Consider the following 72,089-nt stretch of genomic DNA (forward strand, 5'->3'; position numbering starts at 1 on the left):
ATTGTAGTGGAATATATTTCTTTTTCTCTCATACATACTCTCCAGTAATTTCACTCATAAAAATCACACACTGGGAGCACTCATATCTTTCTCATATATGCATACTAGGGATGTTACATTTTTAAACACAAAATTACCAAACAACAAATAAAACAGGTGTTTGAACTATTATGAACAAAACACAATAGAGAACTCACTTAAAATTTACTCTTCACTTTTATAATAATAACAGCCTACAGAGAAAAGATCCAAATAATGTTTTCCAGATGGAATTATATAAAACGTTTGGATGCAAGTCAGAAATTGAGGTATCACAATACAAAATGCTGCTTTCTTTTATAAAGAACATCTGCTGATAAATTGTTTACTTCCTAGCAAAATCCTAAGGGCTCTAACTCATTCTCAAGCAAAACTAAAACGGAAGATATGCTTCCTGGTACTTTTCAACAATATTAGTCAATTGGTTCTTATAGGTTATCCGGGCTGTGTGACCGTGGTCTTGGTATTTTCTTTCCTGACGTTTCGCCCGCAGCTGTGGAAGGCATCTTCAGAGGAGTAACACTGAAGGACAGTGTCTCTCAGTGTCAAGCGTGTAGGAAGAGTAATATATAGTCAGAAGGGGGGTTGGGTTTGAGCTGAGTCATTGTCCTGCAAAGTATTAAAGGTAATGTGCAAATCATTGTCCTGTAAGTATCAAGATAATGTGCTAATGAGGGTGTGGTATGTTAATGTGGAACCATTGTATCCTGAAGTGATCTGTTAATGGTTCCACATTAACATACCACACTCTGACAGTGAAAGCCTTCAACAATATTAGTCAAGTTCTTCAAGTATTACATGCTTTGAAGGCAATATAGATTTTTAAATGCTAAAAATAGCAGTTTGCTACTTAATGATGTCATTCAGTTTCCCTTAAACTTGAAACACTGAACAGTTCTTTAATATCATGAAAAAAAACAATGAGACAAGTTCTTCACTGACACTTCACATCAATCACGGGGATTGCACTGGACATAAATCTTCACATAATCTGACACAATTACTGAAAAGCCATATTGCATCTCCTGGCAATATAAATACAATTTTCCCTTTTAGCCATCTTGTGAAAATATTCACGTGTACCAATACATTGTTTTCTTTCCTCTTTGGCTGTGCCATTTACCTAGAAGTAGGTCCCATTGATTTCAATGATAATTACCTCCAAAAAGGCAGTGATTCTAAAAAAATGCCATGACAAGTAACAGAGGTCTGGAAACCCTGCTGAGGGGGAAAAAGATTGTAAGGGGAGTTAGAGGTGGTAAAATGGTATGTGAGGGAAAGGGTAAACTTTACCCTCACACACTGCCATTTTATATATTGCTCTCCTTGGCAAAGAAAAAGTGGTGGAACTTAAGCTTAAGAACATAAGGACAGCCATGCTGGATCAGGCAAATGGTTCATCTAAACCAACATCATATTTCACACAATGATCAACCAAATGCCTCCAGAAGGTCCAGGAGTATGGAGGCCAAAGCAAGTCCCAGTTGTTGCCCCCCTCCAGCACTGGGATTCAAAGGGTTAATGCTCCAGAGCATGGGCATTCTGTTTGGCTAACAGCTATTGATAGGCCTATCCTCCAAGAATCTGCCTAATTTCCTTTTAAAGTAAACTCAACTGGTGGCCATCACTACATCCCATGAGAGTGAGTTCCACAAGCCAAACAGTCCTTGATTTAAAAAGTACTTCCTTTTATCTGTCCTGAATCTACCCCTCTTCAATTTCTATTATGGGAAGACTTTAAGAGTGAAAAAGCATTAATTTTTGGATGTGTATAATGCCAGCGCATATGCCATCACCACAAAGATCAGGGCAGCTTTGAAATGATTTGTGAGAAGCAGCTTAAGACTTAAAGGACTTAAAGGACTTCCTTCCTAGCATATAATAAACTGGATGTATTTCAGTCATGAAATCCTAATTTACCCTGGCTCAATCCTTCCACTGATTCCAGGAAAAAGAGGATTTCACAGAGCATGGGATTAGTCCAACTCAGGAATTACACATAACAAAACCAGATCCATCCACATCCACAGTTACACAAATGTCTAATCAAATCCAGAAATCAGTCATGATGGCTACTTGTTCTTCTGCATTTGACCAGATTTTGCTCCCTTCTATATTTGTCTAAAAGATATTTAAATACATGCAAAGTTTAGGATTTATGATTGTATCATGTATCATTTAAAATAACACCTAGGACACATAGGCGTCCTGTTTCAGAAATATGTCATGAAGACAGCCAGCATGGTGTAGTGGTTAAGAGAGGTGGGCTCTACTCTGGAGAACCGGATTTGATTCCCTTCTCCTCCACATGAAGCCAGCTGGGTGATCTTGGGCAAGTCACAGTTGTCTGAACTCTCGCAGCCCCACCTACCTCACAAGGTGTCTGTTGTGGAGAGAGGAAGGGAAGGAGATTGTAAGCCGGTTTGATTCTCCTTTAAAGGTAGAGAAAGTCGGCATATAAAAATCAATCTTCTTCTTCTCCTCCTCCTCCTCCTCCTCATGCTGCTGTGATTATGTATCTGGATCCCATGGTTAGACAAATAACTGTGTAGGAGTTAGGAAGTGTCTAAGGAGGGGAGCTAGATTATTATCTTTAAACAGGTGAAAGACAATGTCAAAGCTAACAGTGTTAACATTCTGGCACAGTGTGATACAATTTCTATGCGCTATCAGAGATCACTCATATAGAGGTTCAGAATTGAAACAATGTGCACAACATACTTTTGTGGAAGTGGTTCACAATCCATGAGATGTATGTTCAAAAGCCTAATTCCAAACATACATGGGATCACAAGATTGCCTTTGACAGGTTAACTCAGTTTCATGGGTAAATAGAAAAGGGACTTATTTTTTCCAGTGAATAAAGGGGAAAGTAATATTATTTATACAATATTCACTCATCTACAGTAGTGACCAGGAAACTGAGCAGAGATCTGGGACATCCTCTGCTCAAAAGCTCTCCTTAGTCAGAAACTCACTTGGTAGCTTTAGACAAGCGATTCTCTCTCAGACTCAAGCCCATCTGAATCAGAGGATTATAATACCTGTATACTTTACAGGGTTGTTGGAAGGATTTCTGAAAGTGCTATATAACTACCGGTAAGTGCTATATAAGGAGCCCCGTGGCGCAGAGTGTTAAGCTGCAGTACTGCAGTCAAAAGCTCTGCTCACAACCTGAGTTCGATCCCAACGGAAGTTGGTTTCAGGTAGCCGGCTCAAGGTTGACTCAGCCTTCCATCCTTCCGAGGTCGGTGAAATGAGTACCCAGCTTGCTGGGGGTAAAGGGAAGATGACTGGGGAAGGCACTGGCAAACCACCCCGCAAACAAAGTCTGCCTTGGAAACGTTGGGATGTGACGTCACCCCATGGGTCAGGAATGACCCGGTGCTTGCACAGGGGACCTTTACCTTTACCTTTTTAAGTGCTATATAAGTAAGTTAATCATTACTACAAAAGTGTTTTTAATCATCAACTTCTTTTCTAGGAGTTTTTTTCATAAAGACCACAACATCCAATTGACTAATAGCCATGTCTAATACCCATAATATTTTCAGTTTAGTGATATACAATAAAATAAGTAAATATATATGAGGTGAAATAGGAAATGATGAGGTGAAATAGGAAAGGATGCATTTGTTTCATAGGAGATAGGCATAATCTTTCATTGCTGTTTCAAAACATTTAGATAACAGTAAGCAATGGGGGCTTGTTTGGATTTGCACTGTGGGTATCAAAACTTGCTCTTGAAATAATCTATGACTATCTCTGCTATAATCTGTACATTGATAAATGTTTTAAGGTTTATCTGCAATTAGATGAAATCAAGCCTTAAACCTAAATCAGCTGACTACAAAAGTCAATGACTAATTCTGAAATACTCTAGCAAGACATGGCCCGATTACAGGGCTTTTATTAAGATGCAGATATAGATTGAGATATGGAGATGCCTCTGTGACCTACAAAGGAAAACCAGATGATCCTTCAGGTGATCTGAAGCTTTATAAAAAGTCTTACCATCAATGACTACAATTGTATAATAATACTATTAAAAGTATTATTATTAATAACTGCACAACTGCACTCCGAAAAATGAAATGATTAGATTATGGGTCACTATGGCCAGATCACACTTTACAGAGAAAGGCCATAAGTAGCACATCAGCTGAAGCAGTGCAACATTCCACAGAGATGAGGGACAATAGATCCCTGAGAGACCCCACAGCGTAAACACAGTGGGGCCAAACAGCAGATACACCCCAGATCCACCTTCTTGAACTAGCTGTCCAGGTAATAGTAGAATCACTGAAGCACATTCCCAGCCCAGGTAGCCTCTCCAGAAGGATACAATGGTTGATGGTATCAAAAGCTACCAGGCGTTCCAGGAGAATCAACAGGGCTCACCCCCCCCCCCCGCAATCCCAAAGCTGGGCCTGAATCAAGGGAAATGGATCTAGATAATCGGTCTCCTTAGGGTTGCCAGGTGCCCGCTGGTGGCGGACAAACCCCCAGCAATTGCCCCCTCTTCCCACCGACCACCTGAGGGTCAGTGGGCATACGTGCACGCACGTGTGCATACTGCGCGCGGCACTTCCAGTTTAGAACGGGAAATTCTGCCTCGCGAGGGGCCTTTACCTCTCAATTTGGATGGTAATTTACCACTCAAACTAAGAGGTAAAGCCCCTTTGCGAGGCGGCACTTCCAGTTCTAAACCGGATGTGCCGCACATGCATCAGCGCGCATGCATGCACACTTAAACCTGGCAACCCTAGGTCTCCTCCAAGACCTCCTGAAGCTGTGTAGTCCCTACCACTTGAGCACCTTGCACAAGAATGGAATTATTCAAGTCATTTGGCTCCATGGATGCCTTCTTCAACAGGGTCACACAACCACTTTAGATTATGCTTAATGGGCATTGATGATTCCAATGCTAATCTGTGACTTGATAGTCACTGCAAAAAGGAACATTCTATTCAGGAAGTAGTTTGTGTGAAGTAGTTCCCCATGTGATTTGAGCAATTTCTAATATGCCAGAAACCCAAACACACACATATGTGTGTAGAGAGAGAGAGACAGAGAGGAAGACAGAGAGTGCTGAAAAAAGTATATAAACATGGTTTGAAACCATATGAGCCATGATGTGCTGTTCAGCTTCCAACAGAGAAAAAGGCCCAGTGGTTCCCTGCCTAGAGTTACCAGCTCCAGATTGGGAAATACCTGGAGATTTTTGGGGCAGAGCCTGGAGGGGGGGTTGGGGAGGGGGGACTTCATTGCCATAGAGTCCAATTGCCTAAGCGGCCATTTTCTCCAGGTGAACTGATCTCTGTTGGCTGGAAATCAGTTGTAATAGCAGTAGGGTTGCCATTCTCCAGGCACCAGCCTGGATTTTGACAAGTTGGAGCATGTCCAGAGGAGGGCGACCAGAATGGTAAAGGTCTGGAATCCATGCCCTATGAGGAGAGACTTAGGGAGTTGGGTTTATTTAGTTTGGAGAAGAGAAGGTTGAGGGGAGAAATGATAGCCACGTTTAAATATTTGAAGGGATGTGATGTTGACGAGGGAACTATCTTGTTCTCCGTTGCTACAGAGACTAGGACAGGGAGTAATGGATTTAAACTAATAGAAAAGGGATTCCACCTGAACATTAGGAAGAACTTTCTGACGGTGAGGGCTGTTCGACTGTGGAATGTGCTGCCTCGGAGGGTGGTGGAGTCCCCGTCTTTGGAGGTCTTCAAGCAGAGGCTGGATGGCCATCTGTCGGGAGTGCTTTGATTGTGGGATCCTGCATGGTGGGGTTGGGGTCACTGGGGATGTGGGGGGGAGGAGGTAGTTGTTAATTTCCTGCGTTGTGCAGGGGGTTGGACTAGATGACCCTGGTGGTCCCTTCCAACTCTGTGATTCTATGATCTCCTGCTATTACAACTGATCTTCAGCTGATACAGGTCCCCTGGAAAAAATGGCCGCTTTGGCAATTTCACTCTATGGCATTGAAGTCGCTCCCCTCCCCAAACCCCACCCTCCTCAGGCTCTACCCCAAAAACCTCCCGCCAGTGGCGAAGAGGGACCTGGCAACCCTAAACAGCAGGAGACCTCCAGCTAGTACCTGGAGGTTCAGTACAGGAATCCAGCCATAAATGATGCCAAATATATTCTGGCTAAACCTTTACAGTATGTGGTAATGTAACCACCAACACCATATATTGCCAACAAACAAGTGTATTTTTTCTTATTTACAGGATATTTCAACAGGTAAGTTCACAATTAATTCCTTTAACAAGTAAGTATTGAAGCAAAGTTCACTTAAAAATGTCCTTTTAAGGTGTATTTCTTTCTTTGCAGCACAGCAGGCTATTGAAGGAGAAAACGATCGTTTCGGAGCACAAAGCCCAATTCTTCCTCAGTTCTTCCTATACAACACAATAAATAAATCTTTTTCATAGTCTCAAGCTTCTTATAATCCATTCTATGTTAAGTAATAATTTACTACAATTAAAAACCAGTTAATAATTAAATACATACAAAAAGTGACTTTATATAAAAAGAACACAGACAGGAATGCCTTGTTACATTTTCAATCATTTCCCCCCAGGCATATGAGGGAGAGTCTACCTTATGGTCAATTTTTGCGTATTAAACGCAATACTACTCGTGTAACTGATTATCAACAGTATGCAGCAGCACTAGAAAAAGCGCTAGATAATAGGGGCTATCCTTTAAATGTCATTCAAAAGGCTAGATGGAAAGCGGATGGCATGAATCGTGATGCTTTAATATATAATAACCCCAGGGATAAAGGGGCTGATAGACCCTTAGCTTTTGCTTTACAGCATAGCCATTTATCGGGGCAAATCTCTGGCATTATAAAACAACACTGGCATCTGCTAGCTGACATCCCCGGTTGTGAGGTACTTCCTAAGATAGGGTATAAAAGAACAAATTCATTAAAAGATAGACTGGTACATTCAGATATATATAAAGATCCAAAGAGACATTCAGTTGTGGGACACTTTAAATGCAATCAGTGTCTAGCGTGTAACTTTGCTTTGGAGGTGAAGGAGTTTAAAAGAACGGACTCTGCTTTTAATTTTCAAATACGTTCTTTCTCTAATTGTAATACGAAGTATTGTATTTATTGCCTCATTTGTCCGTGCCAACTTATTTATGTTGGCTCTAGCATTCGACCGATAAAAGCACGGATTTTGGAACACAGGTCCAGGATCAGGGCGGGCATAACCACAGCCCCGGTTGTTGATCATTTTTTAAAGTTTAAACATAATGAGAATGATCTTAGATTTTTTGTAATTTGGCGGTTACATTCCAGTAGATTTAATAAGAGTGACAATGAAAGAATACTGAGACGCAAGGAATCCTATTTTATACATATTCTGAATACCATGGCTCCTCATGGCTTAAACTTGGAGAATGATTTGTCTTGCTTCTTGTAAAAATGTACTGTCACTTTAAAAATCATTCTCTGATGTAGGAACGGCAGCTGCCACAAGGCTTGCACACCGGATGGCTATTTAAGGTACTAAATGCATTGCTGCAATAACGCCACGGGAGTCCTTACCTGGAGTGGAAGGAATCCAATATCTTACCCCTTTTGGGGAAGAATTTTGCACTTTAATTTTGAATATGGTATTCAGCTGAAACCTGATATTATGAATGGTGATGTATAACTGCACGCAGTATATATTTTTGTAAGTATATGAAGAATTTTTGTATGTATTTAATTATTAACTGATTTTTAATTGTAGTAAATTATTACTTAACATAGAATGGATGATAAGAAGCTTGAGACTATGAAAAAGATTTATTTATTGTGTTGTATAGGAAGAACTGAGGAAGAATTGGGCTTTGTGCTCCGAAATGATCGTTTTCTCCTTCAATAGCCTGCTGTGCTGCAAAGAAAGAAATACACCTTAAAAGGACATTTTTAAGTGAACTTTGCTTCAATACTTACTTGTTAAAGGAATTAATTGTGAACTTACCTGTTGAAATATCCTGTAAATAAGAAAAAATACACTTGTTTGTTGGCAATATATGGTGTTGGTGGTTACATTACCACATACTGTAAAGGTTTAGCCAGAATATATTTGGCATCAGTTATGGCTGGATTCCTGTACTGAATTTCTCATCTTTTGGTAATTGTACAGAAGTGTCTGATTTTTCCTTCAGTACCTGGAGGTTGGCAACCCTATTCCTGTCCCACAGCAAGCACACTGGTAATGTCTAAAGCAGACTGAACTGTCTTCTTATAAGGACAAGCTCTTCCTCTATCTACTGTTCCCAGCAGGAGCAACTTTTCACAGGCTGATCAGAACTCCAGTTGCTCCTTAGCAGAATCAAGTTGAAAACGTTGGCAACTGCTCACCGTATTTTCAGCTTCATATGATCACACTGTGATATTCTTCCTAATTTCATACAATTCTTTTTCAAGTATATCAAGGCTCGCTAAAGTTCATTTTTTTAACCTATATTCTTTATTTTCCCTTTAACCTTTAGGGGAGGGAAAAACTTCAGAGTTAAAACAGTTCCCCCAAGTTCACCTTCTAGGCCTTTCCCCTTACGTCGCCTGTTCCACTTTGGGTTTTAAAATCTCACTTTCAAATAAGATAAATAGACAGACAATGCTGTTGGCAAAAAGGTGAGGAAAGTAGAAGGACACTTCATGCTTATTTCTTTTCTACATAAACTCGAAAGCTGCAGGATAAGATGGCAAACGGAGGTGACAGAATTCTGAATAGTAACACTTCAAACGGCAAGTGGAGGGTCCAGAGGTCTGAATGTTCCCCCCCCTCACAAAAAGCTCTCTGCACATACTGAACTAACACATGAAGAAGGCAGACAGTGCTAAACTGGGCTAATGTACTCCATGTAAGGACTGCTTTTTGCCTTTTTAAAAACGAGAGAGACAATAAAAAAACAATACAACGCTCTTCCCATCTGAAATCTAAACTGCCCAGTTTCCTGCTTTCTCCTGTATAATCTATAGAGTCAGCAGATAGGGTTGTGAAGTGCCTCTGTTATAGTATTAAGTCTCAATAACCGTAACACAGGAAGAGGTTGATAATTCACAGCAGTTTGTTTATTAAGCTTAATAATACATACCGGGTGGGAGCTTCCCAAATGCTCAGGACAGCTCGCACACCAGGATAAAGGATTGCCACAACATTTATGTCAGGGGTGTTACAATATACGTAATATAGAGCATAGACCCAATGATGGACACCTTTGGATTAGCATAGGCCTATCAGTGGGGGTTGAGGCGGGGATTTAGGTGGCTACATGATCTGGAACGGAGAAATGAAATTTAACATTCTTGGTGTCTTAAATCAAAGCTTTAGGCCCTGTTAAGGTGGCTGGCAGTACCAGGCCTGAAAGGATGATCTCACTAGCACCTGATTCATAATGGCTGCTAGTTTATGCTAACTCAGTGCTCACACAGGAGTGAATAGGAACCAAAGAGATAATACTTGACCCCTTATGCATGGGGTATTGCCATTATATATGTGTGTGCAGAACATGGTATTGTGCTAGATGATAACCCTTATACCCCGGGCTTAGCACCTTTATAAGTGTGAATATGCGGACTGAATATAAAAGCATATATTTCCAATACTAATGAAGATTATAGGCATTACAGTTGCCAACTGCCAGGTAGTAGCAGGAGATCTTCTGCTATTACAACTGATCTCCAGCCAACAGAGATCAGATCACCTGGAGAAAAATGGCCGCTTTGGCCATTGGACTCTATGGCATTGAAGTCCCTCCCCTCCCCAAACCCCGCCCTCCTCAGGCTCCACCCCAAAATCTCCCGCCAGTGGCGAAGAGGGACCTGGCAACCCTATCAGCAGAGCAGGAAGGAGCTGAGGCACTCAGGCTGAGAGAGTGAGAGAGCGGTTGCTTAGATAGCAGAAGGCTACCGTTTTCCTTCCCTCAAGCAGGCCCCTCATACCTTTCTGCGGCTCTCTGGCTGAAAAAGGTAACAGTGACCCACTTTCCATTTTTCTTCAGCGACTCCTGAAGAGGCACAGCAGAGATGAGCCTAGACTCCCTATTCCAGCACATTCTCCTGGCGGAGCAAAAATCAGAGGAGAAGAGGCGCCTCATGCACCAAGGTTGGTGGCTGTTGTGCTGCTTGAGGCAAGAAGTGTGACTCTGAACCTCTTGGGATTGTCACCAGGCTAGATTCAAATAAGCATAAAGTTTCACAAACAGCTGATGTGTTTATTTTATGTATTTATTTGAGATATTTCTGTGCTTCCTCTTCATAATCCTGCTTAAAAGCAACACAATATAAAAAACAGCCATTAAAAACGAGCCATTAGATATAAGCAGCATAAAACAGAAGCCAGCGATAAGAAGCTGATAAAACCCCTACATAAAAGCCTGGGGAAAAGGTGTGTTTTATCCTGATACCTATAAGAAAGTAAACTAGGTGTCAGGTGAGCCTCAAGAGGGAGGGCATTGCAAAGGCAAAGTGCCACCACAAAAAATGTCCTCTCTGAAGCCACCTGCTAGGGCTGCCAGCCATATTCCAGCCCCTCCCCCACATTTCCTGGCACCTAGCAGGAAATTGGGGGGGGTGGAATATGGGTGCACCATCAGCACATGTGACATCACTTCCAGGAAAACCTGAAAGTGATGTCACGCTGCTTTAGGAATCACAGGAAACTCTATAGTAAAACCATAGAGTTGTCAGTGATTCCTAGAGCGCTGTGGCATTGCTTCCAGATTTTCCATGGAAATGTTATCATGTCATGCTGACAGCAATTAAAAAAAATGTCTCCCACTGCCCAAAAGAGTTGTGTTGGGAAGTGCAGGTTGCCAGCAGGAGGTCTCATACCATAGTGGGAGACCTGGAAATCCTACCACCTGGATCACATCTGAAGCTGTTTTTAAATTTCTTCCTCAATACTGAGTCACTCATAGGTAATTTTAAGTATGAAATTTAAATCCTAGCCACATCCATTTAAGATAAGAACCATTACCCTCAGAAGGACTTACTAGGGGTAAGTACTACATAGTATCAGGCTGTTCCTATGCAGTTTCAGATTTTAGGGGAATTATAAGAGACTTATGGTAGTCATGAAAAGGACTTTTTATTATTAAACTATTCTCTAGAGCTGATTGCAGAAGGAAAAGCTAGAAAATGTGACTGAGCTCCTCAAGGCAGGAAAATCAAGTTAAGAGTGCTACAGTTTATTAATCTGAAACCATTCTGTGAATGAAGATAATCTCATGATTCTTTGAGTTCAAGATTGTTAGACACTTGGGATTTGGAGTAAAGAAAAAAGATCAATTTTCTCCTAGAAGCATCAAATAGCATTTGTGCTTAAGATTTCTATGTGCATTGAGTGGAGCTGAAATTATTGTGAGTTGTATCTTTAAATCTTTAGCTACTCCGGAGCAAGTTTTCTTTTGCACAAATGCCTTCTGAATGTAAGTGGACCATTTGACTGGAATCATGAACACATGAAGCTGCCTCATACTGAATCAGACCCTTGGTCCATCAAAGTCAGTATTGTCTAGTCCACTGGTTCCCAACCAGAGGTCCATGGACCCCCAGTGGTCCGCAAGAACTAAATTAAGGTCCGCGAAACAAAATTATAAACCAATAATAAATTAATATTTTCAATTAAAAGTTCTCTGTTATAAAATATATATATTCAAATATAATTCTAAGTTTAATGTTTAACTAACAGTTATGATTAAAGTTTATTTTCAAATTCCCGGAATTTTTATTTTGAACCTTGGGGTCCCTGCACCGAACAAAAAAGTCCTAGTGGTCCCTGGTCAAAAAATGGTTGGGAACCACTGGTCTAGTCAGACCAGCAGCGACTCTCCAGGGTCTCAGGCAGAGGTCTTTCACATCAACTACTTGCCTAGTTCCTTTAACTGGAGACGCCGGGGAATGAACCTGGGACCTTCTGCATGCCAAGCAGATGCACTACCACTAAGCCACAGCCTCTCCCTCATCCCAGCTGTCAGTGTTCCACCTGCAACTTTAGCTGTACCCTGAGCCCCTATTCCAATGCGGTAAAATTCTCAGGGATGACACTCGACATCCAGGGGATCATGTCTGCTAAATTTCAGACAGGAGAAATCAACCATCCCTTATTTGGAAGCTATTAAAATTATCATTTGCAGAATGGACAGAGGCAGGTACTTACAACCCCAAAAAGAATGTCACTCATGGGGAGGGGGACCCATGGATGGGGGGAATCCCATACTTCCTCCCCCCTTGCCCTCTTGCTTACACACCAGTCAGGTACGTGCCTGCCCAATTGGCTCACACTGTGGAGGCAGGAGTGGTAGGGGTTAGTCCTGATCCACTCCCCTCACATCCACTAGCCAGCTGTGCCATGTGTCTAAAAGTTAGCTTGTTTTGTGCTGCAGTTAAACAGGAAATAACCTTAAGCCATGAAAAAGTGAAACAAGCAACAGAACAACTGGATGAAGCAAAAAGAAAATTAGAAGCTGAGGTAGTGTAGTAATTATTACTTTGTGTCAATTGATTAAGGTAATTAAGCTGTATTTTTCACAATCAAGCGCATATATTAGCGCACCGCAGAGCTTCCACTGTTCATGTAAGCTGCCACAGTGTTTTATCAGCACGACTGTCTCTCACGCTTCTTGTCATCATAGACTAGAGCCTCTCACAGTCTCTTCATTTCAGTGAACAGCATTTTGAGGGCTATTCATATCCTTGTAAAGCCTCTGGCTGTCGTTTGGTTTCTAAGGCTGTCAAGGGATCTCATTTTGTGAACGCTGCAACATCAAAAAAAAAAAAAAAAAAACACTATGCAGAAGGCTCCTCATTGTCTCATTCTGGGACTTTCTGTCTGAAAACTTTCCTTTTATGGAGCACCACAAATCTTTTTTTTAAAAGCTCTCATATGGAAATACAGAACCTGCAGAGCTGTTAAAAACCATATGTTCTGGACCAATTTTCACATGGTGGATTTTTCATGACCTCAATTTAGGAATAAACCCAGGTCACAGAACAGGAACCTCATTGTCCTTTAGCTGCCTGATGATACAATGACATTCATTGTGTTGCCGCTTGTAAAATTAATTTATGACAATTATAATTATATTTGTATACCACTAATTTGCCATTGACTCATTCTGATTTACAGTTATGGTTTCCATGGTAGATACAGAGGAGACTTTAAAGTAGAGCAACAATTACTATGCATTACTAATGAGGAAAGCTAGAAAAGCATTCCTAAACCAATTAAATCCACTGAATTAATTACATGAAGGTCAATGCCTATTAACTTGCATGTTTTGTTAGTAAGTTTATTTTTCGAGAGAGACTGAACCTCACAAGTACAACAAAAACCAGTATGCATTGCCACAAATAGATAAAAACAACACTATTAAAATTACATCAATTTTTGATGGGCATAAAAACATAAGCCTGTGCTATCCCCTCTTTTAAGTTCTCTGGTGTAATCACATACATTAATCTGCTATCCCTATCACTGTAAATTCATTCCTGAGATTTCTCTATAGGTTTTACTTGACATTTCCACAATTTGTACTCCACATTCCCATAAATGTGTACAGTCTCACATTTCTAAATAGAGGGGCACAGATAGAAAGAGCGAGAGAGTGAAATGGATACAGATATAGATAAAAGCTTGATTAGCTGAACCTCAGAGTTTAAAAATGTTTTGACGTCTATTTCATGAAGACTGCTTGTGGTCAGAAAAAATGCTCCCAGGAAATATAAAATTTTTGTGTGTTCTGAAAAACTAGGTAGCATGTAATTAGAACTTGAATCATAGCATTTTGCCTTTCAAGGTTCAATGCATCCTTTTCAAAAGCAGTGTTCTAAAGAATATATTATGTAAGTACGTTAGCGTAGCTGCTGATAGCAGTCAGGCATTTCAGTGCCTTCTCAATGGAAGAGACTGCTCCTAATGCAAGCTTGATAGTCCAATGACCTGTTTTTTGGACAAAAACAGGAATTCATTCCTACTCATCACTCTTTTGGAAGAATAAAAATACAAACCATTAATCCTATGTGATGACCCAACCAGAAAGTAGCAGGAATGCCATCAGATCCCCAAACCCAGCATGCTTCATGGGGCTGCAGACACAACCTTTAATGAGCTGCATACCAGCCAGCTGGTCCATGACAGCTGGCCCTTTAACAACCTGCCATTTGACAGCCAGCTATCTAGTGGCTCCACCCCCATGGTAAGAATGAGAAGCAGCAGGGTAGAGATTGCTCCAGGAGTGACACTGATCCCTCACAGGCTTAGCCATCATCCATTCAACTTCTGGCTACAGGGAGGTCACTAGGCATGCAGTAAGCATGGCTAAGACCCTTGAATGGCCTCAGGGAGTAGGGAGAGGAATATGTACCATTTCTTTCTCCCTCCTCAGAAGGGTGTAGAGCTAGGGGACAGAATGTGGATTAGGGTAGTTCTCAATCCCTACCCCTCTCCACCTAAGGCTAAGGGAAGGCACTTTATCCAGATCAGACCCTAACATATGACAGCCATGGTCCAGGACGTGACACTCACATTGGCCAGCCTGACATTACTGGATTCCATTTTAAAAGAGGCAACAGTCCATTTGGGGGAAATAGCAATGCTTGTATATTCTGTTTTTTTATATTGAGTCCTTTGGTTGTTGCTTTGCCAAATGTATGTCTCCCATACTTTCCATCCATTGCTAATCCCTGCTAAGTATCATGAATTGCCCTCAGGGATTATTCCTGTCTACCAGGGAGAGATCAAATAGAAAATGTTATCCTTCTTAGTCTAGCAAATGAGTAAACATTTAGATTCAAATTTCCATTCACTGCCATGAGGAACGGAAGTTTCCTATTAGGATATGCTTGCTCTCCCCTCCCCCATTAACTTTTCATAAGCCCTGCCTGTTGACCTCTTATAAAATATTAATCAGTTCATACCTTGGGGGCAGAATGGACACCATTCTGATGGCTAGCTTGTTTCTTTTAAAGACGTAGAGCTGAGAAACTTGTTCTTTGATTCAGTGTGCCAAAAGCTTCCTCCTGAAGATGCAAATTGTTCAGTTAAACATTATTTTGGGCAGGAGTGCAGTAATTCATAGTGTGTGGCTGCATGTCTCAGCCAAGAGTGCAAGCAGGAGAACATGCTGGGAATTAGTTCCCGCCCCCCTTCTGCTTTACTGTCGTTGCCTGCCATGCCATTTCTTGGGAGCAAAGTTCCTGCATCTCAGTAGCAGCACGTCATGGCAGCAGAGGACTGGGCTTCGTTCCTTCTTCTCAATTTGTCTGCATGGCAGTGGGCAGTTTTGCAATGGGAATGTACTGGAATGGAAAAGGACAGCAGATGGGAAGGAAAAAACAGAAGAAGGGGAATACTTTAAATAACACTTTGTGTTATTTAAAGCACAAATCCCATTCTTGGACTGGCCTTTCCAGCCCCCCCCCCACTCCTTTTTGCCATCAAGTCACAGCCAACATATGGTGACCCCGTAGGGTTTTCAAGGAAAGAAATGTTCATAGGTGATTTGCCATTGCCTGCCTCTGTGCAGCAACCCTGGTATTCCTTGGTGGTCTACCATCCAAATACTGGCCACAGCTGACCCTGCTTAGCTTCCAAGATCTGATGAGATCGGGCTAGCCAGTGCTAGCTCAATACTCTTACTTAAAATTTAAGAACAGACTGTATGTAGAGTTAATTAAATCAAATATAAAAATAAGATTAAAATAAGAATGGATTAAAATAAGAATTTCATGATAGAAGAAGTAAAGAAGACTTGCTGAGTCCACATAAAGCCTGGATTATAGTGCAGAATATTGCAAAAGAAGATACCAAGCTTAGATTTTTCAAAAACTACACTGAGCCCTTTTTATGCAATACATCAGGTTACAACAACCCATATTTAAATACCAGCTGTGCTCACATTTTATAACCTATATTCTTTAAAAAAAAATTAGATTCAGGTGCTATCCGAAAAGATCATTGACTTGGAACTCTTGAAAAAACGGGAAGAGAGTATGGAAAAACAGAAAGCTGAACTTCTAAATCAAAACTGCATTCTGCTTAAAACCTTGGTATGTTTCCAGTGAGAGTATTCCTATACAGTGGTGCAGCTGTATATAGTACCAGAGGGCTGCTGAGTTACTGTTTATATATTGCAAGTGTGGGGCTGGTCCTATGAGGAAGCAAAGCCTAAACTCTAATTAATAGTGGAGGAAGGAAAGTGTGAAGCAAGTACCTGTACTATGTCTAACATTGCACTGAAGATTTTGGACTGTATGTATATATCAAATCCATCCAAAGGACTCATGATGCTAAGTCTAAGTCTGAACTGTTGGCTGAGCGATTACACAACACAGCTACACAAACTGATGAAAGTGTAGAGAAAGCTTTATTCAGGAACTAACATACTTAATAGCAAAAAGTAGAGATAGAGACAGATTCCTAGCTATATCACTAGCTGAGAGAGAGCGAGAGAGCTGTAAGTGTGGAACTTCCAAGAAGAAGGAGTATCTTGCCCTAAGAGTAGCAATCTGGAGAGAGACAAGGAAATACACTTATCGGGGAAGAAGGTGCTGACCCCACTATCTATCTATATACAATTCCCATGTGTACCCCCTGCCTGCAGATACTTAAATCCATAGATAGGGGGCACAGGTTTTTATGCATATTCGGGAACCCCCTAGATCTGCAGAAAAAACCAAAACGTTTTTTTAAAATAAATGAGGGGGGGATTTAAATTCCCCAAACTAAATAAAATGTTCTCTGTGCATGCTCACAGAACACACCTACCTTTGGTGGCTGCCAGCATTCCCAGCCAACTTGGCCTGGCCTCGAGCAGCTGCCGGTTCCCCGCCAGTCCGGACCAGCTGCCGCCGCATTATATGGCATTATACCCAGTTGAATTCCCTCCCCAAACCCTGCTTCCTCAGGCTCTACCCACAAAATCTCCAGGTGTTTCCCAACCCAGAGCTAGCAACCCTATGACTGATGGGGACTATGAAGTGCCGGGGACTAACAAAGTCGTTATTAAAGTCATTGGAACCTGTGGTAAAAACCTGAAATTGTGAAAATGTTTTTGTTATGGTCTTTTAATGTGTAACAAAAGTTCTTGATTTATTTCAAAAAAAGGTTTTAAAGATAGTCATATCAAGCCACTGTTTCTAAGGAAGGAACCTAAATGATTCTATCACCAATTTCTATTTACAATTAATGGCATGTTTTATGATGCTATTCATTTTCATAGCCCTTTCAGTGGGCAATCTTTATCACGTCTATGCTCAAAAAATTGTTATGAGGGTGGCTTCTATTATTCCTGCAATTGTAAGTAAACATATTTCTCTGAAGCAGCTTTCTTTGAATCAGGTTCTAGTGACATCAGCAGGCTTACTTCTGAGTAAATGTTGTTAGGCTCATGCAGTAAGAGACAATGGTTGAACAGGAATTTGAACCTTGGTCTGAATTTAAAGGATTTTACCACAGATCCCAATTAGTCAACTATTATCACTTGAGTCTTATTATTATTAAAAAATGTCGATTATACCTCCTTAAATGAATATGGTATGGTTAGCATATAGCAGAATGTAGATAGCCTTCACAGGTCTTAAAACACAAATGCATTTTGTATGGATTTTTTTGACTCCATTTTATTTTAACGAAGATTTATTTTTTTTCCTCATACACAATCATTTTAATTTTATCACTTCATTAGATGGATTCAAAGAAAAAAATGGCCATTGAGGAAGAGACATTTTTGAAGGAAATTACTGACTTCAACAATGAATATGGCCTAACATCCACTCGGGAGCTTTTAATTAAAAAACGAGTCAAAGCTGAAATATGTGACTTAGAAGAAAGAGAAAATGTTTTGAGAAATGGTATGTCTTGAATTTAATTATTTTATCTTGGATTATCTGAGAATATAAATGACTATGCTGTAGCTTCGTGGCACTACAATTTTACCATTTTCTTCCAAGCTGGAAATTGTAAAATAATGATTCGCCCTAAATGAAGAACAGCATGCTATTGTGGAGAACCAAGCGGTTGTCGCAGGCAATGTTAACTGCAAACTGCAGTGCCTGAACATCAATACTGTCAGTGCCTGGCATGACAGGGGAGGGCTGTGGCTCAGTAGTAGAGCCTCTGCATTGCAAGCAGAAGGTCCCAGGTTCAATCCCCGGCATCTCCAGTTAAAGGGACTAGGCAAGTAGGTGATGTGAAAGATCTCCGCCTGAGACCCTGGAGAGCCGCTGCCGGTCTGAGTAGACAATACTGACTTTGATGGACCAAGGATCTGATTCAGCATAAGGCAGCTTCATGTGTTCATGTGCTCTTCCCCCATTTCCTATCCTGTCCACCTGCCTGTGCTAGGGACTGGAGAGACTGTGGTGCAATGCTGTTTTCCTATACCTTTAAACCAGGGGCATGATCAACAGCTAGAGTTACACCATCTTCAAGGTGGAGCCTGGAGTTCTACCACAATTATAACTGATCTCCAAACTACAGAGATGAGTTCCTTTGAAGATGCAGCAGCTTTGGAGGGCAGACTCCCTCTATGTATCATAGAGTCTAGGAGAAGTGGAAGTCCTAGAGTAGCACTGCATCTGTCCTTCCAAGGCGCTGCTCCCAAAGCTCCAGGAATTTCTCAAGACAGAGCTAGCAAACCTATTAGTAGTCAACGAAAGCTCAGTTTTTCTCCTAATAGCAAAGAGCGCACATAAGCAAAACAGAAGGCCCTTTGTCATCATTGATGTTTCACATTAATCTGGCCACATACTAATCCCCAGTGGTTTTTTCCCCAAGCACATACACAATTACATGGAATATTGTTCTTATTAGATCACAGATCAAATATCAAAATCTCCATGGATTCAATGGTCAGTATACATATGTCAGGATCATCATTGCTCAGGACACACATACATACTTTCTCTTTGCTTCAATCAAATATTCTGCTTTTATTGCCTGCGCGTATTCAGGACCAACTGTGCAATCATACGTGAATTGCTGACCTTTTTTCTGCTATAAGAAAAGCATCCTTCTTTCGTTATGTTCTGGATTCTCACTTCTTGGATTGTGCCAATGTAGAACAATATGTTGCAATTTGCCAGCTGCAGAGAGAGACTTCTTTGCAGACACAAAACAGCTTCCTTGGACTGTACTAACTCATTTGTCCTGATTTTATCTTGCCTTTCCAGTACAAGGTACTCAATAGTTCAAGGACCTTTAAGATGGAGCAGTGAGAAGCAGTAGTATTCAAAGGCAGTACTTAGACCAGGATTTCACAAAGTTAATTAACTCTATAGCATATACTTCCAGATAAACTTCAGTGATGTCTGTAATACACAGTTACTACCACACAAATGATACTTGCTGACTTTGCTTGCATATCATTGCTTTTGTAGAATGTACTTTAAAAAAACTCTTAAACAAGTTGGTCCTTTTTAAAGATCCCATAGTCTATTAAATACTTTTAACTCTCAGGACCATATTTCTGGGTAATATTCTAAACATGTATATGTCAGTTACTGAGAAGTACTTCCACATGATTATTGGATTCAGCATACTGTATGTACTATATATGTTTTTCCTTTGGAAAGTATCTAGAGAGGGTTTTCAGTAGCAAAGTTTATTAGGGTTATCTCATAAATCTTTAATGAACTCTGACTTTAAACTAAAATTACCTTCCTAGAAATTGAGTCAATGGAACATGAAAATATTCAATTAAAAATATTTCAGCTGCAGAAAAATGAATTAAAACAGGATGTATCTGTTCTCCAGAAGAAACTCAAAGGTACTTTATTAACCCAATTTCACGCTTTTATGTGTAGTTGGAACATTACACTTGATAAGTCACTTTGGTGAGAAAACATTTTAGAGCAGATCAGAATACATTGTACATTTAGGAATTTTTCAAAATGACTCCTCAATCAGGATGTGAACTAAATAATTAAAATCATGTTGGTTTCACACATTTTCTACCTTTCTTGGTGATAGAAAGTACCATTAAGTTGCAAGACTTACAGTGATCCCATAGAGTTTTCAAGGCAAGAGACGTTTAGAGGTGGTTTGCCATTGCCTGCCTCTGTGTACAACCCTGGACTCCTTTGGTGGTCTCCCATCCAAATACTAACCAGGGCCAACCCTGCTTAGCTTCTGAGATCTGACAAGATCAGGCTAACCTGGGCTATCCAGGTCAGGGCTCTACCTTTCTTGGCAGCTAGCAATTCTCACTGCCAAAGAAACAAGCCCCTTTTAAATCAGCTTGTATCTTCTGCAGTGGGAACTGCAACACCAAAAATGAAGTTTTGGTTTTCCACTCAGTTCTCTCCACCATCCACAGCTTTTTCTAGGCTTTAGTATTAACATACTAGGCTGTAGTATTAACATACTTGACCTGTGAGCATTCCACAGCTTAGCAAGACTGGCCATGGGTGAAATACAATCGGAAAATATTTAATGTCTTAAATTATAATCCAACATTCCCCTCAATAAAGGTAATCATATTAATAGTGTTTACTAATAAGATGAGAAATGATAAAAACATAACAGAAAGGGTGTTATTTCTCTGTTCAGATTTTGATGAAGAAATAAGAGAAGCTAAAGCCATCACAAAATGTTTAGAAGCAGAAAAAATCAAAATCAGTGAAAAACCTCAAACCGATGCTGAATATGTAAGGTAAATGCGATTAGTTTTAATACACTGATCCTAAAAAATCAATTTGTTTTATCTTTTGGCTATCTCTAGTGATAAGCCCATTAAGTCGGCCAGATGTAGCATGCCCTTTCATTTGCACGGATTCCAAACATGCAGAGCTAAGGAGCCAAAGGAACTCCAAATCACATGTGAGAAGCCAGACTAAACTGAAAGAGGTCTGCCAAGTTACACGGAGCTGAAGTGTAAACAAAATCCTCTAAATGAAATGTACTTTGCTGCAGAATTTGTGTACAGAAGACACATACATCAAAGAGGGACTGTAAATGATAATGCCAGTTGCAGGTCTGTAAACTGATGTGCTACAGCAAACTACTACTTGCTTTTGCATTATTTATTCTATTATAGTACATTAGCTTTTCTGATGTATGGGGTTGTCATCTTCCTTCTGAATAATACACTTCTCCTGAAGTATCTTGCTATTGCACTGTCATTTAACATTCAATACAGCATAATTAGGAAAGTGGTGTTTACTTTAAGTATAAAAGTGCTGAGGATCATAGTTAGTTACTATCCCTGGCCTTGCAACTGACTTACTGTGATTTGAATCAGCGGGCATATGAAATTAAGAGTAATTTGTACGAAAATAAAAACAATGAAGGTTGCTTTTGGGGAGTGGGCAATGCTCCGAGACGTTCATATAAAAATTGTAAAAGGGTAAGAACCAGTGTGATATAGGTCTGGAACTGAACTGGGGTGGGGATGGAGGGACAGGAACAGAGTTCAAATCCCCATTTGGGCCATGAAACTCCTTGAGTGAACCTGAACTACTTACTTTCTTTTAGACTCACCTATGCCACAGGATAATTGTGAGGGGGAAAATGGGATTACTAGAAGTATACATATCAATATGCCAAATTTTTAAAGAACCAAAAAATCTTTTTGATATGTTTCTAGGGTTTTTTTTACTGACATAAAAATGGTGGCAATAAATGGAAGATGGAAAAGTGGATTCAGCAGGGTATAATGTCATGGACTTCACCCCCCAAAGCAGCCATTTTCTCCAGGGGAACTGATCTCTGTCATCTGGAGATCAATTGTAATTGTGGGTGATCTCCAGCCCTCAAGTGGAGATTGGCAACCCTAGTTCCCCTGGAAGAAATGGCTGCTTTGGAGGGTGGAGTCTATGGCACTATACCCTTCTGAGGTCTCTCCTCACCTTCCCCAGTCTCTACCCCTCAAATCTCCAGGAATATCCCAACCTGGAAACCCTATCTCCTTCCCACCCAACAGTCAACCTACCTTTATCTTAAGTTTCCATCTCCTTCCCCCCCCCTGCAGCCTCTAACTTGGAATACCACAGTATTTATCCACAGTGGGGACCAAAGCAGCTAACATTAATCTCCTCTTCTCCTTGTTATCTGAACAACAACCCTGAATTGGTTAGGCTGAAAATATGTGACTGGTCCAAAATCACCCAGTGAGCTTCCACAGCAAGATGGAGATTTGAACCTGGGTCTCACAGACCCTGCTCTGAAGCTCTAACCGCTATACCACACTGGCTTTAATGAGTAGCTGCTGTTGAATAGTAGCAAGCAGCCAGACCTAGTTGAGACGTGCAAGTCAGGTGATATCACAAGTCACCCAGAGGTTGCTGCCAGACCTAGGATTGCCAGCCTCCTGGTGGGACCTGGAGATCCCCTAGAATTGCATCTGAACTCCAGACAACAGAGAACTGCCCTCCTAGAGAAAATGGATGCTTTGGAGGTTGTCTACGGCACTATACCCTGCTGAGGCCTGTTCTCTCCCCAAAGACTGCCCTCCTCAGATTTCACCACAAAATCTCCAAGAATTTCTCAACCTGGAGGGGGCAACCCTAGTCAGACCTGGCCCCAATGAATCCTCCATTAAAGGCCAAAAATAGGCCTGGAAAGGGTGCTGCCTGCTCCCCCTGCCTTTTAGAAACTGAAGCCTGAAATGCTGTGGTTGCGTAGCAACAGCCACTAAGAAAATCTGCAGCTTAAAGCTACAGGCTCTCCTTTTATCATTTTGGGGTATTTTGAACCCCCAATGTGTGTGTGTGTGTGTGTGTGTATTTAGATTTAGATTTTACATTTTTCTGCAAACCTAGGGCCCTTTTCAGGTTTGTAGAAACTCCAGTCACTGGATTTAAGTATGGAAAGATTTGGCCCATTTTGCGATTAGAATATAAGATGTTACGTTTTCCTAATCTAAAGCCAAAGCATCAGTATGCACCTCTTAGCCCAAGACCTTCAAAGGTCTATGTAGGTGTTCAATTTAAGCCCTATTGATTTCCACTAAAAATGCTATAGTTCCCCCCCCCACTGTACAGAAGCAAAGTTTAGAAAATTGGCAACTGTTTGATTACTGGTGCACTCACTTACCAACGTTCAGCAGGTCTGCTAATCTTTGAACAGACTGCTGTGGGGCCAGGAAAAAAGAATGACAGAAGTACCAGTAACTGTAAATTTGAAAGTTGCATGTCATTGAATTTGATAATCTATGGCAATGAATTTGATAATCTATGGCAATGTTTCCCTAAATTTTGATACTTGCATGCAGGGTGGTGGTGGTTGTTCAGGACAGTCATCCTGTTTGTAACTATGAGATATCCCTGTTAGTATAGCATCCCAACATTATGTCCTTTCTTATTCCTAGACAGTCAAGACTATCGTTTTTCTGGGCAACTATAATGAGCAGGCTCATAGATATATAGATATATATAGTCATATAGCTAATGACTCTTCTGCAAGGGGGAAAGAAGGTTCCTTTTCTTGGCAAAACAAACTCACATTTGCCTTGAATAGAGGCTATTCCTGTGGGAGGGGGTGGATCGCCAGTCTTAGATCCTTCTGAGCTAGAGATCTGCCAGGACCCATGAAGGGCCAGACCAAATGATTTTGCAGGCCTTATACGGCCCCCGGGCCTGACGTTCCTCATCCCTGATCTAGCACAATGGCTTAATTTTTCAAGCCCCATTTCAGTCTTTCTTACACCAGCATACTATAGAGAAGTTAAAAACGGAAATTAATCGTGAACCAGCATACTATAGAGAAGTTAAAAACGGAAATTAATCGTGAATGTAATACCTCATAGAATGTGCCAAGTGTCAGTAATGCTTAAGTTTGTTTTGATTAGTTATTTTCTGTTGTATAGCTCTAGGTTCCACAAAGAATAGGGTTTTAGCTGATCTTTCAAAGCCATTTTGCATTATATACGTCCTCACACTGAAAGGAGGAATAATGTCAATAGGTCTGGCAAGAAGATCTCAGCAGGAAAAGAACATGTTTCCATATGAGTTGGTCGAACTCCTGAACTGTGCAACACTTACACACGTGTGTTGAATGTTGCGTAGCCAAGACCAAGTTGCATCCTGAAAGACTGCAATTTGTGATGCACGGGCAGTTTGCACCACTTCCAGCTTTCCCAGTTTAACTTGATTCCCAGAGTCTTCCCTGATGTCTTTAGTTGGACTGAAGTTTTTGAAGACTTAATTCTGAGCTGAACAATGAGTTGATGATGAGGAGGATCATCATCGTATATAATTCTTTGTTAGTGTTCAAAGTGTTTCACATAATTATGTCATCTCATAATTATTCCTGTAAAGCTGGTCAGTAGCAGCCTGAACAGCCTGAGATTGCCAGAGCTTGGAAGCTAAGCAAGACTACGCGGTTGAATACCTGGATGGGAGGCCACCAAGGAAGACCAGGGTTGCTATGCAGAGGAAAGCAATGGCAGACCACCTCTGCTCATGTCTTGCCCTGAAAACCTCTTGAGAGGTTGCCATAAGTTGGTTGTGACTTGATGGCACTTAATTATTATTATTGAAGCAGATCAGTACTAGGCCCCCTTTGCAGATGGGGGGCAGAGTTTGATAGTAACCTGTGCAGGTCCACTTAGGTCATGGCTTAGATGACATTGGGTCCTGGAATTTCCTGGGTTACCACTTAGATTAGTAGCTAGCTACTATAAAATACCAGCTCTCTATGAATGGAATTAACCTGGGTTCTGCTGTCTAATCAGACAGCATAGCACTCTAAACCAACCATCAGCATGAGTAATAGAGGCTTGGAGACTTGGAAATACTTGCAGAGTGCAAGCAGAGTCTTCAGATAAGATCTCTTGGCTCCCTAATTCCCTCTGATAGGCCAATATATTGAACTGGAATGGGGTAACGTATATCAGAATTATTCTTTCGTCACTATTTTGCTGGGAGGAGGAACCTTTAAAAACGTCTGTGACATATTTTGACTCAGCAGATTTCCCTGTAAACACTGAAATTCACATCGCTTTTCACTATGCCATTTTAATAGTCCTCATATTTTTATATATAAACAGACTTCTATAAGAGTCATTTTCTTTCCCCAATAAATAACTATGACCAGCTCACACAATTTGGGATTAGGAGAACAGATTATCACTGCTTTGCAAGAAAGCACATCTCGTTTTAGAGATTAAATCTACGGAATAACAAAGCTTCAACTTTCATGCAATCCAGTGTGGGGCTCGACTGAGGTGTAAACAAAGAGTTCTGTCATGGTAAGTCTGAATGACCAATGGCACTTAAATCCTTGGCATCCCTGCTTTCTACTGGCCAGCACATACTCTGTAGGCTATGAATATGCTCATTGTAATAATAAAGAAGAGGGAGAAAAAAGATGTCAGAAACTGCTGGATAATACTACTATCCATCTAGTTAGTAAAGGCATTCAAAGAATGGATGTCAAATCAGGTCACCGTTGTCTAGGATGGAGATAATACCAGGCATTGAACTGGGCAGTCATAAATTATATGTGTGTGAACTAGAAGCCCTCCTTGACTTATTTTGTAGCAAAATGAAAAGAAAGTAGCAATGTCATGTCATCTTGGAGGAAAAGATATTTACTGAAGACCTTGGCAATTTAAAGAGCCTTTGAATTCATAATGACTCAGCTCACTTTGCTATCGTCTTCAGGAGTCAATCCAAGATCTCACTGTGCAGACTGAGTGTTTCACACTCCAGCCACTTGCAGTATGATTTTCTGTAATGCAAGCTGCACCTTGAAATAGACACTGGGGGCCCATTCCTGAAGAGTGGGGATGGATCTGCAGCGGCCTGGAGCGGTGCAGCTACAGTGCCTCCTCAGAGGTGTTATCCAAAATGCCCGGTTATGAATTGTTATATGGGGGAATTAGCGAATCAATAACCGGCAATGGGCCTAACTTGAGCTGGGATGCAACCTTTATCTACCAGAGTCCATACCATGACCAGTAAAGAGGCAGAAGCAATGGAATTAGGTTAAAAGGAATTTACTCAGATTATATGTTCACACGCACATACAAAACTGCACATACACATCACATAACATACAGAGTCTAGGAATCAAAGAGAGGAATAAAGAAAGTTTTGCCATGTGGAAGGCAGAGGAGGAAATATACTGCACCTCTCTTCAGAGTAGTTGTTCGTCCTGAATTCCATGCAGCTTTGGGGAATAAAAAGGGGACGGGGGGGGGGCTAGGTGTCCAAGCATGAACACCCACTCTGGCAGAGTGCCAGGCAGTATGGAGGGGAAGGCCCAAGGAAGAGAGCGAGTGGGCTGGGAGCATTGCAGTTATACTGTTTTTCTGGGGGCGGGGAGAGGGGTTGCACCCCTCCTAGGTTCCCAGGTGTCAAAAGGATTAAGCTGTGGCTGCCGGGGCAGGGTAGTGAGAATTTGGAAATCTATTCTAATTCCAATGGCTTTTGCAACTGGAACTTCTCTGCTGAGGAGATTAGCATTCAGGAACAATGGGTGCGATCTGTGCAAATGTCCTGGGGTCGCTGCTGCTGAGGTGGAGGAATGAGTCATCAGGATATCTGGATGGCTGCTGATGATCCATTAAGCGGTGGATGTTGCAAGGGGGGGTGCTTGACACTGATTTCCTGACATTCTGCTTCTCTTGACATGGCTTTGCTGAACTAGTCCGATGTTGCAAGAGGGGGGGGGTGCTGGTGCAGGCTACATGCCTGGACATATTCCCTACAATATGGCTTTCACTAGAGCAGGATACACAGGAACATGGTTGCCCTCTGGTTTGCTGGAGGGATTACTTTGGCTGCTGCTCTTTGACTGCTGGTTTCGAGGGATGAAGAGAAGTCCTTTCCATGGCAGCACAGGCTTGCCACTTGGTCTGGAGAGGCTGCTGCACACATCTGCCGGGGTTGCCATGACCAGTCCAGGAGATTGGCAACCCGTTAGGCTACAGAGGCTTCCAGGCCACTGCAGAGAGGGAAAAAGGTTTTTTAAAAAATATAAAAATAGAGGAAATATGGGAAATCCCCCATTGCCTCCAATGAGGCTGCGCCCACTCAATGGGGCATTCCCGGGGCGAAAGAGCTGTGAAAACCGCCTGAAGACTGCTCTACCTCCGGGAACCCCCCCCCCTCACACACACACATGCCAGTGTGGACTTTTCTTTCCAGGAAAGCCCTGCCGGCACGGCTGTGCTGGCAGCAGGGGCTGGCGGTGCCTGGACGCTAGCGTGTTTGTTATTCCGTGATAAGGTGGCACCTACGCCAGCACAGGGTCACGCCAGTACCTAAGGAGCTTCACACACCCCCTTCAGGAATGGGCTCTTACTCATCAAATCTAGATTGAAGAAGTTGAAACATGCTGGTCATTTTCATGGAAATGTTTCAGCAATGGTATTATGTGCAAGTAACATTTTATTTATTTATTTAAAGCATTTATTAGCCACCTTTCTCCCTTGCAAAACTCGAGGAGGCTTCGAATATAAATAAATGATAAAAAACAGACTAAAAACAATATAAATAAAACAATTATAAAAACACATAAAAGGTAACAATTTTTAAAAACTCCAATTAGTACTGCCAACAAATAACTCTCTCCTGAAGATCAACAGTGAATGGGCCAGGCACCCGTCCTTGGAAAGGTTGTTCCATAGTCCACCTTCTCACCCACCCTCTACCTACTGCAGCATACTATGCTCCTAGGGTTGCCAGGTCCCTCTTCGCCACTGGCAGGAGGTTTTTGGGGCAGAGCCTGAGGAGGGTGGGGTTTGGAGAGGGGAGGGTCTCCAATGTCATAGAGTCCCATTGCCAAAGTGACCATTTTCTCCAGGTGAACTGATCTCTATCAGCTGGAGATCAGTTATAATAGCAGGAGTTCTCCAGCTAGTACCTGGAGGTTGGCAACCCTATATGCTCCTGATAATCCTGGCCATCGGTGGATCCTCAGGAATAACACTGGGGGCTTGCCACGGGCTTCAGTGGGTGGGGGCAGGAATAAGTGGAACACCTGTGCATGCAACAGTGCAACTTGCACAAGTAGAATGAAAGATTGGGTCCAACCCAGCATGACCTAACAGTGAAAAACTGGAGGCAAGATAGCCCTCATCTAAATTTTCATAAGATAAATATCCTAAGGTTAAATTTGTATTTATTCTGTCTTTTTCATATTGATATTAAAAGGCACAGAAAAATGTTTGTTAGGGATACTTTAAAAGGATACTGTAAAAAACACTGCCGAGAAGACTTCAATAGGATGAAAGGACTAGAACAGTAGCAGAAATTTTACAAAAATGCTGCAAGTTTCACATCAGTTTGGCAGGTTGGGTGTCATACAGAGGATTCGGAGGCTTTGAAGTGTCTTACCAGTCTGAAAGCAACACTGGAGCTACAAAATGCAGTCCACTGACAGCAAAGATCCACAGAGCCTTAAAACGAGAACACTGCATTCTTTGAAGAGACACCATTATCCTACTGGATTATATGATTATGTGCCAGGGCAAAATATTGCCTTATTTCCTGGCCAGAAAAATCAATTGCAGAATCTCACTGTAGTCCCAGTATGCTAGTCTCCAGCTTCAAAGCAGCTTTAACAACACGCACAGCTTCAAGGAGTTAAATAAAAGTCAAAGAAAAACATTCCATAAAGCACAGGGCTTTTTTTTTTTCCTAAGGAAAGTTTATTTGTTGGATCTTAAACGATTTAGCATGAAGAGAGCTACTTTGATCAGCCATTCTAGTTACCGGCTACTTGTGTTTTTAGGACTATTGAGATACCAACAAACTTACTCAAGAGAGTAAACTTTACCCCAGTATGCACTGATCTATTCTAGATGTTTGTGATATGCCAATGAGGATTTGAGACACCTAAATTGTGATATGGCTTGTCTGCCCTGTAATATGATTTATGTTGTCTGTACAGACAATGCTCTAGACTCATGTATTTTAAAAAATCCCCCATGCATATGGGCTCCCACAGCTAAAATTGGGGCAGGGGGAAGGAGTATTAATTGTAACTGCAAATTGCAATATTAGGTAGGAGAAAAAAGAAGGAAAAGGTGCAGGGTAGAGCAGTTTATTTGACTTTTTAGGTCCCAATGCGTTTCTTTCGCTATCAGCTTCGTCAGGGGATCTAATAAAACAAAGTTGAAGTAGACACAATTATATCAATATTGTTTTATAGGGCAGGTTTTAATAATTGTTTTAATAAGTTTTATTGTGTTTTATTGTATATTTATATTACTCTGTGAGCTGCCCTGAGCCCAACTTTTGCTGGGGAGGACAAGCTATAAGCTTAATAAAATAAATAAATAATAAATAAATAGACAGGTTAAAGCTGTCTATTTTCAATCATATTAAGATCTGATGTGACTGCACTTACTTTCAGTTTTAAAAAATGGTGGGATTTTTACCCCACCTCCTTTTGCTTCCACCAGTCCATTACCGAAGGAAATTTTATGATGGATTTTTTTAATATCATGAACTTCTTCACTGTGGTTTCAGAAGCCTGGATATAGCATTAAAATAATATAAAGCTCGTTTCTGTTATTTAATAGTTGAGGGTTTTGTTTATTTGACTAATCTGTAAGACCTATAGCAAAAGAAAGCTTATTATTGAAACTATGAAGGAACAAATGACAATGCCTTCACACAAATCTTCAAGAAAATATGTCCAGTAGAGCTGAACAAATCCTTTATATTAACAATGGATTGCCTAAGGCCGTGATTCTGTTGGTTTTGAGCAAATATTTTCAATTTAATTTTATGTTAAATTTTATAAGCAGTGTGTGTGTGTGGGGGGGGGATCCATCTCTGCAGTAATCTACAGGATGCAGAATGAGTTTTTGTAATGACAATCTGCTCATTGATTTCCTAAACTTCTTATATTAATGCCCAGTGGGGCTATTGTAGTTAGAACTGTGTCATGGTTTCTATTATGAACCCCAATTTCAAGGTTTATAATCCAACAATAAAAAGTTGCTCAGGGTTAAGATTGGCATTGGAAATTTCCTTGGGAATAATATTCCTTACACAAATGCAAACACAGGAAACTTGGTTTGGAAGAACTATTGGGCCATCCATCATTTCCCTTATGTTTTAGTGGATATAAGCACAAGTGATATTAGTCCCCAGACACTAATCTATTTCAGCTTTGAAGACTAATGCTTGGATCTTTAACCACTCCCGTAAAGTTCTCTTCCTTACAAAAACGTGTCAATTAACACTATTTGCAAGCATTCTACCCACATAGTGAAACTGAATTTTTGTTAGTGAATTACTGTCCAATAAAACTGTAGCCTTTATAGAGATTAAACCAAATAGGTAGTGGTTCTCAAAATGCTATTTACCTAAATGTATTTATTTATTTATTTTCTGCATTTGTATTCTACTTTTCTTCCCAATGAGGACCCAAAGTGGTTTACAATACAAAAATACAATCTAAAGCAAACCGGAGAAGAGAATAGGAAAGGCTTCTGAGTACACAGTGGCCCTCTCTGTGTCTCTCTGCCAGCTGATCTTCCTCCCAGTAAGCTGCCATGTTTACAGAGCAATCCTAAGGAGGGGGGGGCAGTAGTAGAGGCACGCTCAGGGGTGATGATGATAATAATCTTTTATTTATATCCCACCCCCCATGGCAAAGCCGGGCTCAGGGTGGTTAACATCATATTTAAATACAATAAAATATAATCACCAATACAGCATTAAAATATTTTAAGCAACACTGCATTTAAGATCATCTTAATTCAGTGGCGCCAATATAATTCCCTAGAAGGAGAGCTGTTTCTACAGGCTGCTGTCCGACTTAACACAATACCCCTGTGGGGGGGGGAGTGAATGGACAACAACTAACAATTAGAATGGGGACATAACATAAAGGGAAAGCGGAAAGGGAGGGTAGGGAGGGGGGAGGGGGAAGGGGAAGCCAGCTTCCAGATAATACTGTCGCTGCCCTCAACCATAAGCCTAGCGGAACATCTCTGTCTTGAAGGCCCTGTGGAACTCAGCTAGGTCCTGCAGAGCATGGGTCTCATTCAACAGAGGGTTGAACCAGGCTGGGGCCAAGGCCAAAAAGGCCCTGGCCTGGTTGAGGACAGCCAGACACTCTTAGCGATAGGGATCTCCAATAAATTATTATTAGCTGATCACAGGGCTTTCTGGGGGATGTATAGGGAGAGGCAGTCCCAAAGATACAGTGGTCCCAGACCGTTTGGGGCTTTAAAGGTTAAAACCAAAACCTTGAACTTGATCCAGAATTCAATCTGGGCCCAGTGCAACTGGTGAAGTACCGGTTGAATATGAGCTGTCCATGATGTTCCCGTTAGGAACCGCACAGCTGCATTCTGGATCAGTTGCAATTTCCAGACCAATCGCAAGAGTAGCCCTATTAAGAGCTATGGGGATGGCACAACTGGGCCCCCTTCTGAGCAGCTTGCTGCTCTGGTGCAGCAAACTGAAAATGTAACTTTCAGAAAACCCTGTGAAACTGCTCCATGCAGTTTCATGGGGCTATGCCTCCCGTTTTTGCAGGTGCATGTTCGTGCAGACAAAAATGAGCATTCCTGGGGCAAAAGGGCTCGGGGAGCTGACTAAAATCAGCCCCACCCCCGGGAATGCCCCATTTGGTGCTGGCATGAGCCATTGCACTAGGGAAATGCTGCTGCGGCAGCTGCGCCACTGCCCATGTGTGGTGCTGTCGTGTGGCTTCCTAACACTGGCATGCGTGGCCCTGAGTCATCTTCATTGATAATTTAGCTGGTGCAAGTGGCACTAATGCTAATGCAGGGGTCACACTGTAGTATTTACCATACCATTTGTAATTCTTAGACATTTCATTTTCTTTTCCGATAAATAATCCCATTGGCTAATGTGAGCATCTGCCTAAACAAGTCCAAGTAAAGTAGGCAACCCCACAGATTTTAAGACCTTAACTTTCCAAAGGAATGCTTTTATCCATGCCTTAGCCTCCATCGATGATTTGTCAAATTCAGATCTCAGCACTATGCCCAAGACACATCTAGGAGTGGCCAGTAAGTGTCGGAAAAAGTTATGCTGAATGCAGTACAGCACCTATCCAAATTTCTGCACCATACAAAAACTGATTTGAGACCTTGGTATTATATACCTTTAAACCCGAGGGGACAAGTTTGCTTCCTGGTGTATAAAAGCATTTTACAACAGTCCTCCCAACTTTCAACGTATTATTTCCTACCAGGTCCATATGTGATTTCCATGTGAGGGATGGATCGAAATGGATTCCCAAGTATTTGAACTGAGTAACCTGTTCCATAGATCGGCCTGCTATATGCCATCCAAAGATTTTCCTTTTTTTCCTTTAACGAAATATCAGAACCTTAGATTTTGTTACATTAATAGACAGACCTTCACGTTTACAGTAATCCTCAACATTTTTAATCAATTTACAGAGCCCCACAACTGATCTGGACACCATCTGCATTTAAAAGAATCAGGATTTAGTAATTGGATAAATAGGGAAGATGGAAATCATTCCTCAAAAGACAAGTTCTTAGATCATTAATGTGTGAATTAAATAGCAGGGGTGCAAGAATATACCCCTATTTAACACCTTTGTCTAGGGAATGTACTCCAGATAACTGGCCCAACTCCCCATACCTGACTCGGGCAGTTGGATTAGATAAAGGAGGATTAGATAAAGGAGGCGAGATTCAATGCCATATTTCTTTAGCTTTTCCCATAATCGTGGCCTGGAGATAGTATCAAACACTGATTTAAGATTCATAAAGGCAACTGCCAATAACACTTCTCCAGAGCTCATACATTTATCTGCTAAAAATTGAAGGATATGACAATGGCCAATTGTACCTGCTCCTTTCCTAAAACCAGCCTGCTCATTCCCAAGGATGTTATTTTCTTTGACTCAGGTTCTAAGATTCCCAAAAAGTGTTGCAGCATAAAGTTTTCCAAAGGTGGACAGTAAACGTACTGGATGATAATTTGTCGGGACCATATTTTTATAAATCAGGACAATTATTGCTCTATGCCACACTTCAGGCATGCTTCCCGTCTTGTTTATATCTGTATAGACTGGGGCCAGAAACTGTGCCCACCAATCTGGGTTAATTTTAAACAATTTTGCTGATATTAGGTTAGGACAGGGGTCAGCAAACTGCGGCTCGAGAGCCGCATGCGGCTCTTTGACCCCTTGAGTGCAGCTCTCTGAACTTGGTTCGGAGCCCCTGCTCTCGCACCTGCTAGCACCAGCAGCCGGGCTGCGGAGCCGGCGCGCCTGAGAGAGAGCGAGCGTGAGAGAGCAGGCAAGAGGGCACACTATCTCCCCCCCCCCGCCGTGGAGAATGGCCGGGTCCCCCTTTCCCTTGCCCTCAATGGTTGGGAGGCTAAAGCCTCCCCTCTCCTCTAGCCATGCGATTGCTGGGCGGGTGGCTGGCTGATTCCTGGCCTGGGCCCGCCCGCCTATCAGCTGCTGGGCGGGGCAGGCTTCCTTTGGCGGCGCGTCCCCGGCAGCGGCACTGGGCCATGGCGCCCCGTCTTCTGTAGCGCTGACTCCATTCCCCCGTCGTCCTCTGGGCCTGCGGGTCCCTGTAAGCTGGGAAGAGGCACACTTTGGAGCCAGCGCAGGGGCTTGTCTGGTAAGTGGAGGGTGGCGGAAAAGCCCCTGACCTGGGACACACATAATGCTACAACTCGGGGTCGTCTGCTGAAGCTGGAGGGTGGGAGATTCAAAACTGATAAAAGGAAGTATTTCTTCACACAACGCGTGGTTAAATGGTGGGACTCTCTGCCCCAGGAGGTGGTGATGGCTGCCAACTTGGAGGGCTTTAAGAGGAGAGTGGACCTGTTCTTGGAGGAGAGGGCTATCCATGGCTACTAATCAAAATGGATACTAGTCATGATGCATGCCTATTCTCTCCAGGATCAGAGGAGCAGGCCTATTATATCAGGTGCTATGGAATGCAGGCAGGACAATGATGCTGCACTGGTCTTGCTGGTGGGCTTCCTGGAGGCACCTGGTTGGCCACTGTGGGGACAGACTGCTGGACTTGAAGGGCCTTGGTTTGATCCAGCACGGCCTTTCTTATGTTCTCATGTGTTTACTGCGTCTGTGAATCTAGAAGTTTGCTCACATTGTTCACATTAAGTGTTTGTCAGTCATTGTCATGATTTAATTTTATGGATACCTTACTTACATTTTCCCTCCTCAGAGGCCATGTCTACCCACTGGCTTTCTTGACGGTAGACCTGGACTCCGAGGAGGGGAAAAAGTCCCCCTTCAGAGGTCAGGTCCACCAATTGGCTTCTATGGGCCTCCGGAGGCCAGGTCTACTGCTAAGAAAGCCAATGGGTAGACCTGGCCTCCCAATGGGACTCAGCCGGAGGCCAGGTCTACCAATAGGCTTTTATGGCGGTAGACCAGGCCTCCAGATGAGGACTCCGGACGGGGAGGGGGAAATGGCAGGGACTTACAATTTAATTTTTATCAATTAAAAAGATCATGATTAAGTATGATATCAAGTTTTATTCAGTGTACCTATAGTTTAATTAAGACTTAAAACTTTAATTAAAGTTTATTATGTTAATAAACAGTGTACCTACCTATATAGTTTAAGCTTAAGAAATTTGGCTCTCAAAAGAAATCTCAATCGTTGTACTGTTGATATTTGGCTCTTTTGACTAATGAGTTTGCCGACCCCTGGTTTGGACCAGGTGCGTCCCCCTTTTTTGTTGCTTAATTAAGGTCTTAATCTCACTAATCGTTACCGGGGGCCATTCCTTCGTATCTGGTAGTAATTTCTGCCTGCTGTCCAGAATAATGAAGCAGTTCTTCCTTCCATTGAATTAAACGAAGGCAATCTTGTTTAATCATTCAAGTTTTCTTTTCCTTCTGGACAGTTTTCCTAGAAGCTCTGGCATTCTCTACCAGCTTCTTGTTCCAGCCAGGGCTTTTCCTGCCATGTACACAGTTGTTTGGGGCAGCAAAAGAAAGGGGTGCCATAGAGGTAGTGTTGAATTGTGACACAGGAATGAGAACCTTTTTTATGGTAGGTCAGACCATGATAGAGCAGTCCAGGCAGGGTGTGGATCTGATCTGCAGTGAAGGGGGTTAAACACACCCCTGAGACCCTGCACCATCTTCTTCACTCTCATCTATCACTCTTCAGAAGAGAGCCAGATAATATTATCCTTGGACACAGGTCATCTCTCTTTCAGTACTGGACGGCAAACTGCACAAGCCAAGTAGATCTCTCCATACTCTTGCAAGATTCCCTCAACTCACAAAGGTTGAGGTGCCATTTTTGCTGCCTTAGCAAACTCATTCAATAGCAAGGCAATAGAATCTTTGATTCTACCATGTTGCCACAGAAAAGGTCAATTCCCTAACCCAAGCATTGGGTGACCCTCCAGACACCAATAGTAAGGGAAATGGCAGCTCTGCTAAGCCAGTGCAGCAAAACACAAGACTACTTCATCATCCAGTGAGGCTGAAAATTCATGTGAGATCTAGGAATCTTGTGAGAATACAGAGAGGTCTACTGGGCATGTGTGTGGCTTGCTGCCTTCTATAGAAAAAAGAGTGGGGGAACCAAGATGCTGCCTTTTACCGAATCAGACTGTTGGTCCATCAAGGTCACTATTGTCTACTCAGACTGAGAGGCACTCCGACAATGTTAGGCAGAGGTCTTTCACATTATCTACCACCTGGTTCTTTTAACGGGAGATACTGGGTATTGAACCTGGGACCTTCGTCATGCCAAGCAGATGCTCTGCCACTGAGCCACAGCCCCTCTCCTGAGGACGGGAGTAGAAAGGGAGGATAAACTATGGTTCTTACCCAAAGAGTGAATGATGAAAGTGGAGAAGAGGAAGAGGCTCTGGGGGCCTTGAGGGTGCACTGAATAAACTGCAAGTTACTTTCAATGAGTCTATGTTATGTCATTCTGAAACTAACTGGAAGAGATGGCAAAATTGTACCATTCGTGGGCTGACAAAATACCTTGAAATGCCCCTGGATCCAGCAGTTTCATTCTCTGGAATGCTCTGAAGTATATTCTGACAAGATACTGTTTCCCCCTCCCTCGGATTTGGTGTGAATATCATTATTTTAGAGTAATTTCATACTAATTTTGCTAACTGACAAACATCTTGCCAGTAGGCCTGTATTTCATAACTCTGTTTGGAGATCTTATTCTGTTCATGCAAGTTACTAAATATAATTTATACACAGGGGCTCCTTCCTTTTGTGCCAGCAGAAAGCTAATTGATAGTCGAAGATCTGTGTTCAAAACTCTTATTACTGAGCTGTTAGTTACATTGGATTTGAGGCTAAGCATAATTTTAAATACTTTTATTGCCGCTATTATCTAAATGGTAAACTTTCATAATTTATTCACTAACCTAGGCATTCTCACAAAACTGATTGTGAAGCCTAAACCTTACAAACATTCCGTTTTGTGTGTATATGTCCAGCACATATAGTAATTATTTAGCTTTTAACTTTAAAAAATGACTAACTACCGTATATACTCGCGTATAAGTCGAGGTTTTCAGCCCAAAAAAAGGGCTGAAAAAGCCGGCCTCGGCTTATACGTGGGTCAATACGGTAGAGGAGGGAGGGAGGAGGGAGGGGGGAACTTGCCGCTGCCGCCGCTGCCATCGCCGCCGGGCACGCCCGGCTCCTCCCGGCCGGCACCGACCTGGGAGGGCCTCCTGCGGCTGCTGGAAGGCTGCGCCCCCGCCGGGCGCGCGCGGCTCCCCCCGGCCAGGACCGGCCTGGGAGGGCCTCCTGCGGCCACTGGAGTCCCGCGCCGGCATCACCGCTGGGCACGCCCGGCTCCTCCCGGCCGGCACCGACCTGGGAGGGCCTCCTGCGGCCGCTGGAAGGCCGCGCCGCCACCGCCCCTGCTGGGCGCGCGTGGCTCCCTCTGGCCAGGAGCGCCCTGGGGGGGGCCTCCTGGGCCACGGGGGGGGGGGGCGCCTTCGCCGCCGCCTTCGCCGGGCCTGGAGCGGCCTAGGAGCAGCCTGCAGGGCCTCCTGGGCTGTGGGGGGGGGGGGGGGCGCCGCTTGCCTGCGCACCTGGATCTAAGGTAAGCCTGCTGGGGGGGGAGGGGTTATAAGCCGACCCTCGGCTTATACGCGAGTGCCTAATTTTCCCCCATTTTGGGGGAGAAATTAGGCACCTCGGCTTATACGCGGGTCGGCTTATACACGGGTGTATACGGTAATTCAAGTAGCCAAATGGGATTGTCTTACTGTCATCCTAAAAACACTTTTGTTTATTTATTAAAAATATTGATACCCCACCTTTCTTCACAGTTCAAGACAATACTGTGAGATAAGGAAATGTTTCTGCCTTCTATATGTATAGCTGACAAATCCAACCCGTTCTAATTCTTCTGCTCAAACCAGTGACTTCTTTAAAAGCAAAACGTCATGCAAACTTTTTGATTACTATAACCTTCTATGTGAAAGAGAAATAATTTCCAGGTAACATTCAAGCAGTAAAATGTTGCTTTTATACAAAGTAAACATGTGAATCCTCTTAACATCATATCAAGTCTCAGACCAGATTTACTGCTGTGATAGATTTACTACCACCATAATACAACCTTTTTCTTAAATGGTCTCACTTAGCAGTCCCAAAATATTTATAGTGACCCCAGAAATTGCACTTCAGTTATCATGAATGGATTTAACACAACTTTACACTTATCTTTCATTTTACTATCTCCTGGCAAGTATGACAAGCATTGCAGTATAATTTTATCGCTGCATATACCTTGGGCCATTAAAAGATCTGAAATAGCTTTTCCTTGGTCCAGCAGGTATCCAGTTAAGCAAATATAATGGGTGGTCTCCAGTATGAGGACTCCTACTTTTGAAAGATCTTTTATTTCCTAGTGGAATGCATCCAATATAAAGAGGCTGCTACTCCCATATCAGTCACAATTTCTGCTCCTCTTTAGCTGTTTCCTGCCTAGACTTTTTAATGAGCTGTCTGACTATTGTTCGATCCTGAACTCTGAGACAAGTTCAGAGGCTTTATTGAATAATGCAGAAGAAAAGAACACAGTCTCCAAACTTTAGTACACTTGCCTTTGTCATGCTACTACTAAAATACAGTCTATTCATCGGAAAATGCTCTTTCTTTTCCCGCTGCGGCTGAAATTAGCCACACAATACATACTTATTAGCCTGGCTCTCAGAACACTTTATCCACGTATCAAATAACGTATCCACAATATGCCCATGTGGGACCTCTGTGCAGCTGAAACATTTTAAATCCCTTTAACATGTTAAATCCCCATTTTAAGGTGCAGGGTAGTGGGAGGAGCAAATTTGATCAGTAAAATGACACCAGGGAAAAGGTTAAGCGCACCATGCCTAAGAGAAAGGAAAAACACTAAGCAATGTGCTTGAATACCAACAAAGGGGGGGAAATATGCCAGATGATAGCTTTATTGTCATGTAAAATCCCTAAGTGTTTTGCTGTACAAGCGTCATGGGGCGATCAGAGTTTCTTTGTGCTGCACAAAGGACCCCATCCCTCAGCATCATGATTCCAATAAAACTTGAAGCTTCCCTGTGACAGCTTTAAAAAAATCTAAAATGTCAGGAGACCCAATCATGGATCTCCCATGTACCTTCTGCCACATGTCTGTTGATCTATAGGACATTTTATGGTGGTCAACAAGCGAGTGAATCCTCATATGATACGTGAGTTCCTATTCAACAAAATGGCAGAACCCAAGGGAGTGAATCCTGATGTAATAAGTGGGTTCCTCTTCCTGTTCAGTATAATCGAAATACCCTTCTTCCATGGTTGTGCCTTAACTCAATAAGTTTCTCTAAACTTTTCGTTTACTATTTCAAATGATAGAATATAACGTCCCATGTTTTATGGAACATGTTTGAATGGAACAGTGTTCTCGAATGGTGTTCCAGGGAACTCAAGGCTTCTGAAGAACTTACCAAGAGTTCACCAGTGGCAGGCAGACTTCCCTGAAATACAGCTGAAATACAGCTTATCCACTCCCATCAATCTCCCCCTGTAATCCAGCAGCTGCAGCAGGATGTTGGGTGTGTTCTTGGTCACTCTCTGGACACTTTCACACAGCCCAAATAATCCACTTTCAATCTACTTTCAATGCACTTTGAACGTGGATTTTACTGTGTGAACTGGCAAAATCCACTTGCAAACAATTGTTAAGGTGCAGTGAAAGTGGATTGAAAGTGTATTATTTGGGCTGTGTGAAAGTGCCCTCTATGTTCAGACATGATTTGAATGAGGCCAAACAGAAAGCCCCACATGAACAGAGAATGTGTATCCTAGAACATGTATCAGAATTCTCTGCAGTGCTTTGATATTTCAAGGAAAATGTACAAGAGTAGAAACTTGAAACCCACTGTAATAGAAGGATTGGTTCATACCCTATTCACTGAGATGTTTCTAGGTCTTTCTTTTTTAGCATTTTCTTCCAACAATCTAAATAAATTATATGGATTGACCAATGGATATTGGTCAATAGATATTGGTCAATCACTCTTCATCATCTACCTGAATTAAGGCAGGATGCACCTCCCTCCCTTTTTTTGAAGTGCTTCAACAGTGGGACATAACCTCGGCTTGTATTGCCGTGCTAATGCACTTGAGGGATCTTTCAACAGCTGACTTGCGTTTTCTGTGTCAGGAGGCAATCTATAATATCTGTATCTTACAAGGAGGTTGCGTAAAGGAATACAAAAGCATAGTAATTTATGAGGAATGGTATTATACGGCAGGGCCCAAATACAAATAGAAATTCAACAGAGATGAGCAACATAGTGCTGGTCACTCATATAATATACCAGACTTTGTGGGTGGATTTTGTCTATAGCTAATAGTTTGGAACAATTGCAGCAAGTAAATGTGTGACCCACAGATTTCACTAAAGTGAATGGGAGAGGGAGATGTACCACAGAAAGTCCACCACTTAAAAGGCACACCACAAAACCCTAAAGAAAGTGTTATCTGATTTGAAAAGACATGATGGTAACCCTCAGAGAAAGGATGCAAACAGCAGCTTGGGAAAGAAGAGTCATAAGGGCCTGCGAAAGATATGGATCAAAGGTTCAAATCTGTACATTTTAAAAAAGGAATTTTTGGAAAGACTGGAGCATAATTCAAAGATTGTAACATGCACACAACACACAGGGAATATATATATATAGCCTTGTAACTTTTCTGACAGCACTTTATTATAAAGATATATATTCTTTCTCCCTGGAGGTTGCCTGATTTTTTCTATCCCTAACCTATTGCTGGTGCTATACATTGATTTATGCAGTCTTGGGTAATGTAATGTATATCTGAAATGGCAATCTAGAAAACGTTGGTTCTGATTTGTAAATGGATCTTGACATGTGTTCCACACATTTCTGATCACTCAGTGGACTTTAAAAGATATTCTGTGGAGACCACCAATGTTAATAAAAGCTGGGGCTGCTCTGAAGAAAAAGAGAATGCAACTGTAGCCTCACCATAGCAGGTTTTTTGGTTTTGTTTTGTTTTTAATATTGGCACAGGCTTAAAAAGGAATTGGAGAGTTACCAAGAAGACAAAATGGAAAATGTCTATGAAGCTCTTCAAACGGAAATTGAATTTCTGCAGATGGTATGCCCTTTTAACTTAACATTTGTAATGTTTGATCATTTTATTTGGGGAGATTCTATTACTTTGCACACAGAACCCTTCTATGTAAACAATACACTAGCAGTTGCACAGGTAGAATGATTTCACCATTCAACAGTGAACTAATGCTAAGAATCTTAGTTTTCATTTGGCTCCATTACTTCCATGCAACTCACAGCTATTGGAAGAGGAGGCAAATCCCTGTAGGTCCAATGACTATTTCAGAGTTGAAGGGAGGACTCAAAATTACTGCAAACTGCAGGGGAAGGGCAAAATATTCCTCCAAGGGAAAATATCCATCACTGGGGGGTGGGGAGGAGATAAGGGAATAAAAAGGGTCCTTTGTCATGCACATACTTCTAACCACACAAGGTCCATTCTTGTGTTAGCATATTCCAAAGAAAAGATTTTTAAATCTTCATAGTTATTTGTAAAGACCACAGCACACACTAACAGTCAGCTATTCCCTCACCCACTCTTTTTTGTTGTTGTTGCAGAAACTGTTGCAAAAAAATCTTCAGTCAAATAAATAACATATGGTGGATTGATCCAAATGTCACAGAAACAAGTATTTGGGAAAATGTTGTTTTTGTAAGCCTTTGTAGTTAAATTTATCATCTTCTATATTTTCTGCTAGTAAAACAAGAAGTCTGTTTTTCACAACACATATTGTATCCTTTCTTTTGGCTGTTCATTAGCACTGGTGTCTAGCGACTGTAAACAAGCAATTTTCCTTTTGTGAAGAGATTTTTTTGGCAGCGTTCCCATTCCCATATTTGACAGTAAATGCCTGCCTACTTCTTCCTTCACCAGTTATGACAGAGGCACACCGTTCCACATAACACAGAATTCTTGCCATTATTATCAACAATCTAAGCATGTTTATTTCCCTGTGCTGAAAGTTTCCTTGGATACTGGTGAAGGTCAGTGATAAAATTCCTTCTGGGGCAAATCCCAGTGCAACTCACAAGAGGATTTCCCTGCAAATACCTAGACACATTTGTTTTACTTTGTAGTAATATAGGGTTGTGAGCCTCAGCCTACCATTGTTAATAAATTCCAGACAAGGGCTGGAAATGTATTTCCTTCATTTGTCGTTTTGCTCAAGTAAAAATTTCATTGGCTTCCACAAGATCTTCAAAGGTCATTTTTGATCCAGCATATATCATACTATATGTACTGTTAATCTTACTAAGAACTTATTATTAAAATAGCTTGCTTTGCCTAAGTGCCTATCATTCTGTTATATGATTATGATTTTAATGCAAATTCTGTACCGAAGCATGGGGTCAGTATCTCAGCTTTCCTCACCAACTTTCAATTGTCATGTTCCAAATGTGTTTTCTTGAGGTGAAGTACAATTACAATGTTGAAAGTGTGGATGGGGAAGAATTTGCTGCTGGTTACCGAATGCTAGATAATGGAGTGCCCAAATGATCTTGGGAAGTTTTTACACTGAACTTTTTAGGTTACAGTTGGGATTGACTAAATTCAGTTTGGCTTTCATAGTGCACCATTTCCCTTCACTAGCCAGTATTAGATTACTGCTAGGAGTATTAGTATTAGGCTAGGAGTAGAAGAAAAAAATAAGGAACACTAAGGAAAGAACTAAGGAACAATTTTCTTCTTTTCTATAGTTTGCAGAGCAATGCTATGACTGAGGAAGCACAACCACAGTATACAGATGCATACATGGCCAACAGTCTAATTTCTTTATAGCCCCCAGTCTGCCCGGACCCCAGGCCCAGTTCTAATAACAGTAAGCGTTTTAATATTGCAAACTTTTGAGGGGGAATACAAGGTAGTATTGGACGTTGAGCAGGGCACATTTTCTTTAGTTCTTAGTAATTGTATCTCAAATCCTCTTTGTTAATTTGGTGGTACCCAAGTTATAGGAAAAATACTACTTAGATGGAACTGCATAGACCAGAGGGGAATGTTAGACATTGAAAAATATAGGTTTTTGAAGGAGGGGGAGACCTTTATTTGGATGGTTTCTATATATTATCCTGCAGCATTAGTCTGAAGCAGGCCAAAGGTGAAGTGTTGAAACAGGCATTGATAGGGCACCCAGTTCAGCAATGCACTCCCTCAACAATCTGTTTCTAGCAGCATCCTGACAGCAGATTACCCCGTTCCTCCTGGTAAACACTGTCCTCTTGAAACACACTTGTTTTTTTATGCCTTACAGCTGATTTATTTTGCATATAATGCAGGATAAGAGAGCAAGTGACATAATATCCCTCAAAATGAATATAATTTGAATGGAATAAAGCCTTCTCAAATAAATAAAACAATGATCAATTTATATCATATAGTGGTCTGATCACTCAAGAGCACTAAAATAAAATCCAATTGTAGTTAAAGCAAACATTTATGAAAGATGAGCTTAGTTTATACTGACTTGCTTTATATGAAAATGTTCAAATTAGTCACCATCATCTTATCTGTGATATAGTCAGGGACTGATTTAATCTTTTTATGTGTGTGCTTCCTAAACCAAAGATGAGTAATTCTTGAAATAATGAGGAAAGAGATGGATCTTGTGTCATTTTTAATTAGACTGACAGAGAACAGAACGTTGCCAAATTGCTATGAAAACATGGGATTATTAGCAATACACCAGATATTCAGAGCAAATGGAAAATGTTTATAAATGAAACAAATGAAGCCCAGTAGATTTTATTTCAAAACAGCTTAACAATATCCATCATCTAAAAAGAAACTTTGCAAAAGAAGAAAAGTTTGAAAAGTTTACTTGGGCAAGTAGAGAAAAAGGCACCATTTCTAGCAATTGTGAAATAAGTAATAAATTAACATCTTGTTTTGTGTTTTTAGTACATTTTGCCATAATTTCTCTCCCTCCGTTTTCAATTGACTCTACTGGATAATGGTAACACCTTGCTATTTGAGCCTGGGTTGACAAAATACAGAAGGCGGTAAGGCCAGATGGTCTTCAGAGGCTTTGAAAGACTGCATTATCCCTTCTGCATCAGTTGCTGGTAGCGCAATCCTAAATCAAGTTTCAATGGGTGTAACTCTGTTTCGGATTGCACTGTAAATGTCACACGTGCAGTGCCTTATACTGAGTCTATCAGAGCCAGTATTGTCTACTATGGCCAGCAGTGGTATATTCTGGACCTGGATACACATTAGAGATTTCCGGGAATATCCAGGGCCAGTGTTTTAAAGCACCAAACTTGGGCTTCAGAAACCCTGAACTGGTGCCTGGAGACAGTTTTGGAGTGGATGCTTAATCCCACCAAGATGGAAGTGCTATTGATGGGTGGAAAGTATGACCCAGAATTTAAAGTGTTCCCTGTTCTGGATGGGATTGCACTCTCCTTGATGAAAAAGGTATGTAGTCCAGGGATCCTCCTGGACTCAGGCCTACTGCTGGATAAACTCATGGCAGCTGTGGCCAGGAGTGTCTTTTACCAACATTGACTGGTTGGCCAGCTGCAGCCTTTCCTGGGCAGATAAGATCTGGCTACTGTGCTGCATGTCCTGGGTACATCTACATTAGATTACATCAGTGTGCTCTATGTGGGGCTCCCCTTGAGAAGGGATTGGAAACTTCAATTGGTATAGCAGCCAGGATGCTGACTGAAGTAGGTTGTAGGGACCGAATCACTCCAGTATTGACCATCTACACTGGCTCCCAATTTGTTTCCAGGCAGACGTCAAGGTGTTGGTTGTGACCTTCAAAGCGCTATATGGTTTGATACCAACATACCTGAAAGACCACCTGCTCCCTTATGAACCTACCTGACTCTGCTTTGGGTGCCCCACCTTCTGAGATTGGGCAGGTGGCAACCTGGGAAAGGGTCCTCTTGGTCATGGCTCCAAAGCTCTGAAACTCTCTCCCCAGGAAGATTGATTCTGTCTCCAGTTGCCATCTTCTGCCAGTGGGTGAAGACTTTTTTGTTTCATTTGGCATTTGCTCAGTGATTCCTTCTTCCTGACCAATGGTTTAATTGCTGTTTTAATGTCTTTGTACATATTTTAACTCAGTTTTTAATATATTGTAATGATGTGTGTTTGGGGTTATTTTAATGGTTTTAAAATGTGATTTTTATCATTTAAATTGTTAGCCGCCTTGGTGGCCCTTGTGAAGGCAGAAAGGTGGGATATAAATTTTGCAAAATAAATAAATAAACCAATTGTTTGCAGTTTTCCCAGGCAATAGGAGGGAGGAGGAGGGACGCAGCTCTCACAGTCAAATAGGATGTCATGTTAGAGGGAGGTTGTCAGGTTGCTTCTGCTGGGATTCTCTTGTTGGACACTGTTCTGTTGGGCTTGTGCTGTCACATTGGCCCTGGGTTCTGCCTGGCTACTGTGGTTTGACATTGTTGGGCTGGATTCCCTTCCCTTGCTTCAGTTGGTTTGCCCTAGATTCTCTGGTTTGACAAAGGATGGGTTGGGCTTGCCACACTGGTCTGTGGTTCTCAGGGATGCAGGATTCTCTGGGTTAATGTTGGTTCTGTTTGGCTTGTTCATTCTTTTTCCACTGGGAGGCTTTGGGCCAGTGGTTACTTGCTCTTGTGTGTTTGGATATTCTTTGCTCTGGAGAAAGCATGGAGGTTTTTTATCCCATAGGAAACAATGAAGGATAACTGGGTACCTTGTTCAGGGGCCCACCAATAGGTCCAATTCACTTGAAACTTTGGGTTCTTTCATGGTCAGGAAGCACCAGCTCTGCTGCAATTTTGTTGTCATTTGGGCAAAGAAGTGCCCCTCCAGTCTCCCTAAAAGATTCCCCACAAAGAATAATAGACCTACATAATTTCAGAATCCCCCAAAAACCAAAATCTGAATACTGAACCCGTATTGGAGACCCAAGTCATCTGGAATATCAATAATTATGCCCTCCATGAAATCCAGATCTGAAAAATACTGACCCCCCCCCCAGTGAATATCCCTACTTTCAATAGCAGCTATTCACCTGATCTTTTTAATCAGAGATGACAGTTCTGGACCCTTCCATGAAAAGCATGTGCTCTTCCACTGAGCCATGGGCCATTCTCAAATAACTTGATTTAAGCAGACTTGCTCCCCAAGTAACCATTTTTTTCTGGGCAAGCATCATATTTACACACTTAACACACTTTGATTTCTAACTGGATGCCACAACATGTGACACAGACAGAATTCAGGCAAACAAGGTGGTCCACCTGTGTCACACAATATAGTGTATTCCTGGGGGAAGATGCATTGTTTAGCTCCGTTTCATATGCAGAGGGTTCAAAGATAAGGAAGTGTGCAAACCAGTCCTGAGACCCTGTCTCAGTTCGGTATCAGTTTAGGTAACACAGGAAAATGTATTGCTGCATCACAGATTAACATTAATATAACCTCCTGGTTTGTAACATTTTGGCTGATAGACTGGATTCACACATCATTAGATACTGTGTTATTGTACTATTGTTCAGACAGGAAAATCAAAGAATGAATGATTACTACTGTGCAGTATCCAATGAGTAGCTTACCATATTCTTACCAAGGGTGTCAGTAGCAATTATATGCCTCAACTTCATTATAATCTTTTTGTATTATAGTCTTACATGGTCTTGCTTGAAAACAATACTGCACTCTTCAGTTCTCTGTTGCATTGCGGCAAGGGACAGCCATAGTGAGATTGAATGGAGAGATAACCTGTGTCTGAGAATATAGCTTTCAAAGAACTAATTAAATGCCAAAAAGTCATAAAGATGAGGGTAGAAGGCAGCCTTTCTGCTATTCACTACCTTTAAAAGGCCATGTTTTTGCTCAGTTGCAGGACTGATAAATATAGGGACCTTAGAATCTAAAACTTTTTAAAAAACAAAACAACAATGTGTGACAAATTATTCAAGCCTTTTGGGGAAAAGAATTGTGTCACCTTTGACATCACAGACAAAATTCAGTCGGTGTTCATGACAGTTGTGCCAAGTATGTTCCAGGTAAAATATAAATCACAGGCATAATTGCTGCAGTATCTGAACAAGTATTGTATCTTCCCAGATACAAAACACTAAAATACCTAATGCTGAGAAAATGTAATATGCCCGCAACAGAAACACAACCTTGAGGGAAGGTACTTAGACAGCATGCAACAAATGGGTACCAACTGTGCATTTATTGCACTAAAAACTAAATGTCTAGCTGGGTTTAGAAATGTTGCAACAAGTCTGAGTCTTGTCAAAGAGAACGGAGTGCTTCTGCGCCATCTAGTGGCTTGCAATGCAAGCACAAAATTCCAGGTATTCTCCATCCAGTACATGAAAGTCAAGAGCAGACAAGATCAGCAGAGCCACTAATCAAACTAATAACCAAACCCTTCTCCTGCCATCATTGCAAAATGCCCACCCCCACCATTAACAGAAAGGAATTAATTAGGGGAGAAATAATCAGAGCTTCTCTATTTAATCAAGAGTCAGAGGCTAACTAAGGGCTATTGCCTTGGCAATAATCTCTTTGTATACAAACAAGGAACTCCAGCCATGACTTATGGATGACCATCTTTATTCACAGATCACTTTGATTCTCTAGGAACATTTAGTTATAGCAATTTTGCAATTGCTCTTCTGATTTGACTGAAGGTATACTGGCTCAACCTTGTTCTGTTTTTTGCAATTCATCACCTGGACATGTAAACAAATTAGTGACTGAGGGGCATTCAAGAACTGTTACCCTGGGATAATGGATCGTACAAGTAGACTCTAAGATGGCGCAAGCATCTTACACTTAAGGAGATTGGGATGAATCTCTGTGCTGATTGTTTGAGCTATGTTATTGAACAGCTTTGTTGTAACTAACTTTTATGGCACACTTATTGTATTTTAAAATGGAATTTTATTTGTAAACAACTTCAGGGGCACTTCTGAGAAGCAGAACAGTCATCATGGCACAGTGGCTTGAGTATCCGAGTAGGATCTGGGTGACCCGGGTGTGAATCCCCACTCCACAAATGGAAGCTTGCTGGGTGCCCTTGAGCCAGTCACACGCTCTCAGCCAAACCTACCTCACAGAATGGTTGTAAGGACAAAGTGGAGGAGGGCAGAACAATTTTAAGCTGTTTTGGGTCCCCGCCAGGGAGAAAATAAGGTTATAAATAAATAAATCTAAAATAAATCATCACTGCTTGGGTGGGTGGGTTTCCCAACTCCTAATAAGGAACCCCAGGGATATTTAAAAAAAATTCTGTACTGCCTCTTAAAAATGTATTTTGCTGTTATGTTCCTTCCATTTCATCCTGTTGATTCCTTCACAAAACCTCGATATGTTCCCCTGGGGGAGCATCACGTCGCAGACGCTTCCCTGTCTTTCCCCTCCTTTTTTGTTTTTGCCCACACACACCAGCGTTGGTGCAATGGTGCACTTTGTTTGGCTGCCGTTCTCTGCGACTTCCTTGAGCCCTGCAAAATCAACCCCTCCATTGCTCTTTTCTTGCCTGCTTCCTGCCTTTGATACCCCTTTCAGAAGTGCTCACGAAACTTCCTTTTGCTCTTATCTTGCTTCTCGATCACAAGGGAAGAGTGAGGGGGTGGGGGTGTCATCCCCTGGAGGTTGCACGCCTTTACTAAGCCCTGTCCTAAGAGCTCTTTTCCCAATTGCATACCCTGGGGGGGGGGTGAGAGAGAAGGGGTGCACCCTTCTTTGTAAAGCCCCCTGCCCCCTTCTTCCTCCATCCCCTCTCCTCTTACCTCGTAACCCTCAAGGAAGCAAAGTGTTTGTGTTGCAGGGACTGTCGATTTAATGAGAAGCATCTATCTGGCCAGCCATGGAGAGGAGGATATGAGGGAGTGGGCTGAGAGAGCGCAGGCAGAGGGTGTGTGTGTGTGTGGGGGGGCACTGAGAAGAAGAGGTATTTGTACCCCTCCCCACCTCTTTCCCCCCTTTTTTGCCCACACACACAAGCAACTGAAAGCCAGACAGGGGTAATTCGTGACACACACCATTTTAAACTTCCCCCCTCCCGTCCTCTTGCGAATGCCTCCACCTCTGAGGGTGTCCACCCACCCGCTCAATGCCCCAAGCCCAGGCAGGGCTCAGATGGGTGATCCAGCATGAGATGAGAGGCAATGTGGAGGGTTATTCAAACGCTCCTACGTTGCTTCATTAGTCCCAATGCATATATTTTTTAAATGATGCTGGGAAATGGCTGCTGGGAGGAGAGGAGAGGGGAGAGAGATGGGCTGCACAGTGGGCGGAGGCAGGAATAGCATCTCCAGCATGTCCGCACCTCAGGAAAGTCTTCTTCGAAACAGAAAAGAAACACATCGCCATATAAGTGGTTGCACAAAACATGGAGATAAAATGTTTCATTTTAGATTATACCGTTCAGTTACTCTACATACACTTATACATCTGTTTTGTTTTTGTTACAAAACAAAGAAAGCAAGACAGACAGAAACAAGGAGGCACAACTGTGAACATTAACATTGACCCCCTACAATGCCTTAAGACAGATACAAGTTGAAAACAAACTTTTTAATAAACTTCACCATTGTGATCAGCACAGCCTAGAATAGTCAGTTAAATTTGGTAAGAAGAACTCATCGTTATACAAAAATCCTTGAGACGCTACTAATATAAAGTACATTAGCATCACTTGAAAGGGAATAAAAGGGTGAGCTGCCATCAGAGAATAGCCTGGGCACAAAGCCAACAGGAAGTGTCATTTTTTATCTGAGCTGCATTTATCAGACAGGCAGATGTAGAGCTGGCGCTGTCAGGAGAGCACTTGCTCCTCCTTCAGGTGCAAGTCCCTCAATAGATTTTGATGAAACATACAGCCCTGTCAGGTTCCTTGATGGACCAGTTGGGCCTACAATATCTAGATTCAGAGACATGTAGATATCTGATGTTTGGGAAGGGATATTTTTATTCCTCTACCTTGTCTTAGCAATTCCCAAAGGTTTGTCTTTGGTTGAGGATTTCCTTAGCAAGGTTAAGGAACAGCATTACTTGGGTCTGTCTCTTGACCTCACTTCAGCTTCCTTTTCTCTCTGGCCCATTGACAGAGTTCCTTTCATTTGAAGGGCAAAAATCAAATTATGTAATCGTTTCCATCTCTGTCTACTTCTCTGGGAAATCCAGGATTTCTTTGAGCGGAGACATTAATATCTATGACATTGAGGTCGTCCCTACATTCCCCGTTTTTCAAAATAGTCATTTAGTCCAAGGAGCTTTGTTTTCCTCAGCAAGGGCAGCCAATCTCACCTCTACAGCATTAGATTTAACCTCTGGATTGGAAGTCCTGCTTTCCTCTTTTGCAAGTAAGATGCTCTTTGTTGCCAATGATGTGGAAGGCTCCAATGCCATTTCGTTTGACCCGTTACCTTCTGGATAGAGCTTTTTAATTACTCCTGAATGGCAGTGATATCTACAGTGAGGGGAAAAAGTATTTGATCCCCTGCTGAATTTGCCCGTTTGCCCTCTGACGAAGAAATGACCAGTCCATAATTTTAATGGTAGGTCTATTGTAGCTGTGAGAGACAGAATAACAACAGGAAAAACCCCAGAAACCCAGAAGACAAAAGTCAGAGATTGATGTGCATTATAATGAGTGAAATAAGTATTTGATCCCTTTGCAAAAGATGAAGAAGAAGAGGAGTTGGTTTTTATACGCCAACTTTCTCTACCACTTAAAGGAGACTCAAACCGGCTTACAATCACCTTCCCTTCCCCTCCCCACAGAAGACACCCTGTGAGGTAGGTGAGGCTGAGAGAGAATGACGTGCCCAAGGTCACCCAGCTGGCTCTGTGTGTAGGAGTGGGGAAACAAATCCAGTTCACCAGATTAGCCTCCACCTCTCATGTGGAGGAATGGGGAAATCAAACCCGGTTCACCAGATCAGAGTCCACTGCTCCAAACCACTGCTCTTAACCACTACACCACACTGGGGAACGTTTTCATCACACACACCCTTACAGGCACTCATGTTCTCTGGTTTCCCTGAGTGTCAAAGGCAAATTAGGTGGAAGTTAGGTGGTACACTTGGCAGGAGCATCCAATCACTTCAGGGCACCCAGTGTTACAATCTCATGTTCCTGCATCAACACCAATGTGGCTAAAAGCATATGGTAGGCACACAATGACAGCAGAAATGAAAAACCGAGATAACAGCACAAAGTATTTAGATAATGCTAAACAGTGCCATCTAAGCAACTCTAGTCAGAATCCTACTGAAGTATATTCAATGATCATTTGTCCCAGGAAATTGTTCTTAGGATTGCACTGTTAGGGTAGACAATGCACTTTACATCAGGCTTGTCCAACCTGGCCCAGGACAGCTATGAATGCGGCCCAACACAAAATCATAAACTTACTTAAAACAGTATGAATCAGCTACCGTTAGTGATAATGTATTTTATGTGTGGCCCAAGACAATTCTTCTTTTTCCAGTGTGGCCCAGGGAAGCCAAAAGATTGGCACCCCTGCTTTACATTATTCTCTTGTAACAAACATGTAAAGGAGATCTATATTACTACTGTCCTCTATTTCATCGGGAGGGGTGGAGGTGGAGTGGAGTTGACGCAGAATGATCCTGGCTGAATCAGGTAAAGTGGGCTCAACCCCTCAAAAGGTTTTGCTACAATAAACAGTTACACCCTTCGAAGCACATCTACTTCAATGAACACAGAAGGACAAAACTCTGTTTAAGACTGCAGTGTAAATGGGTCAGGGGATTCTCCTATTACTTTTGCTGCCACCAGACCAAAACTGGTATCCCACTGGGGCTGGTTTATCTAAGACCACCTAATGATTTCATGGCATAGGCAAGATTTGAACCAGAAACTTTCAGACTCAACTCAGTCTCTCAGTCACTGTACTACATAGGTAGGTTTATTTCTGGGAGGTGACAGGATTTGGAAGAGAGTATTATCATGGGCGGTGTCCACTTCTAGAGGGAATCTCAGAAAGAGAGAATCCTTCCTTTACTGGTAAGCGGCCACCCTTGTCAATACTTCCCTAAGGATCACATGACTGCATATTTTCAAAAAGTAACTTTGTCCAGATGACCTTACTGTGCCTCACTCTACACATAGTGCATTAAATGTTGTGTTTCTCAAACTAAACTAGGAGTACTAAGATAGAGAATCCAAGAGATAACATTTTACTGTCAGCTTGCAGAATGTTACCATCTTAAAGTGTCATCAATGTACTGTCCATGTAATCAGTCAAGATAGATGTCACATATTTCAAGATAAGCTGCAACACAATGCTGTTAGTGTAATCTCCGGCTAAAAGGATATAAATTTATCATTGCATTCATGATATTGAGTGAACCTCAACTCTGGCACTCTCTCCATCCCAAATGAAATGCCTCACTTCCTCTAATGGCAGATTGCATTTAGAATAAATATATGTAGGTGTACTGCCTCAGGTCTTTGATGGAAATTGACAAGGACCTTGACTGTGCTATTAAGACCGAAATGGATGTTCTCTGTCAGAAGGATTGACTGTGCGGTAGCTGTCCTGCTTGTACTTCTTATTAGTCAAACTCGTTCAGTAACCTTCAGTCAGTGCTTTCTTTGAAACAAGGGTTGTCTGAACTTTTGCTCAGGAGATAATTCTTGCATTGGGATGAAGCTTCCCACCTCATGACCTTTGTGTATGAATGGTGATGCTGGGGCAGAGCAATCCACAAAGGGGAAGGGGCAAAAGAGGATAGGAGCTGGCATGACCCTTGCGCCGGTGCTGGTGCCACTTGCACTGGCTAAACTGGCACTAATGCCGGTGCAGGGCCAGTTATGTCAGCGCTGGGGAGGGGCCGTGGCTCAGTGGTAGAGCATCTGCTTGGCATGCAGAAGGTCCCAGGTTCAATCCTGGCATCTCCAGTTAAAGGGACCAGGCAAATAAGTGATGTGAAAGACCTCTGCCTGAGACCCTGGAGAGCCGCTGCTGGTCTGAGTAAACAATGCTGACTTTGATGGACCAAGGGTCTGATTCAGTGTAAGGCAGCTTCATGTGTTCATGAGTTCAGCTGCAGTGGGAGCATATCTCTGCTGCAAAGGCTGGCACCGGCACCACAGGAGGCATTCCTGGGGGTGGGACTGATTTTAGCCAGCTACCTAAGCCCTCTCGCCCTGGGAAGGCCCTCTTTGCAGGGCAGGCATGAACTTGTGCCTGCAAAACTCATGGTGTAGCTCCGTGAAACTCTACAGAGGAGTTTCACAGAGCTTGCGGGAGATTTATTTTTTTATTTCCTTCTGCAACTCTGCAAGCTACTCAGGAGGCAGCATGGCTATGCCATCCCCGGGCACTTCTTAACTATCCCTGTTTGGGATTGCTCTTTAAATCACCCCAATACACCCCACTGGTAGACATACTAACCAAGAGCAAGTATCTCTGATGCTTTCATTCTGTATCTCTGATGCTTTCATTCCATGTACTTCAGAGACTGCAGGCAGTGGGCAGACCCCTGCTTTCAGATTACTCTTTTTGCAGGCTCCAATCTCCACCTGGAAGTTGGAGCTTGCAAGGAAGGGCAATTTGAAAGCCCCTGCTTTTAGATCACTGCTGCTTGTAGGCTACAATTTCCACCTGGAGGAAGGAGCTTGCAAGCAGCAGTTATCTGAAAGCCCTAGTGTCGCAGAACTGAATGCTGGGCTCCATGGAGCCCAGGGTTCAGCTCTGCTCCACTTATTTTTCAGGTTCAGGTTTAATAAACCTGAAATTTTTTGAAAAGCCAAATCCATTATATTTGGCTTTTTGGATTTTTCAAAAACTTCTGGGTTTATTAAACTTGAACCCGAAAAATAGCAGGGGGAAAAGATGCACAGCTCTGGAACGTCCTGCACCAGTTTTAAAAGACCTATGCAGGCTGCTAATTAGTTTGATGAAAAAGTTTTAGTTGCCTAGAGTTTTTAATAGTGTGCTTTTAAAATGGCCGTAGTTTTAGCATCATTTTGTGAGGCTGCTCTTCTGTGAACTTTTTAACTGCTTTTACCAATGCTTTTTGTTTCACCACGTTTTTTTACTGCTTTTCATAATGACAATTTTTTTGTTTTGATTTATTTTTAATTGCTTTTATAAGTAGTTGCTTTAAGCAAGAAAAAGGGGCTAATACCCTAATGATAAATATCAAGGAAAAAAGCCTTCCAAAAAGGCAACAGAGTTTCCTGGCTAAAACTAAAACGAATGAACCCCAAAATTAAGCAACAAGACATAAGTGAAGGGGCCATGCAGGCTTTATACAGGAGGGCCTCCAACAACTTTGGTGCTGCTGGCCAGGCTCCATCTCATGTTGCAACCCACCAAACCTCAGATGATGAAATCAAATGCTTCAGGCTTTAGATGAAGACCTAGCTGTTTCAGGAGGTGTGTATAGTTGGCAGGCCTTAAGGTACCAGATGTTGTGGGCTTGCAGCTATCAATTTCCCCCTGAGTTTTGCAGCAACTCCAGCTTCCCACCCCCCACCATCTGTGGTGCTTCATCTGTAGTACATCGGACTCATTTGTTGTGAGAGCCAGATATGACATAAAAGTCACTTGGTCAGGCCAGGCCGTGTGTACCATAAAATTCAATGTCAGGTACCGGCAAAACAAACTTTACAGAAGACACAGGCAAAGCCAATTAATGATATTGTTTTGCACTTAAAATACAAACATGCTTAAAACAATAACACTCTTACAGTATTTTCTTTTGTTTATCAGTCTTTGATAATTGACACCTCTTGCTCTGAACTACTACATCAAAATCTGGAGTCAAAGTCTGTGCCATAGCAATTTTGAGTATGCTGTTCCAGTTTACTCTGTAAGCTGAGAACGTACTTTTGATTTATTAACATTCATTACAGAGAAGAGCTGTTCACACACATACGTTGTCCCAAACATAGACAAAATTTTAGCAGGGGGTAATTTAGACCCCAACATTGGTAAAATTTGCTAATGCCAACTTCAGAAAATTTATCCTTGAGCACAGCATCCCACTGCAGATCTATTATTTCCATCTAGAGCTCCTCTGGAACCTCATGGACAGCCACAGAAAATGGATTACGGAAAAATCCAAAATCTCTCTGTAAGTTTCTGAAGGCAGAAAAAACCTTCCTCAGAATTAATTTATGAGTTCAGACAAGTACATCTCTGTGGATATATGATCACTAGACAGAGAATTCATGATGGCCAAGTGGGCCAAATTATTTATTTGAAGTTGCTTTTCCCAAAGCTGAAGCTTCAACTCAAAGGCAGAAATGCTGTCATAAAACTCTTTCACAACTTTATTTTGACCCTTAGTGTTAAGATTGTTCCAGTGTTCTGTAATATCCACCATAAAAGCAAGAACTTGAAGCTATTCATTATCTTGTAATTCAGGGACAGCCTTCCCTTTCTTATCTATGAACTCCTGTATTTCACTTCGTAGTTCATAGAAGCATTTTAGTACAGCTCCACGTCTTAACCATCGCACTTCAGTATGGTATGATACCCCATATCCAATCATCCTTTCCTCCAGAAGACTGTTAAATTGCCAGTGGTTGAGATCTCTGGCTCAAATAAAATTAATGGTTTTTATAACCACGCTCATAACATTATCCATCTCCAGCATTTTGCTGCACAGAGTTTCTTGGTGCAAAATGCAATGAAAATTAAAAAACTGATGTGGGTTTGCAGCAACCAATTTTCCCCGGAGTTTTGCAGCAACTCCGGCTTCTTTCCCCCACACCATCTGTGGCCAGACTCACCACTTTTGCCCAATTGACATCTATTGTATTTAGAGATCTAACCATGTTCTTGAAGATGTCACCAGCTGTGGTTGTGTCTTTCACTGAAACGATCCCCACAAATTCTTCCATCACATGCATTTTTTCATCTACTCCCCCAATAAAAATTGCAAGCTGTGCCAAATCAGTAACATCTGTCCTTTCATCTATTGCAATTGAAAATGCAATAAAGGACGTAGCTTTGTCTGCAAGTTGGTTATTAAGATTGTCAGATAAATCACAAATTCTCTCTGCAACCGTGTTTCTTGAGAGGCTTATATTTGCCACAGCCTGCTGCTGATCTGGGCAGACTTGTTCTGCAGCCATGATCATACACCTCTTAACAAGCTCCCCTTCTGAAAAGGGTTTTGATGAGACAGCTATTTCATGGGCGATCACATAGCTTGCCTTAACTGCAGCTTCGCTCACTTGATGTGACTTTTTAAACAGTGGTTGTGTTTTTAGAACAACTGCTCCAGTTCAGAAACCTTTTCCTCCTGTAGTTTCCCAATGTATTCATCATACTTCTCAGAATGATGAGTTTTATAGTGCCGTAGTAAAATGATGAGTTTCATAGTGCAAACAGATATTTGCAGTGTACAAATCAGGCAAATCAGGCATTCTGTTCCACACAAAAAATAAAGATTTCTCAATTTTTTCCTGAACAACATGACACTCTGCATCCACTTTTCTCTTCTTCGTGAATGCCATGATAAGCAATATCTTATGTTCCAAACAAGCAACACAAGGCAATGCAGCAACAAAAGGAAAAGAGAAGACATCTGAGTAACCAGGTGGTGCAGGTTTATGCCTGCCCATAATTTCTATGATGCAAACATCAGCTTGGAAAATGGGGCCTTCTCCTCCTTTTAATGATTGTTCAGAGACTCTGCAGATTATTATTATTATTTCCATTTTGAAGATGGAAGGACTGAATTACAGAAAATAGACACTAACAAGCTGTTTATCAACAGTGGGTTTTTATTGTGATACCTTCAGAGAGTGCTTTGAAGGGAGCTTTGACTCTTGAATGCTTATATACCAAAAGCCTTCTTGGACTCCTTCTTCCTTAGTAGACTTTATTTGCAGTCATAGACCATCAGGCCTCCAAACAAATCAAAATTAAATACATACTTAGATAATTAGGGAGTACTAATATAATATAAATAATAAAATGTAGCAAAAATTAAAACGGGTAAAAAGATAAAATCCTCCAAAATACACATAAAACAGTACAGATTCTAATCACAGATTGATTATTCCAAAGCCTTAAGCACATTTTGTCTTATTTTAGTTGCCAGCCAGGCAAATCTGGCCATACTAACAGATAGATTTGGCCATACTATCAAATAGGCGCGCTAGACGATGTTTTCTGAGAGGTCTGGGGCAGTCCACTAGCAGAGGAAGCAAAGGGCCTGTGCTTATATGATCGTATAACATGCACTCAAAGAAAATGTGTTCAGTAGTTTCTAACGTGTCCTCTTCTTGGACTCTAAGTTGCTACTAGACTCAAATCTGCTTGGATTTTATTGTGATTTTTTTTTTTTTTGCCTAGCACTGTAAGCCGCCCTAAGCCTTGTACAAAAGTATTTTTTACTTTTAATAAAATACCAAGCCTTGTTAGGATCAGATCTAGAGACAAAGCCTGTGGAGTTTCATCATGCCTGCTGGGGGGGCTGGCAGAAGATGGCACCTGACAGGTCACTGGGGAGGGGGAATACAAAGCTCTCAAGCTCAATGGAAGACAATCTTGCTCTGGCAATCTCTGCTTTGTTTTAAGAGAACTTACTCCTAGCCCCTGGAAATCCTGAGAAGGATGAGGTCTAAAAAGCCTGAAACTCCATCATCTCCATCTTGATTTTGTTCAGTTTCAGAATCCCTGTGTTACTTATGAAAACATGAGGCTGGGTGTGAACATTCAAAGAAATCTGGAAATGTGATTAATACTGCAACCCTAAGGAGAGTTACTCCAGTCGAAGACCATTCAGCCTGGGGTAACTCTGCATAGGATTGCACTGTAAGTCCATCAGCTGTCGAGCACCTGGCAGCCTTCGTTCTAGGTAGCGGAGAGATTGGAACCACCGCACAACCAAGGCACAAAAAGGGAAAGCGAACAGGAGGAGGACTATAAAATTATAAAGAAAAGAGAAACAAAGCAGAGAAAACAAAAGGGGTTGCTGAGGAACCAGGACTCAGCCTCAGAGCTTGATACCAGGAGGAATGGAAGAGACACCCTGCCAGGGTAGTTACCATGATTATTGTGCCCCATCCTCCCCTTTCCGGAAATGAAAACAATGTGATGGTCAAAAGAACTGCGGAGAAAACCGGGAAGACTATCCCTCACACCTCCTCAGTCAAGACTCTGCTTCTTCCTTTCTTTCCTTTCTGACCGGATTTGAAGAGGTAGGAACATCAAGGCGAGGCAGAAGTAGAAGTGCTTGCCGACAGACGCTTGCCCCTCCTGGTTCTGGGCCTGGGCCTACTAGCACATGCACGTTCTTTCCCCTTCTCCCGACAAATCAGAGAAGCCAGCCAAACATGGAGAGGAGGAGGAGGAGGAGAAGGAGGAGGAGAAGAAGAGTTGGTTTTTATATGCTGACTTTCTCTACCACTTAAGGAAGAATCAAACCGGCTTCTGCCGTTCATGTGGAGGAGTGGGGAATCAAACCCGGTTCTCCAGATCAGAGTCAACTATTCCAAGCCACCGCTCTTAACCACTACACAATGCTGGCTTAGTGCATGCTGCGCCCCCGGAACGGGAGGTTGGTGATGCACATGCATAGCTGGTAAGAGACTAGAGCAGCCCAGATCAGGAATGGGGGGGGGGAATGACTGCCTCAGCTGGCTCACGGGCCAGATAACAGCTCTCAAGGGGCCGGATCCGGCCTGCAGGCCATATGTTTGACACCCCTGTTTTAGAGGTTTAAATGCCAAAAGTGCCTTCTTAAATTGCCCCAGAAATGCACTGGAAACAGTGCAGTTGTTACAGAACTGGAGTAATATGCTCTAAATGGCTTGCCCCGGTCAATAAGCTGGCAGTAACTGAACACTTTTCAAAGGTGTGTGTAACTGAGTCCAGGACATTCATGAACAGGACTGGGACCCAAATGTGTGGCTGCTGTTTTCTGTAGCCATGTAATGCATCCCAGTCTTACATTTCCCGCAAACATCATTAATACTGTAGAAACTCCCATGATTTGACAATTCAGTAACAATTTCATTAATATATTATAAATATGAAAGGAGAAAGAAAAGCTATAATGTGATCAGAGCGAATATAGTCAGGTTAAAGGATGCACCACAGATCCAGAGACCAGAGAAAAGAACCGGAAAGAAAATACACACTGATATTGAAATGGGACCAAAAAAAAAGATAATCAGCAGAGAAAGCAGTGAAAGGGGGCTTGAGAGGAAATGAATGAGGGCTTTCAAATTTGGAAATCAAACCTCCGAGTAATCTTTTCAAGGATGTGATCCGATACAATTTGTTTTAGCACATTTACAACTTCAGAGCTTTTGTGCGATGCTAAAGAATATAGAATAATTATGCTCAGCAAGTGTTGAATAACATGTGAATCACCACTTGGATGTTTTATCATGGACATTTAACATTTCTGCACACGACACTTGATATGCCTTGCCTCTCCAAAGCTGCCTCTTTAATAACAGTGGTAATGTACTCAGAATTGCTGCTGTCAGACTTCGGCAGACTACTTGCTGTTTACCTTAGATGAAGATATTTTTATTGCTGTGATACTTAAATCAACAAGCATTATATAGGCTCACAATTTCTGTAAATTTTATACTTCTGTGAACTTATTACTGGTATTTTTACCATTTGACACCCAACCATCTCCTGTAATGCCATGTAATCCCAATTTTCCACAAGAGACCAAGTGTTTATACAGCTTTACAACCTATGATGCAGCTACAATCTGAAATGAAAAGTATGTGAGCAGGTCTCAGTATTTATGACACCTTAGGGGTTAAAGCTAATGGTGCACTATCTCTGCAAGAGACTTCAAATATCCTGGGTAGGGCTGTTGAAAAAAAAAATCGGTATAGTTCGGATTCGGCCGAATTCAGCCCGTCTGGATTCAGGATATGCTGAAGTCCAAACTCCCCCACTTTGGGTCGTGCAATTCGGCGCGAATTCAAAGTTTGGGGAAAAAATTCGGCCGAATAAAGCTATTAAAAACACAACCGCACCTTTCCGCGGCTCCAGGGGAGGCATTTTTGGGGGTAGAGGTCCCAAACATTCAGCGGAGCTTCAAAGGACCTTTCTTGCAAGACCCCCCAAGTTTTGTAAAGATTGGGTCAGGGGGGGCTGAGATATGGGCCCCGAAAGGGGTCCCCTTCACCCTTAATGTGCATCTCTGAGCAGAGCTTGCCGCCCACGCACAAAGCTCCCAGCCCCGACAAACAGCTGAGCTGCGGGGAGCAAGGGCAGGGCAGGTGTGAAGAAGTTTGCAAAGCAACTCAACTGCAAAGCAACACAACTGCAAAGCAACACAACCATGCAAAGCAACATGTTTGCAACCATGCAAAGCAACACCTGACACCTGGGAGTTTGCAAACCATGGAAGGGACAGAGGCAGCTAGCTATGCATAATGAGCAGGAGGGGGTGGAATTTCCCCTTTTGCATCGGACTCGGGACCAGGCAAATGCATTCTTTAAGTCACCATTTGAAAACCAGTTTTGAGCAAGCATCAAAATAGACCTAACCGATCTTACTGAAGCCCCCCCTCAAACCAGGGAGAGAGAGACTCGAGGGGGCACACACACCCCAGGCAGAATGGGCGAAAGCCCCTTTTGGCTTCCCCCCCACAGAAACTGCTCCCTCCCCACACATACACAGACTCTGCTTTCCCCCCCCACACACACACAGGAGAAAAATTATAGATTAAAGCCCCCAAAGGGGTCTTACTGTGGCTGTCTTCTGTTCCATCAGGAGGGGCTGGGAGGAGGACTGGGTAATCCAATACGATTCTATTTAAGCACGGGAGGTTTTGCCTTGGACTTGCTGCTCTGGAGATGCATACACGATCGGGTGATCCATTCATCCCAATAGGGAAAAGGGGAAAGCCCATACATATCTCGGGACCCCCTGACCCAATGTTTACAAAACTTGGGGGGTCTCTTAAGAAGGCTCGTCTGAAGCTCTGCTGAAAGATTGGGGGCTGCACCCCCAAAAGTGCACCCCCTGCAGCCACGGAAAGAGAAAAGGGGGGAGCCCATATTTTTGCCCCCACTGAACCCAACTTTACTAAACTTGGGGGGTGTCTTAAGAAGGCTCGTCTGAAGCTCTGCTGAAAGTTTGGGGTCTCTACCCCAAAAATGCACCCCCTGCAGCCACGGAAAGGAGCGAATGTGCACAAGCAACCCCCCATGAGGATTTCTCTCTCTTTCTCTCCCCGGCTGGGCCGTGCAGTAGCTGATTCCTCCCGTACTCAATCCTGACTGATGGGCCAGAAGAAGACCCAGCTTGGCCACCGATTGGCCCGAGGAGAATGCTGCTTACTGACGGTTAAGCTGGCCCCGAATTTGCCGAATTTATTTGTGAACTCCCAAACTCGCTGAATTCGGCTCCCCCGTTTTCCCGCCATTTTTGAGTTCGGTTCGTCCCGAACTAAAAACCGCCGAATCAGGGGAAATTTGGCTGTTTTTCGGTTCGGCTGAACCAAATCGACAGCCCTAATCCTGGGACTTAAATTAAAGCCAGCAATTGGTAAAACATTGGCAGATTGGAAGTGCAACAAGAACTGGCTAAAATTTTAATTTGCTGACAGATTTTCACACAAATACACCGTTTGAGGACAGGAAATCATAGCTGGAGATGGAATTCCTCCTGCAAGTTTCATCCATGATGAATGTGATATTTAGCAGACAAAGTCTAAATGACACCCTTTAATTAGGTTCATAATAATACTGGCTCAAGCTCACAGGAGGCTGCCAATTTTCACTTGTCTGGCAGAGGCACCAACTTGTTGAGTGAAGAGTATTGTTTCCAAATGATTTACAGACAGGGGCAGAGTGTGTGAATATTCCTTCCACATAAATCACAGCCGGTAAGTACATATGGCCGCTTACCGCTCCACAGGAATTAAACGTTGGACACCAAGGAGATGAGTTTTGGATTTAGACGTTTTACCTTTAAATAAATACACGACATTTCCCATCTTTTCCAGCAGAATATGAGAAGCATCTTTCAGCCTGATCTTCAGTATAAATTGGGCAACAATAAAGCAACTCTTCTTCTTTGAGTGGTCACCTGTGCATTCACACTGATGGGATTTGAGCCTGCACAGAGCATAGGCTTACCAGGTCCCTCCTCTGCTCCAGTGGGAGGTTTTTCAAGTGGTAAGTGAGATCGCGCACACACGCGCAGCCAAGCCGACATGATCGCGGCCCGTTGCGATGCAACTTCTGGGTATAAACCGGAAGTGCTGCATCGCAACGGGCCCTTTACCACTCAAACTGGTTTTGAGTGGTAAATGGCCCCTTGCGATGCGGCGCTTCCTGTATACAACCAGAAGTGTTATAATGTATTAGTACTCAATAAGTGCTCTGTATATGTATTTTTTTCTTTGATTTTATGTATTTTATGTGTTTTTTTTTCTTTTCTTTTTTATATATTTCATTATAAAAATGCAATAAAAATATTATATATATATATAAAAACCAACCAGAAGTGTCATAGCGCCTCGGACAGGCGCACGTGCACGCATTGCCCACCAACCCTCAGTTGGTTGGCGGGCAGCCAGGTGGATTGGCAGGCAAACCTAACAGAGCAACACATTCAGAGCAATAATTTACAGGCCGAAACCTCTTCCCCCTGAAATGTGGGCTTGGACCACATGTGCTCCAGGGAAAGAGTCACACCTTTACTGCCCAGTAAAACATCTGAATTCATTTTTATGGCAGAATCTGAACATCATAGGCAGGGCAAATATATGATTTGCATCTTTCCATTGATCATATGCAAAGTCATGTTTGTTACATAAATATAATTTAAAAATGGGAACCCACAAGGACTTGCAGGAGGCATCTCATTTCCTCCTCCCCATCTATTTCCTCTTTTCCTTTCCTGAAAGTGCCCATATTCTCTGCCTCCTTTTCTCCTTCCCTCTCAACAGCCAATTTACATTTATCTGCCCCTCTGTGTTCAGCTTTCCCTCTCCCTCCCCAGAAGCCTCTGCTTAGGAAAACTGTGGCCCAATTGTGTGGTGCTTGCCACTGGGCCAGGCCCACTTGCATGGTAAGAAATCCTCAAGAACTTGTGGAGGAGGGCATCACACTTTCCCCTGTCCCACTATTCCCTCTTCCCCTTTCCTGAAAGCCCCCATAGACTCTCTCTTTTTCCTGCTTCCTGAAATGGCTGCTTTGGAGGATGGAGTCCATGACATTACAGCCTTCTGAGGGCCATCTCCTCCTCAAACCCCATCCTCTCCAGCCTCCACCCCTCTCAAATCTGCATTTATTTCCTAACCTGGAGTTGGTAACCCTATTTTCTTACCACCCATCTGCTCAGTTGTCTCCAGCTTTCCCTCTCAACGCCCACCTGGCCCCTCTGTGTTCAGTTTACATTATTTTCCTCTCCTTTTTATCCTCACAAAACCCCTTTGAGGTAGGTTAGGCTGAAAGTATGTGAATGTCCACAATCACCCAGTGAGCTTCCACAGCAAGATGAGAATTCAGACCTGAAGCTCTAACTGCTACATCAAACAAGCTTTCATAGGGCGCTGCTGCTGAATAGCAGCAAGCAGCCAGGCATAGTTGAGTCAAGGAAGTCAAGTTGTATCAGATCATCCAGATGCTGCTTCCAGGCCTATTGTTGCCAACTTCCAAGTGTGTGTGTGTGTTTGTGTGTGTGTGTTAAGTGCCATCAAGTCGCTTCCGACTCATGGCGACCCTATGAATCAATGTCCTCCAAAGTGTCCTATCTTTGACAGCCTTGCTCAGGTCTTGCAAATTGAAGGCTGTGGCTTTCTTTATTGATTCAATCCATCTCTTGTTGGATCTTCCTCTTTTCCTGCTGCCTTCAACGTTTCCTAGCATGACTGTCTTTTCTAGTGACTCCTGTCTTCTCATAATGTGACCAAAATATGACAGCCTCAGTTTAGTCTTTTTAGCTTCTAGGGTCAGTTCAGGCTTCCTGGAAATCTCCCAGAATTACAACTGAACTCCAGACGACAGAGTTCTGTCCCTCTGGAGAAAACTGCTGTGTTGGAGGACCCTCTCTTCCCCAAACCCCATCCTCCCCAGACTCCACCTCAAGGCATTTCCCAACTTGGAGCTGGCAACCCTAGCCAGGCCTGGCCCCAATGCATCCTCCCTCAAAGGCTAGCCTGGAAAGGGCCATTCTCGAGGGCTGCCAATCTCCAGGTACTAGCTGGAGATCTCCTGCTATTACAACTGATCTCCAGGGATAGAGATCAGTTCACCTGGAGAAAATGGCAGCTTTGGAAGGTGGACTCTATGGCATTGAAGTCCCTCCCCTCTCCAAACCCCACCCTCCTCAGGCTCTGCCTCCCGCCAGTGGTGACGAGGGGCCTGCCAACCCCCCCTTCTCCCTCCCCTTGCCTTTTACTGATAGAACCAAGCCTGAATTCATGGTTGCCTAGAATTGGTTACTGACGGAATTTGTTGCTTAAAGCTACAGGTGCTCCTTTCATCATTTTGAGTTTTTGAAAACACATTTTTCTGCCAACCTGGGGCCTTCTCAGATTTGTAGAAAGATCTGTCTTGACCATTCACAGCTCCAGTCAACAGATTTAAATACCCTCAGATTTGGCCAACTACCCTATTAGTATATAGATTTTCAACCTCCATCCCTGCAAGAGATGAATTTCTACACATTACTAGAATAATGGTCTCTTAAACAATTGGTATAAAATAAAGTATTTTGTTGATATCTCAAAGTGAATAGAGTTGTTTCAGAGATGTGTGTATATGAGAATGGATAATATATTACAACACACTGTTGCAACTATGCAAACTAGCTCAATGCATGCTTAGGTATAATTTGCTTTTGTTTCATTTCCTGGGATGGTAACTATAACTACATATTATCCTGATGTACCTGTTCAGAGGGGAAATTGGCAGGATCAGTTTATGAGGGAGGAGTATACTTCATCAACTAAAGCGAGTCAATTCCAAAAAAAAGCATGCATAGGATAAACCTGCATGGCCAAGGGCTAGCATGCAAAAGTTTCTGCACAAGTACTAATATTTTTGTCAAGAAACAACATTAACATAAATACTGGATAACTTTGTATTAGATATTCATACCCTACTTTCCTCCCCAATGGAAAACCCAAGCAGCTTACAACATCATTCTCCCCTTCTCCATTTTACTCACACAACAACCCAGTGAAAGATATAAGGGCCACACGTGAGTGACTGGCCCAAGGTCACCCAATGAGTTTTCAGGGCACAAGTGGGATTCAAACCAGGGCCTCCCAGATCATAAAAAGGTAAAGGTCCCCTGTGCAAGCACCGGGTCATTCCTGACCCATGGGGCGACGTCACATCCCGACGTTTTCTAGGCAGACTTTGGTTGCGGGGTGGTTTGCCAGTGCCTTCCCCAGATCATAGTCTGACACTTTTACCAGTACAACACATTGCTGACTTTGGTAACCATAACAAAGGTATTATAACAAAGGTATATTTAAGTTGTTTACTTTTAAAACCAACAAAAAAAATTCACTTTTATAATAGAACAAGTAGAAACCCACAAGGTCTTGCAGGAGGCAACTTATTGCTCACGCCCACACTATTTCCTCTCTCCCTTCCCTGAAAGCCTTCATAGTATCTCCCTTTCCCCCTGATTCTTTCTGTCCATCCCACCTAACAGCCAACCTACATTTAGCCACCCCTCTGTTTTCACCTCCCCCCCCCCACAGCAGCCTCTACCTAGGAAAACTATGGCCCAGTTGTGTTGTGCTGGCCACTGGGCAAGCCCACTTGCATGGCAGGGAACCCTTAAGGAGTCGCTGGGGGGGGGCACCTCACTTTCCCCTTTACCTCCTCCTTGAACTATTTTCTCTTCCCAGCCTCCTGGCAATCACCATATCCACTTCAGCTGCTAAGGTTAGAGCCCAGTGCAGCTGCACAGCAGGCTCACCTTCATTGTGATATTTGGTCCTTTAGGCATGGGTACTTTCACTCATGTTTGCCCCCTGGTCTGACTTGGTTGTTCCTTGAATTCTGCATGAGTTTTCCATCCATTAGAGATGACCTCGCTGCCAGTCCTCACAAATCCCGGGACTTCCTGTTCCTCTGTTAGCCCGATTCTTTTCTCTTCCCTGAGCTCAGCCCAGGTGAAATCCCTGTGCATAAGGCAAAGTGTGGGACACACAAGCTTGGTGTCTCTCACAGCCAATTACAAAGCAGCGTGTAAAGAGGCAGGGATTCAAATGCTTCCTGCTTCCTGGGAGCTCTTTCTGAGCAGAAGAAAGGCTTTTTAAAAACGAGGCTTGGATTTCTCTCCCCCCCCCCATTTTTTGTTCTTAAAATGCTTTTTTATGCAGCAATTAGGTTGGGGGGGGGATTTTCTCTCACAGTAAGCTCTACAAAATAAGCCAATTACAAAGCAGCATTTAAAGAGGTGGGGACTTGATTTGAGCTTGGAGACTGCTGGTGCATAGATTCCCAACAGGAAAGGGTGGGTCCAGTGAGCAACAAACCACAGGTAAAACTCCCATACATAAATGACCTTTATCTCCCAGATATTGGAGCTTTGTGAAAAAGAGCAAAACAGCAGACGGCTGGGCACCAGATATGGGGGAGGGTTGCTCGGGCTGCGAGGGCCCAAAGACCATTATTGTGGTTCAGATCCTAAGGCTACAATGGTTTATAATCATCTGCACAGCTAGGCTACATGCATTTCTCCACACCAGGGAGCATACGTTTACATCTCAAGAGCTCAAGTTATGAAGGGATTGAGCAATAGGACAAATATGGAAGCTTATTATAGATTATGGGGAAAGGTCTTTAGAACTTTTCAAGACAATATAAAATCCACAGTGTTCTCTTAGCACTCTACTTATTCTAGAAACAATTGTTTAAGTGGATAAAAGACTGAGGTGTGGTTCAGGAAGTGCCTTGTTCAAATTTTACCTTTGAGACTGAAGTCACAGCATGAGTGTCCTTAGGCAGATAGCCATGCACTCTCAGTTCTATCAACATGGTAATAATGCTACTGACCTACAATACAGAGGGGTTTGTAAGAATTCCTGTTCAGCTTCAGGAAGATTTCCAGGTTTTGGCATTTGGTAAAACCAAACCCTGAATATTGCTGAAACAGCTAATTTTGGGTTTATTTTCAGTGCCAGTATATCGATGTGCACAACCCTAGGTACAACAGGATATGTGAAGGAATTTGAATATATGAAAGCACTTAAGTATTAAAGCACTTGCAGATTTGAAGAGCTGCAGTTAGAAAAAGCTCCTTCCTTGTTATATATAAAATGGTAATAAGATAATATTATGGCAACATTAAAATGATAAGATTAAAATATTGGCAAGCTGAGAGAAAGAGATTTGCCAATGTTGTAATGTTACAGAAATACTGGCGACAATAGACTGCAATGTATTTAAAAACCCACTAGGTGGCAATATCAACATATTTCTAGACAGCTTTTTAAAATTGAAGTTACACATTACAAGTGCTTTGTCAAATTCTAAATGGACTATGAGAACACCTAATTGATAGGAGATTCAACAGCTGATTAGACCTTCACATTTTGGACACCCTCCCATTTCCCCAGATCTGGACCCATAGAATAGCAGGCATCTCCAAGGCTACACCACAATTCATTTAAAGATGAACTGAAGGAGGAGGGCTCATCTCCTCCTCTTTGGATCTGTGGCAATGCCATCACAGACCAATGAAGTTAATGGAGACAAAGTGTACCAATGCACTCTGTATTAGCTCAGGTCATCCTCAGTGACATCATTACAAAATCAAACCTCATTGGCTACAAGAGGATTTCACTGTTCCCAGGGAAAACCAATCTGAGAGAAAAAAATTATGGTACCAACAGAATAGCTAATCAGGGCTGTGAAGAAGCATTTTATGGGGGGGGGGCACTGCCCTCTGAGAGGGTGGGACTACTGCAGCCATCACTGCATAATGACACTGGAGAGAGGCTGATTTTGTAAATGATGCCATCAGGCAGGGCATAAATGTCTGCATATGTTAGCGGGCTCAAATACTTTTACCACCTTCCAAGCTTTCCCAAATAATTAGCAGTTAGGGGGAGAGTATACTTCACAGGAAGCAAAGTTGATCATGAGATGTGCCCCACCTCCATTCAGTGCTTTCTTTCCACACAGGCCCACTTCCACCTGTGGAAAAACTTGTGCTTTGCCTAGATTTATCTTCTTGGTCTTCCATCCACCATTAAAAGCGCCAAGCACAGCTGTACACTCTAGAGACCAAGCAAATGAGAAGGCGTGGTATATCCTCTCTGATTATTCATGAGACGGGTTAAGTTGATCTGAACCGCAGGAAAGGCCTCATTGGTGCATGGGAGTAGACGACATGAGCTGCTGTGCGTGGGGATGCCACGGAGATTCACAGATGACAATCACAGTGATGTTTGAGCTGCCCGTAAAAAATGCTCAGTTTGTAGAGTACTTTGCATAATAATTAATGCAGCCCTTCCCCATACGGGCTGGGAGACAGAAGGTAATGGGCAGTTGCATAATGTGCTCAGTAAAGTTGCATAAAAAACAACAGGCCATCATTAAATGACATTAAGAAGGGAAGAACTAAATGGCTCAAGCTTCATTTCCAAAAAGTCTATAATGATACTTCACAGTGAAGCTCAACTCTAATCTAGCTACTGGCAACACAATCGCCTTCTGTGTCACCCCTGGCAAGCCAAGCCCCTGTGGTGCATCAGCTGCTTTGGTAGCTCTGGCAGAGAACTAACTGGCCCTGATCTAAGGCTGAACCATTTTTCTTATAAGCCAAAAGAGAGGTGCAGAGCAGTGCAGAAAATATGGGGTAAGTGAGATGTGCAAATTCTGAGGTGTCAAATGTATGAAGGTGTAAAGAGCAGAACCGTGTGTGAGTGTGAAGAAGTCCACAGAACTACTGGAAAGGCTGTCATGTGGAGAGCTGTGTACCATCATGAACACTGCCTGCACAGACATGTTAGAAGGAGGGGTCCAAAAATATTCCGTCTTAAGCCCCAAAGTATATGTTAAGGAATCTGCCCTGTGTTAAAGCGCCCATGGTGATTATAATAGGTTATGTATTGAGGGTTACCCTGGCATACTACAGTTTCAGTCTTACCATGGAACAGATACCCAGAACGTATGGAATATGTAAATAAAAGATGACTTGTAAGAAAAACTAAGCATTTCCATTAAGCCATTACAAATACATGGAAAAGTTGATCTGCTACTATAGAAGCATGTGTAGGACTTTCCAAACAATCGAAAGCAGTACAGTGAGGAAATGGCAAAAGGAGAAACCAAGGTGAAGGAAAAAGAGACAATCCAGCCAGCGTGGTGTAATGGTTAGAATGCGGGACTAGGTTCGGAGAGACCTGGGTTCAAATCCACACTCTACCATGGGAACTCGCTGGATGAGCTAGTTCCTTTCTCTCAGCCTAACCTACCTCACAGGGTTGTTGTGAGGATAAATTGGAGGAGGAAAAAATGACAGTGTAAGCAGGTTAGAGTCCCCATTTGGGACATGCCTATATTCATAAATATAAATGCATACTGCTCATTTCCCCATCCACCCAGACTCCTAAACTTTGCAGGTTTACATTTGCTTCAAATAGCAATTTATTTAAAATGCTTCCTTAAACTTTAGCCTCTAATGCTGGAAATTTTTAGACAGGATCATGCATTCCATACAAGAAGTATCTGTAACAGCTTTTCCGTGCAATTATTCCATATCTCACATAAATAAACAATAGATTTGGTTCTTTGTGGAATCATATCATACCAATAGAATGATATGAAGTGGGAACTTGTGCATGTGTTCTCATATTCCTATGCAACAAAGGTTGCAATCATTGGTTCTTGTAGGTTATCCGGGCTGTGTAACCGTGGTCTTGGAATTTTCTTTCCTGACGTTTCGCCAGCAACTGTGGCAGGCATCTTCAGAGTAGTAACACTGAAGGACAGTGTCTCCTGAAGGACTGTCCTTCAGTGTTACTACTCTGAAGATGCCTGCCACAGTTGCTGTCGAAACGTCAGGAAAGAAAATTCCAAGACCACGGTTACACAGCCCGGATAACCTACAAGAACCAATGAACTCTGACTGTGAAAGCCTTCGACAAAGGTTGCAATCCTTGGGGTAAGCTGGACTAAATAAAATAGGACTTAACTTCTGAGTAGACCTGCTTAGGATTGCTCTCAAAGTGTTGGGCGATACTTGGAGAATGTCTGAATAACTAAACCTACTAGAGGTGAGCACCAATTTTTTTTTTTTTTTGTATTTTTGGGGTTCAAGTTTATTAAATCGGAAAAGTTTCAAAACCCAGATTTTTCAAAAAAAAAAAAATCACGTTAATAAACCCATTACTGAAAAATACCGTGGGTGGGGATTGGCTCAGACAGGAAGGCAGGGGCGTTCCAATCTCCGCTGCCTGCATGCTCCGTGGAATTGGAGTGGGCAGGTAGCGGTGATAGAAATGCCCCTGTCTTCCTATCCGAACTGCTTGCCAGCTCGGATAGGAAGGCAGAGGCATTCCTATCCACATCCCCCACCTTCTCCAGAGTCTGGTGAAGGAGGATAGTATGGATGTGGGGAAAGGGGAAATGGGAGGAAAGAGGGAGGGAGGGGGGAAATGGTGGCAGGGCCAAAGCGGCCTGAATAATGCCAAATATATTCAGCATTATTTGGGTCCACTTTTTTGGCTGGTAACCCCCCCCCCAAAAAAAAAATACTGAAAAGATTTTTTTTCCAGTTTGCATATGAATATGCACACCCCTAAAAACAACACAGCCCTGACCTGGATGGCCCAGGCTAGCCTGATCTTGTCAGATCTCAGAAGCTAAGCAGGGTCAGTCCTGGTTAGTATTTGGATGGGAGATCACCAAGGAAGTCCAGGGTTGCTGTGCAGAGGAAGGCACTGGCAAACCACCTCTGTTAGTCTCTTGCCATGAAAACCCCAAAAGGGGTCGCCATAAGTCGGCTGTGACTTGAAGGCACTTTATACACACACACACACACACACACAAACAGCACAACAACAAACTTCCAACCAACAAACTGGGGAAATGTGCTCAGCCCTAGTTTGGGCTTTCTCTAGGGAAGATTGGCCTCTGGCATGTGAGCACAAAACACACATGCACATACACACAGAGAGAAGCATAAGCTGTGTAGCTGTCTGTTCAGCTCACATTGCACCTACCTTTTAACACATGGTGTTTGAGACTAGCCGAAGGCCCTTCTAATCTCATACACATGGCCATCCTGGGCCTTGGTGCTTCCCACATTCAAATGAAATGAGGGTGTTAACTAGACAATGATTTTACAAAGATTCATAATTGTAATTAATAATTGGGTAATTATCACAGTGGCTTCACAAACAGCTGTGCCAGGATTGCCGCAACTGCAGGCAAATGTATCCGCCTGTACTTCCAGTTTTTACACCACATTCTCCATGTAAACACGGCTGTGTCTGAGGACACCCACAAATAGGCTATTATATGTTTTCCACATTTCCCAAGCTGTGAGAAGTCCCAGGCATCATTAGCGGGACTGATTCTCTAATTGGAAGAGAGCGTACTGGAGACTTGTGCCATTGTAGTTATATTTGATTTATTTATAAATACACAGACCAGGTCCCACTATGGTCAGAGATCACTTCCCACTCTTCCCACTGCTGCTTCTTTGGGCAGCAGGAGGAAAAAAATTAATTCCTGGTGTCACACACAGTATGGTGATACTTCTGGGTAAAAACCGGAAGTGACACCTTGTTGCTCTAGGAATTGCTCTAGGAGTTTCCAGCGATTCCTAGAGTGATACGACACCACTTCCAGTTTTCCCCAAATATGACAACATGCTACATGTGAAATTGGAGACCCCCCCCCATATCCCCGACCCCCCTATGTCCTGCCAGGAGCCAGCCATTGGCCAGCTACTGTACAAACAGAGTGAAACACTCCTACAGGGCAGTAGATCCACTTCTCCATAGCCTGAGAGATCTTGTATCCAAGGTCCTTCAACCAATTTACATCGGACAGTCTGCTTCTTTCCCTGTCTCTTCTAAATGGAAAATCTACTTTTTTCGCGCGCGCGCACACACACACACAAACACCTTTGCCTTCTTCTTAGTAAGAAAGGATCATCTTCTCCAAGCTCTAGTGGATACTTAATAGAGCTATCAAGAGACTCTTTCATTAAAAACAGTGTCCACCGAGGAAACCGCCACAATCTTTAAGAAGGGAAATATGATTTTGTCCTGGCTCAAGTCCCTGTAGCCCAAACCATTCCCAGGCATGACAGCTTTCTCAAAAGAGTTCTTAATGGCAGTCCCACATGTATGAAACAACTTACATTGTGTGAATCAATCCAAAATCTCCAGAGAAGCAGCCGGAAGCAAAAAGCAAAAAAGAGGTTGGTTTTTACACTAGTCATTTAGTCTACAGTGGCCCTATATTCACTCAGGGTTTTGTTGTTGTTGTTTGTTTTAAACATAGCTCTTAATGTAACATTTTCAAAACATTTTGCAGATTTGAAACTATTTTGAACTGTAATACCCATTTCTACAAATGCATTTGCATTTCAGTGT

The 72,089-nt window shown here is 42.5% G+C and overlaps 1 protein-coding gene across 1 annotated transcript; it reads left to right on the forward strand.

Moving 5' to 3' along the window:
• Positions 1 to 10,078: 10,078 nt before the first annotated feature.
• On the forward strand, positions 10,079 to 41,167 carry CCDC172 (coiled-coil domain containing 172). The gene is made up of 8 exons (XM_056850565.1): positions 10,079 to 10,157; positions 12,439 to 12,524; positions 15,986 to 16,102; positions 17,740 to 17,905; positions 19,720 to 19,821; positions 20,604 to 20,706; positions 40,529 to 40,616; positions 41,132 to 41,167. The coding sequence occupies exons 1-8, from the start codon at positions 10,079 to 10,081 to the stop codon at positions 41,165 to 41,167; spliced, it is 777 nt and encodes a 258-aa protein (XP_056706543.1).
• Positions 41,168 to 72,089: the final 30,922 nt, after the last annotated feature.

Source organism: Euleptes europaea, chromosome 5 (genome assembly GCF_029931775.1).
Source record: "Euleptes europaea isolate rEulEur1 chromosome 5, rEulEur1.hap1, whole genome shotgun sequence".
In the NCBI taxonomy this organism is placed as follows: domain Eukaryota; kingdom Metazoa; phylum Chordata; class Lepidosauria; order Squamata; family Sphaerodactylidae; genus Euleptes; species Euleptes europaea.

Coding starts and splice junctions, on each gene's coding strand:
- CCDC172 (XM_056850565.1), top strand. CDS start 10,079: ATGAGCCTAGACTCCCTATTCCAGCACATTCTCCTGGCGGAGCAAAAA. Junction 20,707..40,528: donor ACCGATGCTGAATATGTAAG/GTAAATGCGATT, acceptor ATATTGGCACAG/GCTTAAAAAGGAATTGGAGA. Junction 40,617..41,131: donor AAATTGAATTTCTGCAGATG/GTATGCCCTTTT, acceptor TTGTTGTTGCAG/AAACTGTTGCAAAAAAATCT.